At 46.7% G+C, this 72,089-nt stretch overlaps 1 protein-coding gene across 1 annotated transcript; it reads right to left on the bottom strand.

Annotated features, from left to right (window-relative positions):
* Nucleotides 1-25,301: 25,301 nt before the first annotated feature.
* On the bottom strand, nt 25,302-58,294 carry LOC140467964 (hepatic lectin-like). Its single transcript, XM_072564058.1, has 8 exons — nt 58,263-58,294; nt 57,995-58,108; nt 50,898-51,069; nt 42,955-43,074; nt 35,280-35,351; nt 32,239-32,390; nt 28,177-28,286; nt 25,302-26,847 (listed from the first exon to the last, which is right to left on the bottom strand). The coding sequence occupies exons 3-8, from the start codon at nt 50,980-50,982 to the stop codon at nt 26,715-26,717; spliced, it is 672 nt and encodes a 223-aa protein (XP_072420159.1). The 5' UTR covers nt 50,983-51,069; nt 57,995-58,108; nt 58,263-58,294; the 3' UTR covers nt 25,302-26,714.
* Nucleotides 58,295-72,089: the final 13,795 nt, after the last annotated feature.

Raw genomic sequence — 72,089 nt, 5'->3', positions numbered from 1 at the left:
GATGTTAACGGGACTGGAGGGTTTGAGTTATCAGAAGCTGCTGGAACTGGAGCATAGGACGTTGAGGGGTGTAGAGGTTTATAAAATCCTGAGGGATACAGATAAGGTGAATAGCAAAGGTCTTTTCCCGAGGGTAGTGGAGTTCAAAAATCAAGGGCAGAGGGTGAAGGAGAATTGGGAAAGGTTTAAAATGGGACTCAGGGGAAATGTTACCACACAGAAGGTGTGTGCATATGGGACTGTCAGAGGGAGTGATAGATTCAGGCACAGTTACAATATTTGAATGACGTTCGGACAGGTACACGGATAGGAAAGGTTTAGTTGGATTTGGGCCAAACACAGAGAAATGGAACTACTTTAGTTTGGAAAACCTGATTAATATGGATGGGTTGGACTGAAGGGTGTGATCTCCAAATGGTTATGTAAGGTCTGATGTTTTACCAGCTGAGTGATACCCATCCACTGCCAAATCCAAGCCACCCAAAACCTGCAGGTAGAACGCCTCATCTTCCAGCTTGGAACCTTCTAACCACATGGCATCAACATCAAATTCACTCATTTTGTTATCTCCCCTCCCCCCACCTTATCCCAAATCCAACTCTCCAACTCGGCACCGAACTGTCCTACCTGCCCATCTTCCTTTCAACCTATCACCTTCATCTACCTATCGCCTTCCCAGCTACCTTCCCCCGCCCCACCCCCACCCTGCATTTATCTCTCAGCCCCCTCACCCCACCCCAAATTCCTGATGAAGTGTCCTCCCCGAATGTCCACTCTCTTGTTCCTCGGATGCTGCCTGACCTGCTGTGCTTTTCCAGCACCACACTTTTCGACTCTGATCTCCAACACCTGCAGTCCTCACTTTCTCCAGGCACCTGTGATGTTGTGAGAATGAAATCCTGGCAGACGTGAGACAGTCAGGAGCACTGTGGTGTCAGTGCGACTCCATTGGTAGCTGTAATGATGATGCCTGGCACTCAGCCTCAGAGATGGTTCTCTCTAGTGGTTACCATACAATATCATTCACATTCATAGAGCCATTCAGTGGACCATGGGGCACACCTTGGTGGAGAACAGAAGATCATCTATCCACCTGTGCCATTGGAGTCAGGTTCCTTGAGGTGCCCACTGTCCTCAAACCTCCGCAGTCGTCTCTGTCCACATGGCCTTCATCAGTTGCGATGACCTCTTGTTGCCATCCAGAACTTTCCTTTACTCCTGGACAGTCTTCAGGAGCATCTCGAGCAAGTAATCGCTGGAACAATGTGTCACTTTTTGTTTGGTTACCATTTGGTTAGCACTGCTGCCTCACAGCACCAGGGATACGGGTTCGATTCCAGCCTCGGGCAAATGTCTGTGTGGAATTTGCACATTCTCCCCATGTCTGCGTGGGTTTCCTGCAGGTGTTCCATTACATCCCACAGTCCAAAATGTGCAGCTTAAGTGAATTGGTCATACTAAATTGCCCATAGTGTCCAAGGATGTGTGGGTTCGGTATAGTCCATAAGACCATAAGGACGAGGAGCAGGAATTGGCTGTCTGTCCCTTTGAGACTGCTCTGCTATTCAATCAGATCATAGCTGATTTGTGGTGAGAGTGAGGACGAGATGAGCTGAGAATGTGTAGATTTGTGGACTGGAAATGTACATTGAGTGGGAAGAGAAGGACAGGGGATGTGTCTAGGTGGGGGTGAATTCTGTCACTCACAGTGCTATGACCAGCTTCAGTGTCTTGTCTGGTGAGCTGAGTAAATCGAGCTGTGATTTTGTAATCCAGCTGTATCCCTGGAACCCCATAGAGGATCAAGTTCAGCTGTAAAGCCCCTCAGAATGGAATAGCAGTAAGATTCTCAATGCTTGCATGCATGAAGAATTGTTATTGAAGACTCCTGAGAACGAAGGCAGATGGGGGAAAAAGGATTTGCTGAGATGCAACAGACAATGCTTCCTTTTAAAGCCTCACCTCATCCCTTCTCTTTATCATCCTCTCTGTATCCCTCCTCTCCCACTCTGTTACACTTCTGTTGAAAGCACTGTGAGAATTGGGTGGAGAGGAGCCTGGATTTCAAATGCACCTTTAAACATCTCCACAAACTGGGGGGAATGAGTTTGGCAGTGTTTAACCAACGTGTTGCTGGCAGTGAACCAAAACTGGCAACTTCCCTTCGAACGGTCACAGGAGAGTGAGTGCAGGAAAAGGAACAGAATGGTGGAGATGAATCTTCCAAATGAAATAGAGTAGAGAGAGTGATTGAGAGTCTGAAAGTAGAGGGTTGTGCCCCACACCTCATAGAACATAAAACATAGAATATAGAATATAGATCGTTACAGTGTAGTACAGACCCTTCAGCCCTCAGTGATGCGCCAACCTGTGAAATTAATCAGACGCCCATCTAACCTACCCCATTCTATTGTTATCCATATGTATGTCCAATGCCCATTTAAATGCCCTTAACATCGGCGAGTCTACTACTGTGGCAGGCAGGTCACCCCATTCCCCTACTACTCTTTGAGTGAAGAAACTACCCCCGATATCTGTCCTAAATCTATCACCCCTCAGGTTAAAGCTATGTCCCCTCGTGCTATCCATCACCACCTGAACAAAAAGGCTCTCACCATCCAACCTATCTAATCTCTGATTATTTTATACGTCTTGATCAAGTCACCTCTCAACCTTCTTCTCTCCAATGTAAATAGCTTCAGTTCCCTCAGCCTTTCCTCATCAGACCGTCCCTCCATACCGGGCAACATCCTAGTAAATCTGCTCTGAACTTTTTCCAAAGCTTCCACAGCCTTCCTATAATGGGGTAACCAGAACTGCATGGAGTACTCCAGGTGTGGCCTTCCTCACCTCCCACCCAACCAACCTCCAGATACATCATATCATCTGTTGTCATTTCCGCCACCTCCAAACGGACCCCACCACCAGGGATATATTTCCCTCCCCTCCCCTATCAGCGTTCCGAAAAGACCACTCCCTCCGTGACTCCCTTGTCAGGTCCACACCCCCCACCAACCCAACCTCCACTCCCGGCACCTTCCCCTACAACCACAAGAAATTCAAAACTTGCACCCACACCTCCCCCCTTACCTCCCTCCAAGGCCCCAAGGGATCCTTCCATATCTACCACAAATTCACCTGCACCTCCACACACATCATTTACTGCACCCGCTGCACCCGATGTGGCCTCCTCTATATTGGGGAGACAGGCCGCCTACTTGCGGAACGTTTCAGAGAACACCTCTGGGACACCCGGACCAACCAACCCAACCACCCCTTGACTCAACACTTCAACTCCCCCTCCCACTCCACCAAGGACATGCAGGTCCTTGGACTCCTCCATCGCCAGACCATGGCAACACGACGGCTGGAGGAAGAGCGCCTCATCTTCCGCCTAGGAACCCTCCAACCACAAGGGATGAACAGATTTCTCCAGTTTCCTCATTTCCCCTCCCCCCACCTTGTCTCAGTCCCAACCCTCGAACTCAGCACCGCCTTCCTAACCTGCAATCTTCTTCCTGACCTCTCCGCCCCTACCCCCACTCCAGCCTATCACCCTCACCTTAACCTCCTTCCACCTATCGCATTCCCAACGCCCCTCCCCCAAGTCCCTCCTCCCTACCTTTTATCTTAGCCTGCTGGACACACTTTCCTCATTCCTGAAGAAGGGCTGATGCCCGAAACGTCGATTCTCCTGCTCCTTGGATGCTGCCTGACCTGCTGCGCTTTTCCAGCAACACATTTTCAGCTCTGGCCTTACCAATGTCTTGTACAGCTGAAGATTGACCTCGTGGCTCTGAAACTCAGTCCCCCGACAAATAAATGTCCACTTACCATAAGCCACCTCAACAACCCCATCAACTTGGGCGGCAACTTTCAGGAATGTAGTGTACCTGGACATCAAAATTTCTCTGCTCATCTACACTGCCAAGAATTTTACCATTAGCCCAGTACTCTGCATTCCTGTTATTTCTTCCGAAGTGACCTACTTCACACGTTTCCGCATTCAACTCCATTTGCTCCTTCTCAGCCCAGCTCTGCATCTTATCTATGTCCCTCTGTAATCCACAACATCCTTTTGGCACTATCCATAACTCTGCCTATCTTAGTGTCATCCATATATTTACTAACCCATCCTTCTACTCCCACATCCAGATCATTTATAAAAATGATGAACAGCACTGGCCCCAAAACAGATCCTTACGGCACACCAGTGGTAACTGAGCTCCAGGATCAATATTTCCCATGAACCACCACCTTCTGTCTTCTTTCAGCTAGACAATTTCTGATCCAAACCACTAAATCACCTTCAATACTGAAACTCTGTTTTTTTGTGCAATAGCCTACCTTGGGGAACCTTATCAAATGCCTACTGAAGGCCATATACACCGCATCAACCACTTTACATCTTAAATCTTGCCTAATTCCATCATAATTGCCTTTCCCCCAGTTATACAGTACATACCTATCCCTGCCCATCGCTAAAGTAAACATAATTGAATTGTAGTCACTATCACCAAAGTGCTCACCTACCTCCAAATCTAACAACTGGCTGGGTTCATTACTCAGTACCAAATCTAATGTGGCCTCGCCCCTTGTTGGCCTGTGTACATACAGTTGAAAAATGTGGTGCTGGAAAAACACAGCCGGCCAGGCAGCATCCGAGGAGCAGGAGAATTGATGTTTCGGGCATAAACAAGGGCTTATGCCCGAAACATCGATTCTCCTGCTCCTCGGATGCTGCCTGGCCTGCTGTGTTTTTCCAACACCACATTTTTCAACTCTGGTACTCCAGCATCTGCAGTCCTCACTTTCTCCTGTGTACATACTGTGTCAGGAAACCCTCCTGCACACATTGAACAAAAACTGACCCATCTTAACTACTTAAACTTTAGCATTCCCAGTCAATATTGCGGGAAGTTAAAGTCCCCCATAACAACTACCCTGTTACTCTCGCTCTTATTGAGAATTATCTTTGCTATCCTTTCCTCTACATCAATGCAACAATTCAGAGGCCTGTAGAAAACTCCCAACAGGGTGACCTCTCCTTTCCAATTTCTAACCTCAGTCCAAACTACCTCAGTGGTCGAGTCCTCAAATGTTGTCTCAGCTGCTGTAATGCTACCTTTGATGAACAATGCCACACCTTCCTGATTTTTACCATCTTCTCTGTTCTTGCTGAAACATCTCAATCCCAGAATCTGCAACACCTATTCCTGTCCCTCCTCTAGCTATATCTCTGAAATGGCCACAACATCGAAATCCCATGCTGCAAGTTCACCCACCCTATTCCATGACATTATTCCAGACTGTCAGGTCCACACAACCTGTAAAAGATGGTTAGTTATCATAAAAGCTGTACTTGTTTAACTTTTAAACTGGACTTTTTTTGATGAAATTTGTAACTTTGTGCCTCATGATCTGCGAGTTGGCTACAGCTTCAAATACGTCCAGGTAATAATTACCGGGACAAAGGTAACCAGGTTAGCCCCTGGTGAAAATTCATAGCCAGTAATTGTAGGGACAAAAACCTCACAGAAGGGCAGGGAGAACAGCACAGCTTCAGTCTCCAAACCTGGGCTGGTAACAAAGGGAAAAATCATCATATTGTGTCATATTTGCAGAGGAATCAAGAAGGCAATTTATTTTTTTGTCTTTTTTTTAGAAACCCCCACACTACCGCCTAACTGTGGTAGTGCTTATTTTTTCCCCAGCCCCCATGGTGTGTGTGTGCAGGTGTGAGACACAGTGAAAGACACAAAGTGCACGAATCTTTATTCAATTTCCACAACCAGGGAGATAGGAAAACACCCAAGTGGCCAGTGACAAGCACTGCCCTTCAAACCACAGGGCAATGCTGTGTGATCAGAACAGTGAAGGGGAGGGTAGGGACTAAATCAAAATAGAGTTGGAGGGGGAAATAATACACTCCACTCCCTGCGGCGCCCACCTCTCCCTGAACGACTCCAGGGTGTTGGTGGACACCGCGTGCTCCTTCTCCAAGGAAACCCAGGCTCTAACGTAACCCCGGAAGAGGGGCAGGCAGTCGGCCCTAACGACCCCCTCCACGGCCCACTGCCTGGACCTGTTGATGGCCAGTTTGGCCAGGCCCAGGAGCAGACCCACGAGGAGGTCTTCGGACCTGCCCTCCCTCCTCCGTACCGGGTGCCCGAAGATCAGGAGCGTGGGACTGAAGTGCAACCAAAAGCAGAGGAGGAGGTTTTTAAGAAAATCAAAAAGGGAGTGCAAACGCGCACACCCAATATATACGTGGTCCACGGACTCCACAGCGCCACAGAACAAGCAGTTGGGCTGGGAGTCCGTGAACCACCGCAATCTGCGGTTGCAGGGGACTGCTGCGTGCAGCACCCTCCACCCCAGATCCCCGAGAGAAAGGGGGAGGACTCCCGCGTAGAGAGACCTCCACTGGGGATCCCCACCGCCCGGTGGCAAGTGGGCACGCCAAGGCGTGTCCGGACGGTGGATGAGGGAGAAGAGGTGGACGGTGTGCAGCAGCAGTCGAGACAGGACCTTCTTTTCACATCCTTGAATGAGACAAAATGAAAATTCCGGAGGCAGCTCAGGTTGTGGGGCACAGGCTCCCGCGGGAAATACGGGACCTTGGGGCCAATGTGAAATTCCGTCCGGGCCGGGGTGAGCGCGGACGGGATCCCACCGCACACCTGAGCGTCCTCCAACTGGTGCACTACGTCGGGTCCGAGCACCGCTGTTTTAAGGCGTCGGATGGCGGTGGCCACGTACCGGACGTCTACCGCTGCCCTGCTAGCTATGTCCTGCGGCAGCGTCCAGCCCAGGCCCCCGGCACCCAGCACGTCCCCGACCCTGGTCACCCTCGCCGCCACGGCCCTCCCCTCCGACAGCCACTCGAACCCGCGAGTACGGAGGTGCGGATTCCTGAGCAACGGCTCCCTGACAACAGCCGCTACTCCAGCTGGAGGGTAGGTGCGACGCGATTCGACCATGTTCCAAACAGTGATCAGGTCCTGGTAAAAGACAGGCAGCATCTAAGAAGGCAATTTATCTTTGAGCAGAGGTATTCCATGTGCACATGATTGATTTAATAAGCTTCAACTACACTTTCCTCCTCTTTCCCTGTAACACTTGTTTCCCTCAATGAATGAAAATCAATCTCAGCCTTGAACAGGTTTAATTACCCAACCCCATCACCCCTCTGCAGTACAGAATTCCATGATTGACAAAGCTCAGAGAAGGAATTCCTCCTCATTTCTGTGTTCAATGGGCAAAACCCTTAGTCTGAGATAACACCCTTTGGTGCTGCACGTTTTCACTAGGTAAAGCAACCTCCTGACATCTATCCTGTCAGGTCCACTGAGAATGGTATATTTTTCAATAAGGTTTCCTCTCATTCTTCTAAGGTCCAAAGAGTAGATACCCGATCCACTCAATTACTCCCCATAACACAAGCCCAGCAAACCTGTGTTTGTGTACCTTGTTTGGACTGCCATCAAGAGCAATATATCTTCCCTTAGATAAGGGGCCCAAAACTGTTCAGAGCCTCCCTGTTATGGTATGACAAATAGTTTTAACAAGAGCTTCCTGTTTTTATATTCCATTCCCTCTGACATAAAGGACAACACCCTATCTGCCTTCCGTATTATCCCCCGAATTTGGAAGTTAGTTTCTTGTGATTTATGCTCAGTAGGAACAATGGATATTTGTCCAGTGAATATAAACTACATGGTAACTTTAAACTGACACTTGAAAAGGCCCACCACATGACTGAATCTCCACCAATATCTGAAAAGGTTTGAAAAGCTGTGCTTGATCTGCTAAAACTCAAGCCTCCCATCTGTTTTGTAACTGTAGAAGTCAGTTGAATCTACAAGACCATCACAAAGACAGTCAGATGGCAGATTACTTGCTGTCTCAAGCCCAAGTGAACCTCTATGCAATATAGTTTCTGAAAAAAAAACTGGAGGTGAAATCATACAGGTAACTTAACAACGTGCGCTATGGTGAGTTGTGTGGCAGAATCTGGTAGCAGGTGCTGCAAGGTCTTATTCCACGTCAATATAATCTTAGCATCATAGAGTCTTACAGCTGGACAGCACGGAAACAGACCCTTCGATCCAACCTGTCCATGCTGACCAGCTATCCGAAATTAATCGAATCCCATTTGCCAGCACTTGTGCCATAACCCACCAAACCCTTCCTATTCATATATCTATCCAAATGCCCTTTAAATGTTGTATTGTACCAGCCTCCACCACTTCGTTTGGCAGCTCATTCCATACACATACCACCCTCTGCGTGAAAAAGTTTCCCCTTAGGTCTCTTTTATATATTTCCCTTCTCATCCTAAAACTATGTTCTCTTGTTCTGGACTCAACTATCCCAGGGAAAAGATCTTGTCTGTTTACCATATCCATGGCCCTCAAGATTTTACAAACCTCTATACGTTCACCCCTCAGCCTCCGACACTACAGGGAAAACAGCCCCAGTTTATTCAGCCTTTCCCTATAGCTCAAACCCTCCAACCAGGCAACAGTCTCATAAGTATTTTCGGAACCTTTTCACAACATCCTTCTGATAGGAGGAAGACCAGAATTGAATGCTGTATTCCAAAAATGGCCTAACCGATGTCCTGTACAACCTCAACATAACCTCCTAACTCCTATGCTCGATACTCTGACCAATAAAGGAAAACATAACAAACACCTTCATCACTATCCTATTTACCTGTGACTCCACTTGCAAGGAATGATGAACCTGCACTCCAAGGTCTCATTGTTCAGCAACACTCTCCAGGACCTTACCATTAAGAACATAAGTCCTGCTTTGATTTGCCTTTCCAAATGCAACACCTTGCATTTATCTAAATTAGTATTCACCAGCCACTCCTCAGCCCATCTGCCCATCTGATCAAAATCCTGTTGTGTACTGAGGTAACCTTCTTCCCTGTCCACTACACTATCAATCTTGGTGTTATCTGCAAACAGACTAACTATTTGTCTTCTATTCATATCTTGTTCCATCTTTCAAACTTTTCACAAACAGTGTGGTGAGATTTTCACTAGGTAGCAATAAGATGCCAGTTCATGTTCACTATTGATTGCTAGATGCCTTGTTAATGCCACATTATGCATCATTCATATTTAGGTTTGCAAATTACCAAGTTCGCCAAATACACTGGATTTCAGAATGAATTTATAAAGGAACCACAGCATGTAGCTGGTGAATCTAACTTTCTGCAAACCATCTCGATGCTGCCTATACCAAACCACAGCCCAGAACATGAACCTCAGGCCCTGGTCACACACACTCCTCATCCACGGACATTGGTATCTGCCATCTGCCAATCCATCATGATCATCCTGGCACTCCTCCTCTGCACTGACAGTGCACTTCAGAATCCCAGACCTGCATTGTAAGGTGTTCCGGCAATGAGTACTGATTGGGGGCACAGCTTGCAGACTGGACCAGGCTATACCTTAGCATTGATCACTTTCTCTTAGCGCTTGCTCCCTCAGCATCACTGCCTTGACGTGCCAATGATCTTAGTCAAACAGTAAGGCAACTTGACTTCCTACTGAGCAATCCTGGGTGCACAGCTTGCTGAACATAAGTGTGTTATGTCCAACAGTGTACTTGGCCAACACACAGCATGTGCATCCATGTATCTAACAGTTAGGGGAATATTCATCAATGAAGGTCATGAAGGCACCTATCAGTCAGGGGGCCCTGGCACAGCCAGTCAAGGGCATTGGGCATGGGTGCATGACCTTTTTGGGATGTTCTCCATCAGTAAATCAGTGTCACTGAAGCCCAGGTTGTTGGTCATAGTCAGTCTATTAGCTGCATAGCAGCAAGTCCGAAGGCTGGTGAGATTCTGTCGAAACAATAGTCAAGGGTGAAGCAGGTCTTTCCCAGGGCTGTGTGATCACGTTGGTCAAGTGAGTGGGGCCATAGTCAATCTGATGAGGGGCTGGGGAGGACAGTGTGGAGGAGTTGGGTGTAATTAGAATCACAGCTGGGGCACTGACAGTAATTTCACAAAAATGCAAGCTTGGGAAACTGCTACATGGTCACTCATTAGCTCAACTCCTTGAGCTTGTTGCTCAAAAATGACTGAGGGATTTACATACAAGCAAAACAAAGAGGCTGCATTTCCAAGGCTGGTATAACATGGACCCAAAGAAGGAATTGCTTCTCAACATATTTACAATTCTCAATTGAGAGAATTGAGATACTATGGGGCGGCACGGTGGCTCAGTGGTTAGCACTGCTGCCTCGCAGCACCAGGGTCCCACGTTCGATTTCAGAGTTTTAGGTGCATTACTCAGAGGGAAATGGGTCTGGGTGGGTTACTCTTCGGAGGGTCGGTGTGGACTGGTTGGTCCAAAGGGCCTGTTTCCACACTGTAGGGAATCTAATCTCATCTGAGAAGGAGACATGGTCACTCTGTGACTATGAACAAGAGAGGAACAAAGAAATGTAGACCATGTTCCTGTTCCTAACCATTTCGTGATGATCTCTTGCTTGACCATACAGCTCTTTACTCTTTTGCTTTGTACTTAGACACTGAGTTTGGACATGGCAGCAATAATGCACACACATGGAACTTCATTCAGGTAAGAGTCAATTCCTGCAGGAGATGCACTGGGAGAGTCTGAAGGGAATAAAGGAACTGAGGAGATTGTCAGGACTGCAGATGCTGGATAATCGATAAAGTGTGGAGCTGGAAAAGCATAGCAGGTCAGGCAGCATCCGAGGAGCAGAAGAATCGACGTTTCGAGCTTAACCCTTCATCAGGACAATAAAACAACTGAGACAGGGCTAGAGTTTAGTGTTTCAGTCAGATCATCACCTATCATGTCCAAACTTGCTTCAACCGATCACCTACCCATTCCAAAGATTAGTCGAGTGAAATTTCTCTGAATTATCTTCAATGCATTTACATCTTGCCTTGAATGAGGTGACCAAAACCATAGAATATTCCAGATATGATGTCACCAATGCCCTGTTAAGCTGAAGCATCATATCCATATCCCTAGTTTGCATTCGATTCTCCTCACACTAATTAATAATGTTAATTCATAATAACAGCCATTCTAAATATTCACTGTACCTGCAGGTGCAGGATTCATGCACCTAGGTGCCCACATCTCTCTCTATTTCTGAGCTCTGCAGTCTCTCACCATTTCGATAAGATTGTACAATTCTTACTACCAAAATGTAGAATTTTGCATTTTCCCACAATATTCACCGTTTACCAGCTCTTTGCCCACTCACTTGACCTACCTATACTCCTTTGGAGCTCCTTAGTTTCTCTTCATAGCTGACTTTCCTACATATCCCTGTGTCAACAGCAAATGTAGCAATCCTGTCTTCCGTTCCTTCATCCAGAGTTTTTGAATAAATTGAAGAGCACTTATACTTCAGGACTGATTTCTGTAACGCACTGTGTTGCAAACCACATGATGTTCCATTTATTCCTGTACTATTTCCTGTTCACCAGCCACCTTTGATCAGGAAACAGACCCATCGGTTCAACTTTCCGTGCTGACCAGCCATCCAAATCTGACCTATTCCCATTTGCCAGAACTTGGCACATATCCCTCCAAACCCTTCCGGTTCAGATACCCATTCAGATGCCACTTAAAGGTTGGAATTGTCCCAGCCTCCACCACTGCCTCTGGAGGCTCATTCCGTACACGCACGACCCTCTGCATTAAAAAGGTACTCCTCAGGTCCTTTTCAAATCTTTCCCTTCTCACCGAAAGCACGACCCTCTGGGTTTGGGCTCCCTCACCCTCAGGTATTCAGCCTATCCAGGTCCCTCATGGTTTGGTCTGAGATTGCTTCATTATTTGACGGGTTGTGAGTGATGCTGAACACTGTATTCTAAGCATCAATGTAGGTGCTAGAACGGTCACTTCAACAGGGAACAAAGGTACAGTTAAGGATTTCAGCAGCTGATTTGTGATACATGAGCAAAATATGATAACTTTACAGAGGAGAGAATAGGCAGGTATAGTGTTGGATGTGGATGTCAGAGAAAACTCCTCAATCATTAGACCATCTGCCTGAGAGGGACTATGCCATTTTAATTAGAGCTTTTATTTTAAGTACACCAAGTTTTGCAATGGGAATGTCAGCCGAGATTTTGTGTTAAAGTCTATCTGCCTCCTAGGTACATATTTAACAACTGAACAAAACAGACAGCTTTGTTCAGATATGAACTTTTGGAAATGCCTTTTGAGCTAATCTGGGTTTTCTGACCCATCATTCAGCTTCACCTGAACATGTCAGGAAGTTTCAAACTCTCTGGGCTCGCCATAACGCACCATTCTAACTTGTTACTTCATGTTCCTGAAGCAACGAGACAATGTCCCTGATTCCGACAAAAACCTGCTGGAAATCTGAAAGAAAACCCAAAATTCAGCAAGTCCCGCAGCATCTGTGTAGAGAAAGCAGAGTTAAAGCAGACTGCACGATTGGCAGAGACAGAGCCCACAGAGAGAGAGAGAAAACAGCAGTTAGACAGACAAAGGGATGAACTGGGGTGAGCCAGAGAGAAGGAATACCTGATTAGAGGGACTATTAGGAGGTGAAACTGTTTGGCTGTGATGAAAGCAGCCCACATTATGACAGTTCAGGGCTGCGGAGGTGGGTAAAGGCTGGAGAAGGTGTTTAAGCCCAAAAATTGTTGAACTCGATATTGAGTCCTGTTGGCCACAGCGACCGCAAGCACGTTCTGCTTTTGTCCCTGATCCCTGGTTGATTTTCCTGCCATTCTCAACATTACAGGTTCTGGGAAACTGGAAAACCAAATAATGAACGAGGAAGGGAACACTGTGTTCAAACTCAAAAGGAAGCAAGAAGGAATGATGTGCCTTGCACATTGAGCTTCAGATGGAGGTGTGAGCGAAGCTTTTTTTCAGGTTTTATTCATTAAGCTAAAGCCACAAGTGACTTTAATGAGTATGTCTCAAAAAGTGTCAACGTGATCACAGTTCATAATGAGGAAAGTGGAAAGGGCCAAGGGGAGTGGGCAGATACGTAAGAGCAGAGGAAAGGGAGTTCACTGGGACAGGTGAAAGAGGGAGCGGGGGAAAGGGAGTTCACTGGGGCAGGTGAAAGAGGGAGCGGGGGAAAGGGAGTTCACTGGGACAGGTGAAAGAGGGAGCGGGGGAAAGGGAGCTCACTGGGGCAGGTGAAAGGGGGAGCGGGGGAAAGGGAGTTCACTGGGACAGGTGAAAGAGGGAGCGGGGGAAAGGGAGTTCACTGGGGCAGGTGAAAGAGGGAGCGGGGGAAAGGGAGTTCACTGGGGCAGGTGAAAGAGGGAGCAGGGGGAAAGGGAGTTCACTGGGGCAGGTGAAAGGGGGAGCGGGGGAAAGGGAGCTCACTGGGGCAGGTGAAAGAAAGAGCGGGGGAAAGGGAGCTCACTGGGGGCAGGTGAAAGAGGGAGCGGGGGAAAGGGAGCTCACTGGGGGCAGGTGAAAGAGGGAGGAGGGGAAAGGGAGTTCACTGGGGCAGGTGAAAGAGGGAGGAGGGGAAAGGGAGTTCACTGGGGCAGGTGAAAGAGGGAGCGGGGGAAAGGGAGTTCACTGGGGCAGGTGAAACAGGGAGCGGGGGAAAGGGAGTTCACTGGGGCAGGTGAAAGAGGGAGCAGGGGAAAGGGAGATCACTGGGGCAGGTGAAAGAGGGAGGAGGGGAAAGGGAGTTCACTGGGGCAGGTGAAAGAGGGAGCGGGGGAAAGGGAGTTCACTGGGGCAGGTGAAAGAGGGAGGAGGGGAAAGGGAGTTCACTGGGGCAGGTGAAAGAGGGAGCGGGGGAAAGGGAGCTCACTGGGGCAGGTGAAAGAGGGAGCAGGGGAAAGGGAGATCACTGGGGCAGGTGAAAGAGGGAGGAGGGGAAAGGGAGTTCACTGGGGCAGGTGACAGAGGGAGCGGGGGAAAGGGAGTTCACTGGGGGCAGGTGAAAGAGGGAGCGGGGGAAAGGGAGATCACTGGGGCAGGTGACAGAGGGAGCGGGGGAAAGGGAGTTCACTGGGGCAGGTGAAAGAGGGAGGAGGGGAAAGGGAGTTCACTGGGGCAGGTGAAAGAGGGAGGAGGGGAAAGGGAGTTCACTGGGACAGGTGAAAGAGGGAGCGGGGGAAAGGGAGTTCACTGGGGCAGGTGAAAGAGGGAGCGGGGGAAAGGGAGTTCACTGGGGCAGGTGAAAGAGGGAGCAGGGGGAAAGGGAGTTCACTGGGGCAGGTGAAAGGGGGAGCGGGGGAAAGGGAGCTCACTGGGGCAGGTGAAAGAAAGAGCGGGGGAAAGGGAGCTCACTGGGGGCAGGTGAAAGAGGGAGCGGGGGAAAGGGAGCTCACTGGGGGCAGGTGAAAGAGGGAGCGGGGGAAAGGGAGATCACTGGGGCAGGTGAAAGAGGGAGCGGGGGAAAGGGAGTTCACTGGGACAGGTGAAAGAGGGAGCGGGGGAAAGGGAGTTCACTGGGGCAGGTGAAAGAGGGAGCGGGGGAAAGGGAGTTCACTGGGGCAGGTGAAAGAGGGAGCGGGGGAAAGGGAGTTCACTGGGGCAGGTGAAAGAGGGAGCGGGGGAAAGGGAGTTCACTGGGGCAGGTGAAAGAGGGAGCGGGGGAAAGGGAGATCACTGGGGCAGGTGACAGAGGGAGCGGGGGAAAGGGAGTTCACTGGGACAGGTGAAAGAGGGAGCGGGGGAAAGGGAGATCACTGGGGCAGGTGAAAGGGGGAGCGGGGGAAAGGGAGTTCACTGGGACAGGTGAAAGAGGGAGCGGGGGAAAGGGAGTTCACTGGGGCAGGTGAAAGAGGGAGCGGGGGAAAGGGAGTTCACTGGGACAGGTGAAAGAGGCAGCGGGGGAAAGGGAGTTCACTGGGGCAGGTGAAAGAGGGAGCGGGGGAAAGGGAGTTCACTGGGACAGGTGAAAGAGGGAGCGGGGGAAAGGGAGTTCACTGGGGCAGGTGAAAGAGGGAGCGGGGGAAAGGGAGTTCACTGGGGCAGGTGAAAGAGGGAGCGGGGGAAAGGGAGTTCACTGGGGCAGGTGAAAGAGGGAGCGGGGGAAAGGGAGTTCACTGGGGCAGGTGAAAGAGGGAGCGGGGGAAAGGGAGATCACTGGGGCAGATGACAGAGGGAGCGGGGGAAAGGGAGTTCACTGGGACAGGTGAAAGAGGGAGCGGGGGAAAGGGAGATCACTGGGGCAGGTGAAAGGGGGAGCGGGGGAAAGGGAGATCACTGGGGCAGGTGAAAGAGGGAGGAGGGGAAAGGGAGCTCACTGGGGCAGGTGACAGAGGGAGGAGGGGAAAGGGAGATCACTGGGGCAGGTGAAAGGGGGAGGAGGGGAAAGGGAGCTCACTGGGGCAGGTGAAAGAGGGAGGAGGGGAAAGGGAGCTCACTGGGGCAGGTGAAAGGGGGTGGAGGGGAAAGGGAGCTCACTGGGGCAGGTGAAAGAGGGAGGAGGGGAAAGGGAGCTCACTGGGGCAGGTGAAAGGGGGAGCGGGGGAAAGGGAGCTCACTGGGGCAGGTGAAAAAGGGAGCGGGGGAAAGGGAGATCACTGGGGCAGGTGAAAGAGGGAGCGGGGGAAAGGGAGCTCACTGGGGCAGGTGAAAGAGGGAGCGGGGGAAAGGGAGATCACTGGGGCAGGTGAAAGAGGGAGCAGGGGAAAGGGAGATCACTGGGGCAGGTGAAAGGGGGAGGAGAGGAAAGGGAGTTCACTGGGACAGGTGAAAGAGGGAGGAGAGGAAAGGGAGTTCACTGGGGCAGGTGAAAGAGGGAGCGGGGGACAGGGAGATCACTGGGGCAGGTGAAAGGGGGAGCGGGGGAAAGGGAGATCACTGGGGCAGATGAAACAGGGAGCAGGGGAAAGGGAGATCACTGGGGCAGGTGAAAGAGGGAGCGGGGGACAGGGAGCTCACTGGGGCAGGTGAAAGAGGGAGCGGGGGACAGGGAGCTCACTGGGGCAGGTGAAAGTGGAAGTGGAGGGCAATGAGAAAGAAGAGAAGGGAGAGGGAGAAAAGAGTGAAGGGTGGGCAGATGGCTGGGAATGAAAGCAATTCAGGAGGGGAATGGAGGATGTTAATGGAGGGAAAGGTGAAGGGCAGATCTGGAGGGACAAGGTGGGGGGCCAAGGAAAGGAACAGGAGGAGAGGGAAAGGAAAGAAGGAATGTGGGCAGCATGCGAATTGTGGAGATTGTTTTTTGCTGAGGGAGATGCAGAGTCGAAGTGGGCATGGAGGATATTTGTGGTGGGGACTTACAGTGAGTGGGAAGGAGAGGCAAAGGCAGCACAGGAGGTTGGTGATGGAAAGGCGGTCAGTTCTGGTGCTCTGACTGGCTTCAGTAATTCAAGTCAGCCTGGAAAGGGAATTGAAAGACGGCTTTCTAATCTCTGTCTGTCCCTGAGCCAGGGGCTGAGCAATGAGGATGGACTGCAAAGGATCTCACTCTCTGGAAGACTCTGTATGTGGGACTTCAATGCTTGAAAACCTGCACAAAACGATAATGAAAGCATCAATGAAGTCCAAACATTTGCAGCTCTATAAAACTTTGGTTAGACCACACTTGGAATACTGCATCCAGTTCTGGTCACCCTATTATAGGAAAGATGTGGATGCTTTGGGGAGGGTTCAGAGGAGATTTACCAAGATGCTGCCTGGACTGGAGGGCTTATCTTACGAAGAGAGGTTGACTGAGCTCAGACTTTTTTCATTGGAGAAAAGGAGGAGAAGAGGGGACCTAATTGAGGTATACAAGATAATGAGAGACATAGATAGAGTCGATAGCCAGAGACTATTTACCAGGGCAGAAATGACTAACTTGAGGGGTCATAGTTTTAAGCTGGTTGGAGGAAAGTATAGAGGGGATGTCAGAGGCGGGTTCGTTACACAGGGAGTTGTGAGAGCATGGAATGCATTGCCAGCAGCAGTTGTGGAGGCACGGTCATTGGGGACATTTAAGAGACTCCTGTACATGCATATTGTCACAGAAATTTGAGGGTGCATACATGAGGATCAGTGGTCGGCACAATATCGTGGGCTGAAGGGCCTGTTCTGTGCTGTACTGTTCTATGTTCTATGTCCTATGTTCTATGTTCTTTAATTGGAAAGATACAGCTCCCCCTCACAGCTACCCTGCTTTTTCCCGGACTGATCGAAATAAAGGCTGCTTATTGGGTGACACACTGCCTTGTGACGAGATGTTGAAGCTTTGCATCGTGCCCTCACCAAGCCTAGGATGTAAGAAGCAGACTGGAAATGGAGGCACCATTTTATACAGGGCGTACTGATTTATTGGCCCTCCTCTTTTCAGGGAGGGGCAGCAAGAACAATTAACTGTCAATCGCAATTCCAGGTCTCCAAGGTCTGTCATCTCCAGGAATGTGGGAAAATCTGTCATTTCTGGGAATCCAGGAAAATCTGTTGTCTCTGGGAATGCAGGAAAATCTGTCATCTGCAGGAATGCGGGAAAATCTGTCATCTCCGGGAATGTGGGAAAATCCGTCATCGCCAGGAATGCAAGAAAATCTGTTGTCTCTGGGACACCACGTTTTGTATAAAATGCATATAACTACAAATTCCTTTTGTCTCCATAATACAGAGTTATGATGGTGTGTGCAGGAAGCTTCAAACATGAGCAACTCCATCACAGTGCTGGGGCCTGTCCGATGATCTTAAATTGGTGTAACTCTGAGCCCAGCGTGGTCATTGAGAAAGGGCTTTCCAATTGCTGAATCAGCCCTAACAGAGAACAGACTTTCCTGAGGATGCCAGCACAAGCTGACTGATGGGCAGCAGCCTTCAGCTCTCACTGCTCACCTGGAGCAGTGTCCAGGCCAACCCACATGACTCTGCAAGGGGAAGGGATCTCAGACAAAATGGTCACTGGAAGCTAACTGGCTCATCCTGCTGTGTGGGAAATCCGAGTGGTTTTCTCCACTGACCGGGTGCTGCTCTCAAACCAAACAGATGTTTTGCCGACCGCACTAATAAGTAATATGACAGTTAAATTCTAATGCCAGTGTGATGCCAGGCATGTATGGCATGTGTCCCAACAACTGGCAGATCATATTAACCAACAAGCCCCACTCATTATGCTCAGCTGTTGCCTTATCTTTTGCCCTGATATGCTGAACTCCTCCATCAGCAGGGGGAGGAATATTTGTGGAGCCTCTTCCTCAAGCAAGTTCTTCAATTGTCCATCACCATTCACAAGTAGAGGACTACGGAGCTTGTGATCTGTTCTTTTGGAATAGCTCATACCTATCATGGGCGACATGGTGGCTCACTAGTTAGCACTGCTCCCTCACAGTGCTGAGGACCTGGGTTCAATTCCAGCCTCAGGTGGCTATCTGTGTGGAGTTTGCACATTCTCCCCGCATCTGTGTGGGTTTCCTCTGGGTGCTCCAGTTTCCTCCCACAGTCCAAAGATTAGCTGCATTAGTCAGGGGTAAATGGTCTGGGTGGTTCGCTCTTTGGAGGGTCAGTGTGGACTTGTTGGGGTGAAGGGCCTGTTTCCACACCGAAGGGATTGTATGATATGCTGCTTGTCTTGCAACTAGCCCAGTGTTGTTGCTTCACCTGATTACCAGCTCATTTCAGTGTGGCTGGTCTGCTCTTGGCTTGTATTCCCAGTTTTCCTTGAGTCAGGCTTGAGTAACCCAGCTTTATGGTAATGGAAGAGTGAATTATTAAATAACTCACCTCATTCAACTTCCTTTCAACTTGATTAGGTCCACTAAACCTTACCTTTACAGGTTCACCTATCACTGGAAGTAACACAAACACTTTATCTCCAATAGCAACATTGCAAGTTTGTGATTCCTTGTCTGCTTCCTGTTTTATCATATACTGTGATACTTGTAAATGCTGTCTAGCTAACTCTTCCCCCTACTTAACCATTCCCGAAAATTTGACAGATAATCAAAATATGTGATCTCTGAATTCTGACTCACAAATCAATTTTTGCAGTCCTCTTAGATCATGTCCAAAAACCAATTCAAATCGATTGTATTTAGTTGATTCATTAGATGCATTTCTAATTGCAAAAGGTACAAGCGGAATTCCCTTAACTCAATTATCTGGATAGTCATGACTAGAAGCCCTCAATATGGTCCTTAATCTCTGATGTCAGCTTTCTAGTGCTCCCTTCAATACTTGATCATTTGCAGTAGATTTGAATCATTTTATTCCTAAGCTGTCCTTAACATCCTCGAATAATGTTCATAGAATCATAAAAATCCTGACAGTGTGGAAACAGGCCATTTGGCCAAACATGTCCACATTGACATCCTGATGAGTGATCCACTCTGACCCATTCCCCTACACTGCATTTACCCTTGACGAATGCAACTAACTTACACATCCCTGAACACTATGGGCAATTTAGCACAGCCAATTCACCTAACCTGCACATTTGATGTGAAGTTTGACCCCTTGGTCTGACTGTTGTTCATCCATATCTGGTGAAACATTTGAGTAACTCTCCTACAATTCTTTGAACTGTGATATTGCATAATGGGATGGCTCCTGGCAATCTAATTGACACCTCCACTATGGCCAACTACATCCTGATGCAGTCCAAGCCAATAAAAATGTTCTTCGATTTTGGCTTGTGTTTTCCTTCCCACAAAATGACCACCTGCTGGTAATACATGTGCTATCTGCAATACCTCCTTTCTATAACTCACTGGCAATACGACTTGATGAACTTCTGCCTCTTTCTCATCACCTGAACATGGCATGGACTCCATTTCCTCATCAAGACATCATTTTTAAGATAATAACACTGGAACACACTCGGATTCTTTTTCTGTGAACATATTTTGATACAATGCTTTAGTGTTTCCTCTCTCTGTTGTAATTCAGCTAATTTCGCTGAACTATAAATATCCACTTTGTTCTCTGGTTGTTCTTGTTTTTCCTCCACCATTTTATTTAACACAGTCTGAGAAATAAACTTCAACTTCCTTATCTTTAGTCCTTGATTTCTGCACCTGCTTCAACCTGTGGTGTTGTGACCTCGTTATCACAAAGTTAGGAAAAATCCCAAGATATACGTCCTATAACACCTCAGTGCCTGATGTTCCACTGGCATTTCAACCAAAGTAGGCCTTACTCCCACCTGTGACCCAGCTATATCATTGCCAAGGATAAACTGTATTTTCTGAAGCGAGAAGTTCTCTATTACTCCATGTCACATTTTCCACTGGGCTCTTTGAGTAGACTGCTCTGCAATTCCATCTCAATCTCTCTTCACAACAAAAACAGGACAAAATACACCTCCTGAAGCTATAATATCATCATATCTCTATACTCTCAGGCCTCCCACTTTCCCTTCACCTGATCAAGGAGCAGCACTCTGACACCTTGTGATTTCAGATAAACCTGTTGGACTATAACCCAGTGTCATGTGACCTCTGACCTTATCCATTCCCAGTCCCACACCAGCACCTCCACATTCCACCCACTTTCCAAATGTAGCTGCTCCCAGACTATGTTTGCCAGGTCCCATGTAATGCTGTTAAAATTGGTCTTCCCTTTTTTCATAATGATACTACATAATGGAAATCGATGAGACATATCCATGATGGTCAACTGCATCCTGATGTGGTCCAAGCCAATAAAAATGTTTTTGTATTTTGGTTTGGGCTTTCCTAACTCCAAAATGGCACTTAACTTCTGCACTATCCTTATCCCTTTCCATAATGACTTTGAAATGTACAGAGTTATCATCACTATCTCTAAAATGCTTGACCATTGAGACTTCAAATACTTGATTGGCTTCATTCCCTAGGATTAGATCCAGCTCTGCTCTACCTCCAGTAGGACTGACTGTCAACATGAGAGCAGGGAATACTCTCCTGAATGCACTTTAAAACTTTAAAGCACTAAGTTGATCCTGGTTAATATTAGCAAAGTTGAAATCCCTACAACTGTAACGCTGCTTCTCTCATTCCTTCCTGTGATCAGCTCCGCCATCTCCCTCTGCCTGTTGGGAGGCCTGGAGTTTAGATTCAGCAAAGTAATCATCCTTTCTTTATTTCTATGTTTTACCCAGGTGGCCTCATTTGATTAGTCTTCTGACATCCTCTCACATTGCTGCAGTGATGGTTTCCTTTATCAATAAAGCAATGCCCCCCGGCTCTCGGGCAGTCTCCACTATCCTGCCTGAAACTCCTGGATCCTGGAATGTCAACCGTGTCACAGCAATTGCAATCATGTCACAGACACACAGACTGATCAACGCTCTAAGTCAATCCAACTTGCCAATTATATTATGGTCCCACATACTGATCAATGCTCTAAGTGTATCCACCTTGCCAAACAGGCTCCTTACAGTAAAACAGATCCAATGTGGCTTCCTGCACCTCCCATGAGTCTTCTCCAATGTGATGGGCCAAAGGGCCTTTTTTGGTGCTCCAGCCCTCTGTGCCATCAGTGTGCTGTTACGATTATGGATATGGTATCTTGATTCCCAGAGGACATACACTTGGGAACAGTCACGAAGAAAAACATCGCTCTTCACTTGATATGGTTTATCAATGGAATTCCAGTCAGATCATTGTTCCGATTGTGTGTCTAACCATATAAACAAACAAGAACAAAGAATAAAGATCAAACAAAAACAAAGAAAATGCGATGACACATTTTGCCCTTGCATAGTAAAACTGCGTTCATTTACAGGATACAAATCCCTCGATTCCCTTCCTATTCATGGATTTGGTCAGGTGCCTCTTGAATACTGTGATTGTATCTGCTTCCATCAACTCCTCTGGCAGCACTCACCTCCCTTTGTGAGAAAAACCTGCCTCACATGTCTCTTTTAAACTTTTCCCCCAGCACCTTCAACCTGTGTCCCCTAGTAAGCAGCCCCTCCACTCTGGGAAAATGCCTCATACTTCCTTATATTTAAGACTATAAGACATAGGAGCAGAAATTAGGCCATTCAGCCCATTGAGTCTGCTTCACCCTTCAATCATGACTGATACGTTTTTCAACCCCATTCTCCCACTTTCTCCCCATAACCCTTGATCCCCTTGATACTCAAGAACCTATCTATGTCTATCTTAAATGTACTTAATGACCCGGCCTCCACAGCCTTATGTAGCAATGATAGATTCACCACTCTCTGGCTGAAGAAGTTTCTCCTTATCTTCATTCTATAAGGTCTTCCTGTTACTCTGAAGCTGTGCCCTCGGGTCCTAGTCTCTCCTCCAAATGGAAATATCTTCCTAGCATCTACTCTGAACATGCTATTTAGTATTCTATACAGAATCTTAGAGTCATAGAGATGTACAGCTCGGAAACAGACCCTTCAGTCCAACTCATCCATGCCAACCATATATCCCAATTTAGTCCCACCTGCCAGCACCCGGCCTATATCCCTCCACACTCTTCCTATTCATATACCCATCCAGATGTCTTTTAAATGTTATAATTGTACCAGCCACCACCACTTCCTCTGGCAGCTCGTTCCATACATGCACCACCCTCTTTGTGAAAAAGTTGCCCCTTAGGTCTCCTTCATATCTTTCCCCTCTCACATTAAACCTATGCCCTCTCGTTCTGGACTCGCCCATCCCAAGGAAAAAACCTGGTGTATTTTCCCTATCCATGCCCCTCATGATTTTGTAAATCTCCATAAGCTCACCCCTCAGTCTCTGATGGTCCAGGGAAAACAGCCCCAGCCTATTCAACCTTGTCCTACAGCTCAAATTCTCCAACACTGCCAACATTCTTATAAATCTTTTCTGAACCCTTTCAAGTTTCACAACATCCTTCCGAAAGGCAGAAGACCAGAATTGCATGCAATATTCCAAAAGTGGCCTAACCAATGTCCTGTACAACTGCAACATGACCTCCCATCGCCTATACTCAATCCTCTGACCAATAAAGGAAAGCATACCAAACGCCGTTGTCACTATCCTATCTGCCTGCGACTCGACTTTCAAGGAACTATGAACCTGCACTCCAAGATCTCTTTGTTCAGCAACACTCCCTAGGACCTTACCATTAAGTGTATAACTCCTGCAGCATCTTGCATTTATCTAAATTATCTCCATCTGCCACTCCTCAGCCCCTTGGCCCATCAGATCAAGATCATGTCATAATCCAAGTAAACCTTCCTCGCTTTCCACTACACCTCCAATTTTAGTGTCATCTGCACACTTCCTGACTATACCCCTTTTGCTCACATCTAAGTAATTTACATAAATGATGAAAAGTCAATGCAGCATCGAACCTTGTGGCACTGCATTGGGCATAGGCCTCCAATCCATAAAGCAACCCTCCACCACCACCCTCTGTCTTCTACCTTTGAGCCAGTTCTGTATCCAAATAGCTAGTTCTCCGCAGTACTGTTTCAATTAGATCCCCCTCATCCTTCTAACATCCATTGCGCATAGTCCCAGAGTCTTCAAATGTTCCCCATGTGTTAAGATTTTCATTCCTGGGACCATTCTGTGAACTTCTTCTGAACACGCTCCAGGGCCAGTCCATCCTTCCTGAGAAATGGGGCCCAAAACTGCACACAATACTCCAAATGTGGTCTGACCAGAGACTGACAGAATCTCAGAAGTACATCCCTGCTTCAAATCTTCTCCGAGATGAATGATAACATTCTATTTGCCTTCTGAATTACTGAGTCAACCTGCAAGTTTACCTTGAGAGAATCCTGGACTAGAACTCCCAAAGCTCTTTGCACTACAGACTTCTGAATTTACTCCCCATTTAGAAAACAGCCCATGCCCCTATTCTTCCTACCAAAGTGCATGATCTCATATTTTTCCCATGTTGTACTCCAACTGCCACTTCTTTGCCCACTCTCCTAACCTGACCAAATCCTTCTGCAGGGAGGAGAAAGTGAGGATTCAGATCCTGAAGATCAGAGTCGAGAATGTAGTGCTGGAAAGGCACAGCAGGTCAGACAGTATCTGAGGATCAAGAGAGTTGTAGTCCCTTCCTGATGAAACATCAATTCTTCTGCTCCTCAGATGTTGCCTGACCTGCTGTGCTTTTCCAGCACTACAAATCCTTCTGCAGCCTCCCGCCTCTTCAATGCTACTTGTCCCCCTACCTATCTTTGTATCATCTGCAAACTTAGCCAGAATGCCCTCAGTTCCTGTTCATCTAGATCATTAATGCACAGAGTGAAAGTGATCCCAACACTGAGCCTTGCGGAACACCACTTGTCATTGGCTGCCATCCTTAGAAAGACCCTTTTATCCCCACTCTGCTTTTTGCCAGACAGCCAAGCTTCTATCCATGCTAGCATCTTGCCTCTAACAACCATGGGTCCTTACTTACCTTCTTGAAGTCCGGTAGATAACATCCATTGGCTCTCCTTGATCTAACCTGCTCGTTACTTCCTCAAAGAATTCCAGTAGATTTATAAGGCATGACCTCCCTGACTTTGCCCTGTTTTACCAGCCGGTCAGGCAGCATCCAAGGAGCAGGGGAATCACCGTTTCAGGCATATGCCTTTCATCAGGAATGAGGCTTCAGCACCTGTAGTCCTCACTTTTTCCCTGTGTTAGTTCAATATTTGAAACAATGCCACTATATAAGGAGGATATGCTATCGCAAATATCTGAGATAATTAGGACAGAAGAGGATGAAGGGGGAGTGAGTCTGGAGCAGAAGGAGGCCTAAGGGTTTGCCAAATTGAGGTACCTACTCCCTATTTATCTAACATTGAACTATTGGGGAGGTTATAAAACAGGCTTTCATTTGCCAATGTAGAGGAAGGGGAAGGTTCTCACAAGTCTTTAGGGACAGTCTAGGATGGGCAGCCTTACCAATGCATGGTGTGATGTAGGAGAGTCCTCTGCTATAAAGCAGCATTCCTGTCACTTGGATCCAGAGAGACAGGCCGAGGTGAAAGCAAAACTCCAACCCGGATTGGAAAACTACATGATTAAAGCCAATCAAAGCAGCTGGTGTTTCCCAGATGTGCTCCTGCCATTAGCCTCATTGGTTCAACCAGACTCTGCAGGGATTACAGAACGGTGAACAAAGGCAGATTTCCACACAATTTCCCACTGGAAAACTGCATGGACGGAATTGGGAAAGCCAGGTTTCTTACTAATATAGCTTTGAGATCAGGGTACCTACTGAGCTATAGAGCTGTTGGTCTTTATCCAATCAGATGGCTTTCTACAACGCTGAGAAATGGCATTCTCGCGAGGTGATGCTCCCACCAGTTTCCAAGGAGATGATCAATCACGTGATAGTCAGTTCTGTTTATGTTGTTGTGTAGTTTACATGAACATATGGCTATGTCATAACACGCGGAAGCAACACTTGGAACAATTAGAAGCTTTATTTCGAAAATTACATTCAGCTGAGTTACTGATACACCTTACCAAAATTGAATTTGCAAAAGCCCAGTTAACCTACTGAGGGCATATGGGAGGACAAGAGAAATGCTGCCAGGACCAGGAAAAGGACAAGCTTTAGTCCCTACCCTGAAAACCAAATGAGAACATAGAACATAGAATAGTACAGCACAGTACAAGCTTCGGCCCAAAATGTTGTCCTGACGTTATGAGATTTTTGGAATGTTTGTTTCTTTTGTAAATTTGTTCCAAACTGCATCCCTCCAGCTGCCGTACTGATCCAGTCATTATTTGTAAAAGTGGTTGGGAGAGTGCTGGACAGAGTTTGAGAGGCTGGGAGCTATTTTGATCAAAGACCCACTGTTGGTTGCTCCTAATATTCCTGAACCCTGAAAGGGAGCAATCAATGGTTGTGACATGGGGAGAGGTGCGGTCTGATGACAACATGTGAAGCCAGTTGGATAGGAGACAATTTGGAATTGAATGTCCATCATGGATATAGACAACCATGAGTATGTACTGATCATAATTGTGAAGGCAATGGCCCAGTGGTGTTATCACTAGACTGTTCATCCAGAGACACAACTAATGTTCTGGGGACACGGGTTTAAATCCCTATATGGCAGATGGTGTAATTTGGACTCAGCAAAATCTGGAATTAAGAGTCTAATCCATTGTCAATTGTTGGAAAAACTCATCTGGTTCACTAATGTCCTTTGGGGAAGGAATCTTCCATCCTTACTCGTTCTGGTCTACATGTGACTCCAGACCCATAGCAATGTGTGAACTCTTAACTGCCCTTTGAGCACTTGGGGATGGGCAAAAATGCTGACCTGGTCAGTGCTGCCCTCATCCCATCAATGAATAATTTTAAAAACATTCTTTGGCTTTTCCAGGTCAAAACAGTTCATTTCATTTTCATATCATTGGTGTGTGTGTGTGTGTGTATGACAGAGAGAGAGGGATAAGAGAGAGAGACAGAGAGACTCTGTGTGCGTGTGTGAGTGAGAGAAAGAGAGAGAGACTGTATGTGTGAGTGTGTGAGTGAGAGAAATGATGTGTGTGAGACTTTTTGCGCGTACGTATGTTGGGTAAGCATTTATATTTTCTCTTTACAAACTAAGTGCTTTAAGTAGTTTTATATCTTCATTGAATAATTTAATTTCATAATAAATGTATATTTTTTAAAGAAACCTGATCAATGGATCATTTTATTTCAAGCTTAGTGTGGAAATACTTTTGATTGTCCGTATCAGGAATTGGGTCAGACAATGAACGATGTTGTGATGTGTAACACTCCTCCCAACTTGGTCAAAACAACATGGATTGAACACTTATTGACAGATTTCCATCAATTGTAACAAAAAGGAAAACAACGTTATGCTGATTTTTCACAGATTGAGGTATGAATAGAATCACACGGCCAGTCATGCCATTGTCCACTGCAGGACGTCACCACACAGTCTTCTTCATAACTTTCATGGCCATTCGGCTGACTGCTGTCCCAAAACCTGAAAGAGGAGAGAACATGGAACAGAATCAATGGACTGTTCAATATTACATTTCATTTCAGAACGTTCTCTAATTCAGACAAGAGTTTCTCTTGGAAACTCAGGGCTTTCTGACAAACACCATAATGGGGGTTCACCACACATAGAAGGAATGTTCTTATAAAGTCTCTACATGTCTTGGGTTATGGCAAGGAATGTGGGGAGAATGATGGAGAAATCGAGTGAGGGCTTCCTCGACCCCAGAAGCAGCAAGTTGTAGTTTCTAACTAAATTCCAGAGTTTGAGGTGAGGTTATAGCTCTATAACAACATGAGACCTTATTAACGGAGATTATCACTCATTAATGTCACCTCATTAATACGCAAAATGGATTAGGCACATGCTGCATAGGAATGAGATGCCAGGGTTTCTGGTATAAAGCTCGAGCAGCTATCTGGTGGCTCCAGTAAGCTGCTTGCTCCTCTGGCCTTCTATTCTGGACTCCCAGTAATATCATCTCAGGGTTCACTCCCTGGGTCACAGGCTCACACACCTCACGGCCAGGGAGGTTGACATCCCACACACAGCAGCCCCACAGCACCATTGTGAGGCACCTCTGATCCACTTCCTGTCCTCTTATCGGAATGCTACTGCAAGGCCACCTCACATGGAGGACATGTTTCTGGGTCAGATGAGATTAGAAGATTCCAGAAGAAATGTACAGCAGTGTTTGGAGCACCTTTACACTCATCAGCACTGCATGAAACATTCCCAATGTTTGGAAAATTCGGACCAATGATTAGATATGATTGAGGTGAGATAAATGCTATTTTCATATCATTATTGTGATGTTAATTTTATGCAACTTGGATCTATAAGATTTGACAATCTTACAGAAGCAATGTACAGATTACAGATAGAGCTTGAATCTCGGTACTCTGTGAGGTAATGTACTGGGAAGGAAGAGCAAGGAATAAATAACATGAACGAGATGATCTTCAATTTAAAAGGGAGCAGGAACAGAGGGAATTGGGGATATGCTGCCCAACCTCCTCAAATTCTTTGGAGAAATACAGGAACAAAAGAAAATGCAATGGATGGCTTTTTAATGGATTTTTAATAGCAATTCATAGTCAATCACAAAACATATTTATTTTAAATGATTCATGCAAAAGGTACTGCCTCATGATAATGAAGTGATGAAGTCCCTGAGATCGAAAGTAAGCTGGGAAACAGAAAACAAGCTAAAACTTAGCTCGATTCAATCTGGTGGCTGATGCTCTTTGCTGAGTTACTGCCCAGGCAGTTAAAGTGAAAATTATCTCATCGTGCAATGAAAACACTACTCACTTCATATTTGAATCATAATCTGTCCCATCCACCCAACGCCATTTCCCTTCTTCAACAGTGTCATGGAGTCCAATCCAATTAGTGCATCGTCCATTCTGTTGCAAATACAACTGATGGGATACAACAATGTATCTATGTTAGTGGTCACTATTAAAGAGCTGTTAGTTCAGCAACAGTAAATTACTATGAAAACTGGAGTATTTACTATAATCAAATGTTTTGTAATAACAGCTGTTACTATTAGATGCATATTAAATGACATGAAAACAAGAAAACTTGGTCTCTTTATTTTAGTTCGAAATTGTCTTTCATTATTTGATCATTTGAGGGTCTTAACTCATCGTAGGATGAGCAGTCTGCCTAGTAATGTCTCCATTCCTGGTATAATCTCTGAGGGGACGAGGCAAGCTATACCTCTCACTGACATTGGATTCCATTTTAATCCCCGATGGGTTACATTAGGAATGGCTGAAATTTAAACCACATGGTTTGTAAAATGTGAAGCTGAAACTAATAAAAAAAAGGTATGCAGACGGTCTTGTTATACAGGATAATTGATGAGCTTGTTATACAGGATAATTTAGCCTGGCCAATCCATCCAAACCTGTCGATCTTAAGACTATGGGAGGAGACAAACGGACCCCACCACCAGGGACATATTTCCCTACCCCTCCCCTATCAGTGTTCTGAAAAGACCACTCCCTCCGTGACTCCCTCGTCAGGTCCACACCCCCCACCAACCCAACCTCCACTCCCAGCACCTTCCCCTGCAACCACAAGAAATGCAAAACCTGCGCCCACACCTCCCCCCTTACTTCCCTCCAAGGCCCCAAGGGACACTTCCATATCCACCACAAATTCACCTGCACCTCCACACACATCATTTACTGTATCCGCTGCACCCGATGTGGCCTCCTCTATATTGGGGAGACAGGCCGCCTACTTGCAGAACGTTTCAGAGAACACCTCTGGGACACCCGGACCAACCAACCCAACCACCCCGTAGCCCAACACTTCAACTCCCCCTCCCACTCCACCAAGGACATGCAGGTCCTTGGACTCCTCCATTGCCAGACCATAGCAACACGACGGTTGGAGGAAAAGCGCCTCATCTTCCGCCTGGGAACCCTCCAACCACAAGGGATGAACTCAGATTTCTCCAGTTTCCTCATTTCCCCTCCCCCCACCTTGTCTCAGTCAAATCCCTCAAACTCAGCACCGCCTTCCTAACCTGCAATCTTCTTCCTGACCTCTCCGCCCCATCCCACTCCAGCCTATCACCCTCACCTTGACCTCCTTCCACCTATCGCATTCCCAACGCCCCTCCCCCAAGTCCCTCCTCCCTACCTTTTATCTTAGCCTGCTGGACACACTTTCCTCATTCCTGAAGAAGGGCTGATGCCCGAAACGTCGATTCTCCTGCTCCTTGGATGCTGCCTGACCTGCTGCGCTTTTCCAGCAACACATTTTCAGCTCTGATCTCCAGCATCTGCAGTCCTCACTTTCTCCCCGATGAGACCAACACACCCAGAGAAAATCCACACAGACATGGGGAGAATGTGCAAACTCCACACAGACAGTTGCCCAAGATTGGAATTGAATCCAGGTCCCTGGTGTTGCGAGGCAGCAGTGCTAACCACTGAGCAACCATGCCACTCAACGTATGAGATGATATTCATGTATTTGACTGTGGAGACTGATATGAAGTATTCATTGAAGTGCTCTTTGATTTCCTAGTTTCCTGTTATTATTTCCCCAACTTCATTCAGGAAAGGGACCATGTTTATTTTGTGTCTGTTCCTTTTTATATTTGTCAAGAAGCTCTAGTCATGCATCTTGATATTACCTGAATATTTACTCTCAAAGTTTATCTTCTCCTTCTTTATTAAATATTTGAACATTTTTAGTTGGTTTTTAAATTATTCCTCTGGGACATACCTTTGCTGTGAGCCATGAAATATTTTCTTAAACATCTGACCTTGTCCTCAACCATTTTTGCTTCCAAGCTCCTTTCCCAATTACTTTAGTTAGCTCTGACCTCATTCTTTTATTTTTAGCCACGTTTGTGTTTACCACATTTGTGTCTTACCCAAGTTTCTGTCTCTCAAACTGTACAATAAATTCTACCATGTTATAGTCACCTTTTAACCCCTTAAGAAAGGAACAGGAATAGACCATTCAGCCCCTTGAGCTTGTTCCGCCATTCAACAGGATCATGGCTGGTCTGACATTCCTTGCATCAGTTTCCTGCATTTTCCCTATAACCATTGATTCCCCAACCAATCAAGAATCAACTCACAAACCTCACAAATCTTATTGAGCTCTTTGAGAAGGTGACCAAACAGGTGAATGAGGGTAAAGCAGTTGATGTGGTGTATATGGATTTCAGTAAGGCATTTGATAAGGTTCCCCATGGTCGTCTGTTGCAGAAAATGCAGAGGCATAGGATTGAGGGTGATTTAGCGGTTTGGATCAAAAATTGACTGGCTAAAAGAAGACAGAGGGTGGTGGTTGATGGGAGATGTTCATCCTGGAGTTTAGTGATGAGTAACGTACCACAAGGATCTGTTTTGGGGCCACTATTGTTTGTCATTTTTATAAATGACCTGGATGAGGGGATAGAAGGATGGGTTAGTAAATTTGCAGATGACAGTAAGGTTGGTAGAGTTGAGGATAGTGCCGAAGGATGTTGCAGGTCACAGAGGGACATCGATAAACTGCAGAGCTGGGCTGAGATGTGGCAAATGGAGCTTAATGTGGAAAAGTGTGAGGTGATTCACTTGGAAAGAAGCAGCAGAAATGCAGAGTACTGGGTTAATGGTAGGATTCTTGGTAGCGTGGATGATCAGAGAGATCTTGGTGTCCATGTACACAGATCCCTGAAAATTGCCAACCAGGTTGATCAGGTTGTTCAGAAGGCATATGTGTGTGAGCTTTAAATGGCATTTAAGGATAAACATATGATTAGATGGGCTTCAGATTGGTTTCACGGGTCGGTGCAACATCCTGTAATGCACTGTGATGCTCTATGTTCTATGTTCTCATCTCGCTCAGCCTTAAACATACACAAGGACCCTTCCCCACAGCTCTCTGTGGTAAGGAGCTCCAAAGAGTCACATCTCTTTGAGAGAAGAGGTTCCTCCTCCTCTCAGTCTTAAGTTGGTACTCCTCCATTGTGAGACTGTGCCCTGTGGTACTAGATTCTCCCATGAAGGGAACCAGCCTCTCAGCATTTACCCCATTAAACCCCATAACAATCCAATACGTTTCAATGTGATCACCTCTCATTCACCTAAACGCCAGAATCTTCAACTAATAGAAAACACCTATCTTTATCTATCCATAATATCCTGAAAATCCGATTAGATCACCCTTTAATGTTCTAAATTTCCCATCTGTCTAAAAGGTCCCATCTGTCTAATCTCTCCTCATAACTTACCTCCTGAATTCCAGATTTTATCTCTGCAAACTTGCAACCGACCCCCTCCAGGGCCAAAACACCTTCCTAAGTTGTCGTGCCCAGATCCGCTCACAGTACTCCAAGTGGGGTCTAACCAAAGTTTTGTATAACTACAGCATAACATCTGCAACTCTGTACTCCAGCCCTCCTGACATGAAGGGTGTATGGGTCCTGGTAAATTTTAATCAGATAACAAAATAACGTACCTCACACAGTGTTATAATTCTTTGAAAAGATGGTGAAAGCAGTGTCCTTGAATATTCTGAAGTCAGAGACAGAGAAATTGCTGGTTAGTGGAGGAGGGGTGGGGGACCTGGTGCTGGTGAATGGTTACCTAGAGTCAGCAGAAATATGAAGCAATCTGCCCAGCTGTGATTTGATTGGATAATGGAGCAAACTTCACGGGCTAAGTGGCCCACTGCAGCTGCTAAATGGGATGTTCATCTGAAATAATGAGTCAGTGCACCCTTCAGAAATCATTTCCTTTCACAACAACTTCAGCTTCTTATCCATAACCTAACAGGAAAAACAGGACAAGTGATTTACTCAAACTGAGACTGCAGTCTGACAACCAATGAACCGAATGAACAGATTGTTCCAACCTGCTCCTCAGCATTGTTAATGACAACAAGGTGGGCACCCATGGATTCACAGAATGTCTGAGCTTCTTTCCAAGTTGTTTTCCGTGTTGAAAAGTAGTAACGCTTTTGGTTCCCCTGGCTCCACTGGTCGGGCAGTTGGATGTGAAGCAAATCTGTGAGGGTATTGAGATTAACATGAGAAACAGCTGAGGCATGACAGTATCTTACAGCTTTCCTTATTTCCTGCATTTTACACGGCAGGCTGCATTTACTGGTTTTCAGTGGTAATATCTTGACCTCTGAAACGGGAGGTCTGAGTTCAGTCCCACCTGCTCCAGAGTAATGTCGTCACATCTCTGAGTAGGTAGATTAGAAAATGTTTCTATTGGGAATATGGACTAACCAGATTGGCTCTGACCTTACTCCTGCTCGGAAATCATGCTTGCTTCTTTAAAGAATCACAATCATCATGTTGGGCTAAATAGCCTCCTGTTGTGCTGTGACATTCTTTAAATGCTTGAAATTACTACAGTTCCCAACAGTGATATAGTTTTCTCAGATATTACTACTCTCACAACTTCAACCATTGTCAAATCTGATACCATTGTCAAAGATAACTGCTCTCACAGAGTGAAGTGCTACTAAATGTAACAAACAGTAACAAGGGCGATGATAGATTTCAGAAACAGAGTGGGGAATTGGACAGGGACAGAACACAAAGGGATTTACAGCTGAGAATTGTGAAGTGATGCATTTTGAAAAAAGAATCAGGAGAAGCAACAAAATAAATTATAGAATTTGGGAATTGATACTGGAACGGATATTTGCGGAAATGCAAGTTTTGATGTTGACAGAAGAAATTACAGTTATGGAAACATTTGAGATCCTGAATTTGTGCCGGGAAGTTATTTCAAACCTTTCTAAACTAGTTGCTCATTCTCACCTAGAATTGTATGTTCAATTTTGGATACCAATCTTTAGGAATGACGTCCAGTCCTTAAAAATGAAACAGAAGAGATTTACTGGGGTGATGTGGGAAAGAGAAATGTTAGTTCCGTGGAGTGAGAAGGTGAGATTGCTCACAGCCGAGAGAAGATTAAGAGGAGATTTGACAGAATTGTTGAAAACCATGAACTGTTTAGTTAAGTGAGGAGAAAAATGTAATAACCCGTGGACACAGCTACAATTTGGCAGAAGCACCCATTAATCTGGGCCAATCAGGGAGCCCTGGCTGACAGATCTAAACAGGAGTCTCAGAGAATTTCCTCATGCTAGGGGCTGGCTCTGAGCTAGCTAGTCACATGTAAATAAAGGGTGACTTAGTGATGGGAAACCGGCCTCTGTGCAGTTAGTTCACCAACATCATCCCACGAGTTTCCAATAATACACAGGACAAGCAGGTACTGCCATTTTGGAAAGAACTCAATCAGTATGCTGTTGAGCTTGTAAAAGTGACAATTAAATGCAATGTCATGTTGTCCCATTCCCCCACTAATCTGTTGAGATCATTAATGAAATTGTCTGTGGATTTCCCCTTCTTTCAAGAATTTTATTTGTTTGAAGATTTAATTAATTTCAAAAGTTGGCAGAAGTTAAATAATTTGTTTGGTTATATCATGGTAAGCTACAAAATCATCACCTTACAGCCCCAGTTGAATGTGAAAGTGAACTAGCTCTTCAATATTTGATTTTGAATCTTTGTTTTAATCATTCCAGGCCAGCATTTAGTATCCACCCTTAATTACCCAGAAGAGCCAACCACAATGCTGTGGGTTTGGAGTAGGTCAAACCAAGTAAGAATTACAGTTTCCTTCCCTAAAGAACATTAGTGAACCTGATAGGTGTTTCCCAACAATCACCAATGGATTCATTGTCATTATTTGATGCTTAATTCTAGATTTTTACTGATTTCAAATTCTACCATCTGCTGTGGTAAGATTCAACCCCAGGTCCCCAGAACATGACCTGGGTCTCTGGATTAACAGTCCCGTGATAATGCCTTGAGGCCATTGCATCCCCCCAGTTTGGAAGTAATTCTGCATCTTCAGAATTATTTTCTTTAAGATGTCCAATTAGGTATTTTATTTCACCCATCTCTGTTTCCTGATGAAGGGCTTTTGCCCGAAACGTCGATTTCGCTGCTCGTTGGATGCTGCCTGAACTGCTATGCTCTTCCAGCACCACTGATCCAGTATCTGAACTACATCTTCCTGGCAATGATATTCTTCCTTGCCTTGTTGTGTGTCATGTTTTAAAAATGTGTTTCTTTCCCCCACTTAAAAAAGCTTTGAATTGTTCAGTACGGTATTTCTGCTATTGTGTAAAAGTGAAGGCCTCATCATGCGACTCACTTGTTAGAGGAGGTAACCGGTAGGAGATTAAACTGATGGTCACCATACCTCAGGCAATGGGTGATGTTGAAGAGGTGAGATATCCATCATACCCCCAGCTGGTACAGGAACCGAACCCATGCTGCTGGTGTTACTCTGTATCACAAACCAGCCATCCAGCCAACTGAGCTGCACTGAAGCATTTACTGTGCATTTGTAATCAAAATGCAGGCTCCCATCCACCCGTTAGTGTAATGGAAGTGTCCAGGCATTTTGAGGTAATTCAAAATCCAGGAGAACAGTGAAACCACTGAATTGCCTGAATTTGTGAAGTGGATGATGATTTAATCGTGGTAAATATAATATTTGTAAAAGATATTTATATACACAATGTATAATCGTAATAATGAAAAGTAAAGCATGGGAGGAGTATTGGACATGAGTCTGAAAGAGTCAACACTGAACAGTGCCATCAGCATGAAACACAATGATGCTGTTATAGGGGTTAATGACACAAACCTTTAAAACTCCTCTAGTAACTTGTAATCTGAAGTACAGTAACTGCAAATCTGTAAAAGGTTTTTATTGGAGATTAGAAGCAATATCTCCTTATCACTGTTTAGAATCATTTGTTGATGTGACCACCCCAGATATGATTGTACTCAGGAATCACAGTAAGTAATGATACAGTATTATGAATCATTCAGGGACTTTACTGGAAATCACACTTACTCTCCTTCAGCTGTGAAATTTCATTCCTAAATTCAGCGATGAAGCTTTTGGTCTGCTCAGGAGTTCCTCGAGCTGCAAGAATATCAATGAGAAAATCTCAGAGAATTGTTGAAGCATAGAAAGTGATTCATGCAGGCTCTCTCCAAGAGGAATACAATCTGTTTCTCACTCTCCTACCTTGCTCTATCATTTCTTTTTCTCTTCAGCTGCTGATATAATTATCTTTTGAAAACCATGATTGAATCTGCCTTGCTGTGTTCTTCCAGCTTCCTGCCTGTCTATTTTGGATTCCAACATTTGCAGTGTTTTTGTCTCTAACCAACTTGGTCAAACTCTCCAGATCTGAACCAGTCATTGTAGAAACCTGGTGACCCATGGCACTGTTAGTTCTTTTACTAATTGTCTAAACCAACATTGTCACTCAGACAAACAATCTCTTCCTATTGACTATGTCCAGGCTCCTCGAAATTGTGAACACCTGGATCAGTGGGTGGCACAGTGGTAAACACTGTTGCCTCACGGTGCCAGAGACCCTGGTTCAATTCCTGCCTCGGGCAGCTGTCTGTGTGGAGTTTGCGCACTCTCCCTGTGTCTGCATGGGTGTGCTCCGGTTCCCTCCCACAGTCCAAAGCTGTGCAGGTTAGGTGAATTGGCCATGCTAAATTGCCTGTCATCTTAGGTGAAGGGGTAAATATAGGGAAATGGGTCTGGGTTGGTGTGGACTTGTTGGGCCGAAGGGCCTGTTTCCACACTGTAAGTAATCTAATCTAAGAAAAACTCTCTCTAACATTTTCAGGAGCAACATTTTAGATCAAGTGGCACAGTTTGGAGAACAAGATCAGTCTTGGCTTTTCATTAGATTATCACAGAATCATAGATCATCAAATCCCAACAAATCCACACCGACCCTCCGAAGAGTAACCCACCCAGACCCATTCCCCTACCCTATTACTCTACATTTACCCCTGACTAATGCATCTAACCTACACATCCCTGAACACTATGGGCAATTTAGCATGGCCAGTTCACCCTAACCTGCACATCTTTGGACTGTGGGATGAAACTAGAGCTCCCAGAGAAAACGCCATGCAGACACGGGAAAAATGTGCAAATTCCACACAGACAGTCACCCAAGGCTAGAATCAAACCTGAGCCCCTGACATTGAAAGGCAGCAGTGCTAACCACATAGTCACCATGCCACTGGAGAGATTTAGGAGAGATCTTAATGGGTGAAATCAATAAAATTATATCTACTGGTTGGCGAGCTACCTTTTAACTAGAGGTCTTCAGCTGAAAATCATCACCAGTTCACCAAAGGAACAGGTTCAGAATTCCTTTGTGCAACTCATTTTAAGAGATATCATCAGAACCAGATAAGTGGGTAGAAGTGGAGTTCGGATCAGATATTTCAAAAAGAAAATGGAGAAATACAGGGGAATAGTGTAATCCTGAAGAAAGGTTCCACCTGAAACTTTGCCATGTCAACCTCCTGATATTCCCTGGCTTGCTGTGTTCTCCCAGCCTCCTACAAGTCTGTTCACTGGAACATGAGCAGCCACAGACAGGAAGGTCCATGTTGGATCAAAGAGAAGAACTAACATCCCAAGCTACAGAAGGCTCAGGGTGGATGGGGGAGGGGGCGGGGGTGGATGGGGTAAGTGGCCAGGGCTGGAAGGGGATACGGACGGAGAAGGGTGGACAGGGTAAGGGGCGGGGTAGATGGGGGGAGCAAATGGGGGGAGCGAATGGGGGGGTGGATGGGGTAGGGGGCTGGGGGTGGAAGGGGGTGCAGACGGATGGGGGTGGACTGGGTAGGGGTCGGGGGGGGGGGGGGGGGGTGGTCGGGGAGTGGGATCTCACAGATGGTGTGCTGCTGCCTGGTCTCCTGAACAGGGAGCAGACTTAGCAAGTGCTCACTGTGTCAATCCCATTGAATTGAATTGGGGGATGTTGGTGGGGGGCTTCAGCAATGCTGCAGGACCCTGATACACAAGGGTGTGTCTGCTCAGAAACAAAGCCTGACACAGGGAGAGGGGAACAAGGCAGGCCGAGCAAGAAAGAAGGAAACTTCAGAAGACTCAGAGACCCAGAGGAAAGGCATTGAATCCACTAACTGAATAATCAATTATCAGAACGAAATTGTGCTTGCCCATCTCGTTCAAATAATCAGAGTTCCTTTGTATTTGTCCAAATGCCTTTTAAATGTTATTAATGTACCAGCGTCAACCACTTCCACTGGCAGCTCATTCCATATGCGTACCACCCTCTGTGTAAAAATGTTGCCCCTCAGGTTCCCTTTTATTCTGTCTCCTCTAATCTTAAACTGATGACCTCCAGCCCTTGATTCCCTAACCCTGGAAAAAAGACTAAGTACATTCACTCTATCCATGCCTCTCATGATTTTATTCACTTCTCTTAGATTCCCCCCTCAGTCTCCTACGCTCTAAAGAAAAATGTCCCAGCTTGTCCAACCTCTCCCAATGACTCCGACCCTTGAATCCTGGTGACTGTCCTTGTAAATGTCTTCCACACTCTTTCCAGTTTAATAGCATCCTTCCTAAACTGACCAAAACTGAACACAATACTCCAAATGCAGCTCCACCAACATCTTGTACAACTGCAGCATAACTTCTCAACTTCTCAACTTCTATACTCAGTGCCAAAAACCTTCTTCACTGCCCTGTCTACCTGTGACTCCACTTTCAGAGAACAAAGCACCTGAGGTCCAAGGTCCCTCTGTTCCACTGCACTCCTTAAGGCCCCACTATTCACCATGAATCTCCTACCTTGATTTGACTTTCCAAAATACAACACCTCGCACTTGTCTAGATTAAACTCTATTTTCCATTCCTCAGTCTACTTTGCAAGGTTTGTGAAAGTTTGTAGCTTTCAGGTTGAGGTTTAGGGTGTAGGTTTGCTCGCTGAGCTGTAGGTTTGATATCTAGACATTTCATTACCTGGCTAGGTAACATCTTCAGTGGCGACCTCCAAGTGAAACGAAGCTGTTGTCTCCTGCTTTCCATTTATATCTTTCTCCTGGATAGGGTTCCTGGGGTTTGTGGTGATGTCATTTCCTGTTCATTTTCTGTGGGGTTGATAGATGGCATCTAGATCTATGTGTTTGTTTATGACGTTGTGGTTGGAGAGTGCCAGACCTCTAGGAATTCTCTGGCATGACTTTGCTTAGCCTGTCCCAGAATAGGTGTGTGTCAGTCTACTTTCCCAGCTGATCAAGGTCCTGCTGCAATTTCTAATAACCTTCCTCACTGTACACAATACCGTCTATTTTAGTGTCATCTGCAAACTTACTAATCCTGCCTTGTACATTCTTGTCCAAATCATTGATATCGATAAAAAACAGCAATGGGCCCAGCACCACCCTGAGGCACTCCACTAGTCACAGGCCTCCAGTCAACCCAAGCATCCTTCCACTATTATCCTCTGCTTCTGACCATCAAGCCAATTATGTATCCAGTTTGCCAGCTCCCCATGGATTCCATGTGATTCTAACCTTCCAGAGCAGCCTTACCAAAGGCCTCATCCAGTTCACTCATCCAAATCAGTGATAAACATGGTGAATAAAAGGTTCCAGCACTGATCCCTTGGTGGCTCACTCCATCACTGCCTGTAACTTGGAAAAATTCCATTTATTCATGCTCTTTGTTTCTTTTCTGACAATGCACTTCTCTATCGATGTCTGTGGCACCATTTCCAGTCCCATGTACTTTAATTTGACATGCTCATTTTCTCACATGGGACCGAGTTGAAACTTTCTGTATATTCAGAAAACAACATTAACTGGCTCTGTCTTATCAACTCCATTAATTACATCCTCAAAACCTTCCAGTACATTTCTCAAGCATGATTTCCCTTTCCCAAATCCAGATTAACTTGTCCTGATGGTGACAATGTTTTCCAAATGCTGTGGTCTTCCATCTTTTGTACGCTTCCCATGCCAGAGACCCACATGCAAGCTGCCTTGATTTCTCCCTTCAACAGGGACTGACTCAGCCTCTCTCAAAGCTGTCCAGCTTCCAGAGTTTCACTTCATCCTTCAGTTTACTCTGTGCCTTCAGGGGGTCCAGGATCACAAGCTTCATCAACGAATGGGTGTCAACACACATCCAGATCCTTCCTCCTCCATCATTCTCTTGAACTACTTGTCTTCCTTGAATTCCACTCCATGGCTGAGTTTTCACAATTGTTTCTGACCTGATGCACTCTGATCCTCAATTATCTGTCTTAGTAAAGACCTTAGCTTACTCAACTTACATATCAACCTCAACAATGCTAAGGTCTCTTCATTGTCTTCATCTCCATGCCCACTTTTTTAACCAGGAGTCTCCCCTGCTAATAAAAGCAACCCCTCCACCCATCTCCAACAGTCTTCCTTGACATGGGCACCAAGCACCCTCTACATGGCCACCTCAATCTCTCTGTTCTTCTCCCTCACCCGCTTGTGTGTCTCCCTCTGATCCTGCTGTACCCTCTTCTCTGAAGTCCACCCCAAACATTGCCACCATATTGCTGTTTTTGCTTGACATAATGGCCTCTGTCCAGCAAAGGCCAAACGGCAATTCCTCTGACCCCACCCTGGACCATGACCTCACGACTAAACATCAAGCAGTCGTGTCCAAAAGCAACAGTGACCTCAGATCCTGCACAGATCTTCCCTTCAGTGACTTTAGTATCATAGTCCCTCAGACCGTTTTATCCTCCTTCCCAAGATCCATAAATTAGAACTGTCCTGGCCAACCAACTGTTCACCTTGACCCGATCCCACTGAACTTCTTTCTTCATATCTCTCCCCCATTTCTCACCCCTTGGGCATTCCCATTGGACTTCCATCCTTCTGATGCCTTTCATCACTTCAACCATTTTTAATTTCCAGTTCCGTGGGCCTAACTGCTCCACTACACTATGGCCATCCAATCTGTCTTCACCTTTATTCCCAGCAGAACACTGTCAGAGCTCCCTGCTTCATCCAGATACAGTGGTCCAAATAATCCCTATCCACCACAGGGTGTCCCAGGCTGAACATGGTTTATTTATTTATTCGTTTTGTGGGATGTGGGGGTCGCTGGCTGGGCCCTGCATTTATTGCCCCATCCCTAGTTGCCCCTTGAGAAGGTGGGGGTGAACTGCCTTCTTGAACCACTGCAGTCCATCTGCTGTGTGTTGACCCACAATGCCCTTAGGGAGGGAATTCCAGGATTCTGACCCAGCGACTGTGAAGGAACAGCGATATATTTCTAAGTCAGGATGGTAAGTGCCTTGGAGTGGAATTTGAAGGTGGTGGTGTCTCTATGTATCTGCTACCCTTGTCCTTCATTGTGCAAGTGGGCATGGGTTTGGAAGGTGCTGTCTGAGGATCTTTGGTGAATTTCTGCGGTGCATCTTGTAGATGGCACACACTGCTGCTACTGAGCGTCAGTGATTAGATTAGATTAGATTCCCCACAGTGTGGAAACAGGCCCTTCGGCCCAACAAGTCCACACTGACCCGCTGAAGCGTAACCCACCCAGACCCATTCCCCCACACCTACCCCTTCACCTAACACTACGGGCAAGTTAGCGTGGCTAATTCACCTGACCTGCACATTTTTGGATTGTGGGAGGAAACCGGAGCACCCGGAGGAAACCCACGCAGACACTGCGCGGATGCCCCGTCCTGAGTTGCTCAATCGGTTTGAAGTCTGTCCCATTTAGCACGGTGATAGTGCCACACAACACGCTGGAGGGTATTCTCTGGTCACTCTTACTACTCCTGTCCTGGACAGCTGGCAGATTGGTAAGGATGAGGTCAGGTATCTTTTGCTCCCGTCTCATTCTGAACAACCTCAGCTTCAATTTCGTTCCCTTGCTCCAAACTAAAAGTGTGGCTCCAAGGTATCTACCTGGGGCTCTCAGTTTGGGGGGGGGGGGGGGGGGGGGGGGGGGGGGTGTATGGAGCATTAATTAATCCAGTCCGATCTGGTAACCCAGCCTGATCTCTTTCTCCTGGATATGCCTGATGATATCAATTCCCCGAGCTGTTCCCGATGGAACATTTCATTGTTTCATTTCCATTCCCTCCCTTTCGTCCAACTTTACCTGGTCACTTTGGACCAGACTCCCCCTCCCCCCCACCACCAACCCCCCCCCCACCCCCCCCAACCCCCCACCCCGCACAATTTGGCTCTGGAACTCTTTCAAATCAGGAACTGCAGCCTGATTTTGGGATGTCCATTCCTGGGTTTCTCATTTTGTGAGTTACTTTTCAGAACATGGCTAACTCAGGGAGTAAACCCAAAGCCAGTGTCACTGACCCTCCTGGATCTATTGTAGAGATGGTCATGGGCTCTGTCCATCTCACAGCTAATAAATGCTCAAGGTAAGGCACTGAGGGTTAGTGAAACTAATGAAAAAATTGTCATCTCTCAACCACTTGGTGACAGAATTAAATATCTGTGACCCTCATGTCATATAATACTCATACAGTCATCTTCACACGAGCTGAACAGAGTGAGAAATGCTACATTCAAACATTCATTCCTTGTTCGCAGAGTACTGACTGGTCATACAGTTTCTCTTGCTGTTCAGACTTCCAGACTATTCTCAAGTCAATGAGCTTATGGAACGATTCCTCCGAGGACCTGAGGAGGGTGAGGAAAGTCCCCATCCCCGGAGCACAGCTCTCACCAAATATTTCCCAACAGGTTATGGAGTTGCACACTAGAGTGGGGGGAAGGGGGGAAAGGTTACACAGAGAAGGTGAGTATCAAGTGACAACAGGGAACGTGTAAACTTCCCATGAATCACAGGGAGAAAAGACAATCCCAGCAGAGGGATCTATTGGTTAATGTTGCAGGGCAAAATCAGGAAAGGGAGGTTAATTCATGAGTAGATTATCCTTGGAGCATCAATCAAATGAGTCCATGTAGCTTTTGATCATAGCTGGAAAAACTATGCATTCAAACATATTTAAACAGGAACCATATAGCGAGATCCCGTCTGCCTCATTTGTCTAATTCTTAATTTTACTTCATTGAAGAAATAAAGCGTTCTCACATTTATCCTTCTTTTGGGAACTGTTCACATGGAGAAGACATGTCAGCATATCCAGTGGGTTCGAACCCGACAGGATAACATTGTGCTCAGAGAAAGTGAGGACTGCAGATTCTGGAGATTTTTCACAGTCGAGAGTGTGGTGCTGGGAAAGCACAGCAGGCCAGGCAGTATCTGAGGAGCAGGAGAATTGATGTTTCGGGCATAAGTCCTTCATCAGGAATGATAGTGCTGATTTAATTCAGCCACACCAGCTCTGTGATGAAGAATGCAGCTCCTGCTGTGCTGGGTGGGGAACAGTCAGACTGTACTAAGGAACAATACTGGGAAAGAGAACAGGAGAAACAGTACAGTGCTATTCCATCTCGTTACTGCCAGAAATGACTATCACGCCCTTCCAAAGTTCAGTCTAATTCCCTTTTAGATTAGCGTTTCTATACTCACAATGTGGAAATGCTAACTACCATAAAATGTCAGATGACTGAGGTGTTATTCCCCACTCCATTCCTGAATTAATAACACCAGCAATAAGAAAGGCTGAAGCAGGAATATCTCAATTTATCCTTGTTAACAGTTATTGCTTTGTTGACAAAACAAGTCCCATATTTTAAAGGATTACAAAACTTACAGAGTTTAAACACAGTGCCTAGAATCACCACAGACAGCAGGATGGAGACACCCAGGAGAACGTAGATCACCAGAGGTGACCATTTTCCTTGGATAAGTTCTCTTGACCAGCCACGATACTCTGTAATGTGTAAGAGAAAGTCATCAATGAGACAGTTCGGGGAACTATTTTATGAAGAGAACTTTAAACCTTCACTTATGTGATTCTGAAGAAGAGGGGGAGGGGGCAACATTTAGTGGAAGTTATTGAAGCTTGTACACAAACACATAAAGGACAAAGTGGCCTGTGGATCACATCCCCAAGCATCCACTCCCTCTACCACAGACACTCACGGGCAGCACTGTGTACTATCTACCAGATGTACTGCAGGAATTCAGCAAACATCCTCAGGCAGCACCTTCCAAGCCCTCGCCACTTCCATCTAGAAGGACCAGGGCAGCAGATACATGGGAACGCCACCCCCTGCAAGTTCCCCTCTGAACCACGCACCATCCTGACAGAAATATACCATCATGCCTTCACTGACATTGAGTTAAAATCCTGGAACTCTCTCCCTAAGGGCATTGTGCATGAACCTACAACACATGGACTATAGACATTTCAAGAAGGGAGCTCCCCCCCACCTTCTCAAGGGGAAACTAGGGACAGGGAAATAAATGCTGGGCCCAGCCAGTGACCCCCATATCCCAGGAGCATGTATAGAAAACACGTGTTTCTTCAATTTGAGAACATTCAAAGACGGGAGCTTGAAGACCTAAACTGAGCAATAAATGGAAGTGATGTCAGTTATGGACAGTTACAAACAACAGACACATAGGACCAAACCTGGTAAGGCCCCGAAGGCCTTAGATAATGGAGAGAAATCTGGGATAATGATGGGAAAAGGCCACTGAGACTTCTCTCAATGTTGGGAGGAATGTGTTGTGTTTTTCTCCTGGAGTTCCAAGAGTGTGGTTCTCACTTAGGAACAGCTAGTGCCTCGAAATGGGGATTACTGCTTGTCATCAACTTCATTAACATTGGCTCTCACATCATTCATATCTGAGTTCCTGCCCTACCACCTGCCGAACAGAAACTATGGCCCTCCCGGCCGTCCCCCTTCACGGTTTGATCCTGCAGCATTGGCCTTTGATGAGAAGGGCTCTGTTTGTCACTGGCCACTCAGGTGGTTCCTTTCTTCCTGCTGGTGGAACAGGAAGAACGTTCAATGCGCTCATTGTTCAGTCATTGTGCCTGACATCTGCACACACAAGATGGGTGCTGGAGGAAAATAAACTCTACTGCTGTGAGGTGAAAAGATAAAATAAGAAAAAAAGGAAAGGAAATTAGAAACTGTGAGCTAGGAATCCTGAGGGACAGGATGTACATGTATTTGGAAAGGCAAGGACTGATTAGGGATAGTCAACATGGCTTTATGCATGGGAAATCATTTCTCACAAACTTGATTGAGTTTTTTGAAGAATTAACAAAGAGGATTGATGAGGGCAGAGCGGTAGATGTGATCTATATGGACTTCAGAAAGGCGCTCGGCAAGGTTCCCCATGGGAGACTGATTAGATTAGATTTCCTACAGTGTGGAAACAGGCAGCTGTGGGACAGGCCCCTCCGAAGAGTAACCCACCCAGACCCATTTCCCTCTGACTAATGCACCTAACACTATGGGCAATTTAGCATGGCCAATCCACCTGACCTGCACATCTTTGGACTGTGGGAGGAAACCGAAGCATCCAGAGGAAACCCACGCAGACACGGGGAGAACGCGCAAACTCCACACAGACGGTCACCCAAGGCTGGAATCGAACCTGGGACCCTGGCGCTGTGAGACAGCAGTGCTAACCACTGATCCACCATGCCACCCCATTTAGCAAGGTTAGATCTCCCAGAATAAAGGGAGAACTAGCCATTTGGATACAGAACTGACTCAAAGGTAGAAGACAGAGGGTGGTAGTGGAGTGTTATTTTTCAGACTGGAGGCCTGTGACCAGTGGAGTGCCACAAGGATCGGTGCTGGGCCCTCTACTTTTTGTCATTTACATAAATAGTTTGGATACGAGCATAAGATGTACAGTTAGTAAGTTTGTAGATGACACCAACATTGGAGGTATCGTGGACAGCAAAGAAGATTACCTCAGATTACAACAGGATCTGGACCAGATGGGCCAATGGGCTGAGAAGTGGCAGATGGAGTTTAATTCAGATAAATGCGAGGTGCTGCATTTTGGGAAAGCAAATCTTAGCAGGATTTATACACTTAATGGTAAGGCCCTAGGGAGTGTTGCTGAATAAAGAGACCTTGGAGTGCAGGTTCATAGCTCCTTGAAAGTGGAGTCGCAGTGAAGTTTGGTATGCTTTCTTTTATTGGTCAGAGTATCGAGTACAGGAGTTGAGAGGTTATGTTGCGGCTGTACAGGACATTGGTTAGGCCACTGTTGGAATATTGCGTGCAATTCTGGTCTCCTTCCTATCAAAAAGATGTTGTAAAACTTGAAAGGGTTCATAAAGGATTTGCAAGGATGTTGCCAGGGTTGGAGGATTTGAGCTATAGGGAGAGGCTGAACAGGCTGGGACTGTTTTTCCTGGAGCGTCGGAGGCTGAGGGGTAACCTTACAGAGGTTTACAAAATTATGAGGGGCATGGATAGGATAAATAGGCAAAGCCTTTTCCCTGGGGTTGGGGAGTCCAGAACTAGAGGGCATAGGTTTAGGGTGAGAGGGGAAAGATATAAAAGAGACCTAAGGGGCAACCTTTTCACATAGAGGATGGTATGTGTATGGAATGTACTGCCAGAGGAAATGGTGGAGGCTGGTACAATTGCAACATTTAAAAGGCATCTGAATGGGTATATGAATAGGAAGAGTTTGGAGGGATATGGGCCTGATGCTGGCAGGTGGGACTGGATTGGGTTGGGATATCTGGTCAGCATGGATGGGTTGGGCTAAAGGGTCTGTTTCCATACCGTACATCTCGATGACTCTATGATTCTAATTCCCAAAATGGAATTCCGAGTGTGAAATCCGACATCTCTGACCCACTGCTTGTTCCTCCAAAACCCTTGGCTTCCTGGCACCAACATCTGTGGATACCCTCCAAGAGCAGTGACAGCACACGCCCTCAGTGTGCCCGCATCTGTGTGACCGTGTATGTGTGCCCACATCTGTGTGCCTGTGTCTGTGCTCCCATGTCTGTATGACTGTGTCTGTATGCCAATGTCTGTGTGCCAGTGTGTGGGCGTGTCTGACTTCCCATGTCTGTGTGCCCACGTCTGTGTGCCAGTCTGTGTGGCCGTGTCTGTGTTCCCTTTCCTGTGTTCCTGTCTGTGTGCCAGTGTCTCTGTCCCAGTGTCTGTGTGCCCATGTCTGTGTGCTCATGTCTGTGTGCCAGTGTCTGTGCACAATGGCTGTTTGCCCATGTCTGTGTGCCAGTGTCTGTGTCTCCATGTCTGTGTGTCAGTGTCTGCATGTCCATGTCTGTATGCCAGTGTCTGTGTGCCAGTGTCTGTGTGTCAGTGTCTGTGTCCCCGTGTCTCTGCTCCCATGTCTATGCGCCTGTGTCTGTGTGCCGTTATCTGTGTTCCCATGTCTCTGCTCCCATGTGGGTGGCACGGTGGCACAGTGGTTAGCACTGCTGCCTCACAGCGCCAGAGACCCAGGTTCAATTCCCGCCTCAGGCGACTCTGTGTGGAGTTTGCACGTTCTCCCCGTGTCTGCGTGGGTTTCCTCCGGGTGCTCCAGTTTCCTCCCACAGTCCAAAAATGTGCAGGTTAAGTGAATTGGACATGCTAAATTGCCCGTAGTGTTAGGTGAAGGGGTAAATGTAGGAGTATGGGTCTGGGTGGTATACGCTTCGGCGGGTTGGTGTGGCCTGTTTCCACACTGTAAGTAATCTAATCAATGTCTGTGTTCCCATATCTCTGCTCCCATGTCTATATGCCTGTGTCTGTGCTGCCATTTCTGTGCACCCTTTCGGTGTGCCCGTATCTCTTCTCCCATGTCTGTGTGCCCGTGTCTGTGTTCCTCATGCTGCCCCTAACTTGCATTCCCCACCTTGTCTTTCAGTATGCCCACCAGCACCAGGCAGCTTATCGTGTTTATTGGCAGTGAGTAGGCAAAGGGCTGAGCCTGTTGCTGCACTGTACCACATTAACTGCTGTGCCAGCAGCTGAGGTATCAGAAAACCTGCTTGTGCTTCAACCGAATGGCCCTGTGCCAATGGCAGGGGAGGGTAGTGCCCAATCACCACAAGGACTACAGTCTTCCACCGAGGTCACCAGCTCAGAGAGTCAGCGGCAGCCTCTTGTATCAGCCCAGGGGCATGGGCAGAGTCAGGGAGCTGCCTGGAGTGGTCAGGGTCAGGGAGCTGCCTGGAGTGGTCAGGGTCAGGGAGCTGCCTGGAGTGGTCAGGGTCAGGGAGCTGCCTGGAGTGGTCAGGGTCAGCACTCCTTATCACAGCCGATGTGAAACCCCTTTCATCACCAACCCGTCCCCTGCCTCAACCCTCACTGCTCAGGAACAGGCTGATTTCTCCTGGAATGGGACCCAGCCAAAGGTCGACTGTGGAAAAATGTGACCGACTCAGTGGTTAGGGCTGGTGAAGATCAGGGACATGTGGAGAGATGTCTCCAGTGAGTGGGTGATTAGGCAGTGCCCTGGCCATACAGTGGAGGAGGTTGGCATGGAGAAGAAAAGTCCCGAGAAGGTGCTGCAGACAATAGCGAGAGTGGGAGAGCACGAGCCTTAATGTTCAGTTCCAGTTTTCATAGAGAGAGAAGCAGCAGAGAGAAGGTGGTGATGCTAACCCAGGGCCAGGGAAAAGGCCATTGACCAACTTCCTACACTGTTGAGTGTTCTTGCAAACAGCTGGGACTGCACTGACCTGGGTGGCACCTTCAGGCGATACTGGCAGGGTCAAGGGTCCTAGACCCTCCTCATCTACCAGGACATTCAGGCAAAACATGGCACCCATGGCCCCAACTTTACCAAGGGGAAGGTCATGAGGTGGGACAAGTAGCTCTGGGACAGTCACCTGAGGGACAGGCAGCCCTGCAACAGGCAGCTCTGGGTCAGGCAGCTCTGGGTCAGGTAGCTAAGAGACAGGCAGCTCTGGGACAGGCAGCTGTGGGACAAGCAGCTGTGGGACAGGCAGCCCTGCGGCAGACAGCTCTGGGACAGGCAGCTCTGGGACAGGCAGCTAAGGGACAGGCAGCCAAGGAACAGGCAGCTAAGGAACAGGCAGCTCTGAGACAGGCAGCTCTGGGAAGGGCAGCTGTGGGACAGGCAGCCCTGCGACAGGCAGCTCTGGGACAGGCAGCACTGGGACAGGCAGCTGTGGGACAGGCAACTCTGGGACAGGCAACTCTGGGACAGGCAGCCGTGGGGTAGGCAGCTCTGGGACAGGCAGCTGTGGGTTAGGTAGTTCTGGAACAGGCAGCTGTGGGACAGGCAACAATGGGACAGGCAGCTGTGGGACAGGCAGCTGTGGGGTAGGCAGGTCTGGGACAGGCAGCTGTGGGACAGGCAACAATGGGACAGGCAGCTATGGGGTAGGCAGGTCTGGGACAGGCAGATAAGGAACAGGCAGCTCTGGGACAGGCAGCTCTGGGACAGGCAGCTGTGGGACAGGCAGCTGTGGGACAAGCAGCTCTGGGACAGGCAACTGTGGGACAGGCAGCTGTGGGACAGGCAGCTCTGGGACAGGCATCTGTGGGACAGGCAGCTGTGGGACAGGCAGCTCTGGGACATGCAACTGTGGGACAGGCAGCTCTGGGACAGGCAGCTCTGGGACAGGCATCTGTGGGACAGGCAGCTCTGGGACAGGCAACTGTGGGACAGGCAGCTGTGGGACAGGCAGCCCTGCGACAGGCAGCTCTGGGACAGGCAGCTCTGGGACAGGCAGCTGTGGGACAGGCAGCTCTGGGACAGGCAGCCGTGGGGTAGGCAGCTCTGGGACAGGCAGCTGTGGGTTAGGTAGTTCTGGAACAGGCAGCTGTGGGACAGGCAACAATTGGACAGGCATCTGTGGGTTAGGCAGTTCTGGAACAGGCAGCTGTGGGACAGGCAACAATGGGACAGGCAGCTGGGGGATAGGCAGGTCTGGGACAGGCAGCTGTGGGACAGGCAATAATGGGACAGGCAGCTGGGGGGTAGGCAGCTCTGGAACAGGCAGCTCTGGGACAGGCAGGTGTGGGACAGGCAGCTGTGAGACAGGCAACTGTGGGACAGGAAACTCTAGGATAGGCAGCTGTGGAACAGGCAGCTGTGGGACAGGCAGCTCTGGGACAGTCAGCTATGGGGTAGGCAGCTCTGGAACAGGCAGCTGTGAGACAGGCAGCTGTGGGACAGGCAACTGTGGGACAGGAAACTCTAGGACAGGCAGCTGTGGGACAGGAAACAGTGGGGTAGGCAGCTTTGGGACCGACAGCTGTGGGACAGGCAGCTGTGGGGTAGGCAGCTCTGTGACAGGCAGCTGTGGGACAGGCAGCTGTGGGACAGGCAACTCTGGGACCATCAGCTGTGGGGCTGGCAGCTCTGGAACAGGCAGCTCTGTGACAGGCAGCTCTGGGACAGGCAATTGTGGGACAGGAAACTCTGGGACAGGCAGTTGTGGGACAGGCAGCTGTGGGACAGGAAACTCTGGGACAGGCAGCTGTGGGACAGGCAACTGTGTGACAGGAAACTCTGGGACAGGCAGCTGTGGGACAGGCAGCTCTGGGACCGTCAGCTGTGGGGTAGGCAACTCTGGAACAGACAGCTGTGGGACATGCAGCTGTGGGACAGGAAACTCTGGGACACGCAGCTATGGGACAGGCAGCTCTGGGACCGTCAGCTGTGGGGTAGGCAACTCTGGAACAGACAGCTGTGGGACATGCAGCTGTGGGACAGGGAACTCTGGGACACGCAGCTATGGGACAGGCAACTGTGTGACAGGAAACTCTGGGACAGGCAGCTGTGGGACAGGCAGCTCTGGGACCGTCAGCTGTGGGGTAGGCAGCCCTGGAACAGGCAACTGTGGGGCAGGCAGTATGTGTCCAGCTGGGAAACAGCCTCTTGAGGATGTGCCAGCACCAAGGCTGACAAGGTTCCCAGGGATATCTCTGCAGTGGTGATCTCTTCCCGCTGCAGCAAGTGGTCAGATTGAGTGAGTTTTGGACAACAGGAGCATAGTAGGGATGGAGTCAGTTGCTAATGAGGCAGGTTTAGGACAATAACCCAAGGAAACCCTTCGTCCTCGCAAAGAGAAATTTTCCATCAAACGTGATGAAAATGACACAGTGAAATATCAGCACACTTTGCCCTTATCATCGATATGGTTCGATGGAATACAAAATAGTTACATCCATCTCACAACATTAACTCATTCTTTCAAAACTTCATTAATCTCATCCAACAAATTTATCTTAAATAAAATTTCAATGATTTCAATGTGAATGAGTAACACTATCAATTAAAGAGATTGAAGAGGAGATTTCTGACCCCTGTTCTGTCGCATTGATCATCCATCAGTTCCCCTGGAGAAGTGACATTTCCTGACAAGATGTTACCTCGAGGAGAGGGAAAGGATCTTTTTCACTGTTGTTAATTGATTGTTAAAAATCACGCAACATCAGTTTATAGTCCAACAGGTTTAATCGGAAGCACATTAGCTTTTGGAGCGTCGCTCCTTCATCAGGTGATAGTGGAGAATTTATAGCAAAAATTTACAGTGTGATGTAACTGAAATTATACATTGAAAAATTGATTGTTAAGTCTTTCATCTGTTTGAATACCATGAAAGTTTCATTTCTTTCATGTGTAAATCACAAAAACTTTTTTTAAAAATTGCGTTCTCAGGTTAGCTGTTAACAATGGGTGATAGTTAGACAATATGTTAATTGATTAGCATATGTTAATGAATTCTAGATGAACTCAAACTGAATAAACGACACAGGATTGATCTTTGCTCAGTACCTGCCAGTTCCTGATCTCCTCTGCCTTTTTTCAATTGATCAAGATGGCCATCAGTGAGATTTTCGTATCCATCAGTTGGATCCATTACACAGCTGGAGGAATTTTGTTATCAAGTGAATCCCCGTTTGAAGAACTGAGAGAAATGTTCCTCGCAGTTCCTTCTTCTATTGTTCTAAAATAAAACACAAACAAAAATTATGCCTGATCAGCAGAAAACTATTTCAGCATTTTGCTTTTGTGCTGGTGTGGGGAGCTGGTCAATGTCTGGAGTCACCTTGAGAAAATGAGTCAGGCACTCCAGTCTCAAGCTCGGGATTTTAGACAGATATCACAATTGTCACAATCTTCAGGAGCCCATTAGCAAGTGCTCTCCGGACTGATATTAGGTCCAATAGGTATGGTTGTTAAAGAGGATTCATTCAGGTGATGCTTATTTCCCAACTGCACTATAACTAGTTAGAAATAACACACCAGTCAGTGGAATCCCAACGTTTTATTAAATAAGGTCAAGTCATCACGTGGATTTGAAGTCAGTTTTGTGCAGTCCTTGCATGGGATTTTGTACACTACATTGGTTTTGCTCATGCTGGGTATTGGGTCCTTCATTCTGGTGAGTTGTAGTGTACAAAATCCCATGCAAGGACTGCACAAAACACTACATAGGACAAACAGGAAGACAGCTAACGATCCGCATCCATGAACACCAACTAGCCACGAAATGACACGACCAGCTATCCTTAGTAGCCACACACGCAGATGACAAGCAATATGAATTTGACTGGGGCAACACTACTATTGTAGGCCAAGCCAAACAGAGAACAGCCAGGGAATTCCTAGAGGCTTGGCACTCAGAAACAGATTCAATCAATAAGCACATCAACCTGGACCCAATATACTGACCACTGCAGCAGACAGCTCGAACTGACAACCGGAAGCGGCAGATTCAAACCATTACAAATGCCGGAGGAAAGATCACAGAAGTGCTTCACAGGAGGCTCCCAAGCACTGAGGATGTCACCTAGACAGGGGATGAAATGTCTGCTACACAAATTCCCAGCTCGGCGAACAGAACCACAACAATGAGCACCTGAGCTACAAATCTTTTCACAAATAATGCACCCAATCCCCTTGCTGTCTGCCAATATCTCCTGCTGAGCTATATCTGTGTGGGGATCCAGCACAGATATACCAATAGAGATTCCAGAGGAAAATACATTGAAACCGTTTGAAGTAGTGGGAGAGATAACTATCTGTTCCTCCTCCTCCTCAAAAGGCTAAATGCACAACTGGACGGTTCATTACAGAACAGGCAGAATCACAAGAGGATGTTGACAGGTTAGGATCTTAACCTCAGAGCTGTTGAACGTGCGAGAGTATGTTATAAAGGAAAAGGAAGAAGGGAAGGGAAAGAAAGGGAAAGGGAAGGGAAGGGAACCAGAAGGGTGATGACCCCACACAGACAGTCACAGTAGATCGTCACAATCTTCAGGAGCCCGCCAACCTCTCACTCTGCTCATGTGATCTAACTTCCCTTTCAAACATTCACTAACATACTGCCTCCCACCGTTATACACCTTCAAACGATGCCAGTGTCCTACACACCTCTCACTGCCCGCATTCCCCTTCAGCAATGGCAGGTCCATCAGCCCGACACTGAAGAGCACCATCACTGACAGTTTGTCCTCGATCTTACTGCTCAAGGCTGTTCACATCAGACAGGAACAGAGCTGATCAGGCATGAGGCCTGCACACCCTTCAGCCTGATGGAGGGGATGGTATGCCATATCACAGGGTCAACACTGACACAGTCTGTGTGACAATGTCAACTTGGAGAAAGTGAGGACTGCAGATGCTGGAGATCAGAGCTGAAAATGTGTTGCTGGAAAAGCGCAGCTGGTCAGACAGTATCCAAGGAGCAGGAGAATCGACGTTTCAGGCATGAGCCCTTCTTCAGGAATCCTCGACAATGTCAACTTCACAACTTTCAGAACTTCATGGATTGAACGAATCAACAATAACTCTTTCTGGAATAAATTGTTTCAGAAGAGGAAAGGGACAAGGAGAAACTGTCATAAAGGAATTAAAAGCAAAACACAGATGACACGGTGTCTCAGTGGTTAGCACTGCTGCCTCACAGCGCCAGGGACCTGGGTTCGATTCCAGCCTTGGGCAATTGTCTGTGTGGAATTTGCACATTCTCCCCATATCTGTGTGGGTTTCCTCCCACAGTCCAGGGATGTACAGATTAAGGTGAATTGGCCATGCTAAATTGTTCATTGTATTCAGGGATGTGTAGGTTAGGTGCATTAATTAGAGGTAAACAACAGAGTAGTGGGGAGGGCAATGGGTCTGGGTGAGTTACTCTTTGGAGGGTCAGTGTGGACTTGTTGGGCCAAAGGGCCTATTTCCACACTGTCAGGATTCTAATTTAATTAAGAATGAGCCAAAGCAACATGAACAAGCTGTCCTCTTGGAAAGGGGAGATCACATGACTTGATAACCTACTGCCTCATGACAAATGGGTAATTAAGAGGGTCCACACTCTCCTGAAGGATGGTGGTTCAATCCAGGTCAGGCTGTTTCTAGCAAATAGCTCACTCTGAATGGAACAGGGAGCAGGAGAGTTCCTCCTGATAGAAAGACAAGCTGCAGACAAGAGGACTCCAGATTTTGTCCTTCCATTCTGAAACCATCCTCACATATGGGATCCATATCCCCCTATTCCCTTCCTATTCATGGATCTGTCTCGGTACCTCCTAAATGCTGCTATTGTATCTGCTTCCACCACCTCCACTGGCAGCACATTCCAGGCACTCACCACCCTTTGTGGGAAAAACCTGCCTCTCACAAATCTTTTAAACATTTCCCCTCACGCCGTGAACCTGTCCCCCCTAGCAAGTACCCCTCCACCCTGAGAAAAAGCCTCATACATTCCACTGTATCCATGTCAGTCTATCCAGCTTTTCTGCATGGCTAAACCCCAGCACCCTCAACGCCCCACTCCCCCTCCCCCCTCCGCGCAATACCTGGTAAACCTTTACTGGACCCTTCTCCAAAGCATCCAGATCCTTCTGAAGTCCGGTGAGCAGAACTGTATGCAGTATTCCAAGTATGGCCTAACTAAAATTCTGTAAAGCTGCAGCATAACTTGCCTATCCTTATTCTCAGTGCCCCTTCCAGTGAAGGTCAACATGTCATTGGCCTTTGTTACTGCCTTATCGAGCCGCATTGCCACCTTCAATGATCTGTGGGCCTGTACACCCAGATCCCTCCTAAGGGTCCTGCCATTCACTGTATCATTTCCACCTGTACTTGACCTTCCAAAATGCATCATCCCACGTTTGTCCGGATTAAACTCCCATCTGCCACTTTTCTGCTCATGCCTCCAACTGATCTATATCCTGCTAAATCCTCTGACAATACTCCTCGCGACCCACAACTCCACCAATCTTTCTATCATCCACAAACTCACTAATCAGACCAGCTACATTTCCTTCAAATCATTTGTCAATCACGGACAGCAGAGTTCCCAGCACTGATCCTGGTGGAACACCACTAGGCACAGCATTCTGTTCCGAAAAGCCTCTACCCACTGTCTCTGATGACTCAGCCAGTTCACTATCCATCCTGGCAGCTCACTCCTGATACCATGTGACTTCAACTTTTGTACCAGTCTGCCACTGTCTATCGCTAATAAGTCTTATATGCGTATTCTGTATGCGTATAGATTCTATATGCGTATAGATCTTGTCTCTGAGAATGATTCCGATAAATTCCCTACTGCCAATGTGAGGGTCATAGGCCTGTAATTTTCTGGACTGGGACAACATTGGCTATTCTCCTGTCCTCTGGGGGTTCACCTGTGGCCAAAGAGGATCCAAAGATGTCTGTCAATGGACCAGCAGCTTGTTACTGTGCCACTCTCAATATTCTGGGATGGATCTCATTAGAACCCACCAATTCCTTCTCGTTGGTGAATCCTGACACCAAGTATTTGTTTAGGAGCTCTCCTAACACTTCTGGCTCCACATATCGATTCCTTCCATTGTCCTTGAGTGGGCCAACACTTTCTCAGGCTACCATCTTGCTTTTTATATCTGCATAAAAATCTTTGGGATTCTCCTTAATCCTGTTCGCTAATAGCTTTTCACTACCCCTTTTAACCTTTCTAATTCCTTTTTTAAGTTCTGCCCTACTTTCCTTACATACTTCAAGAGCTTCACCTGTTCGTGAAATTAGTTCTTGAAGCCGTGTGGGGTCCAGGGTGTACTAGCGAGATGGATAGAGAAATGGCTGGGCAGCAGGAGGCAGAGAGTAGTCATGGAAGGGAGTTTCTCAAAATGGAGAACTGTGACCAGTGACGTTCCACAGGGATCCATGTTGGGACCACTGTTGTTTGCGATTTACATAAATGATCTGGAGGAAGGTATAGGTGGTCTGATTAGCAAGTTTGCAGATGACACTAAAATTGGTGGAGTAGCAGATACTGAAGGGGACTGTCAGAGAATGCACCAGAATATAGATAGATTGGAGAGTTGGGCACAGAAATGGCAGCTGGAGTCCAATCCGGGCAAATGCGAGCTGATGCATTTTGGAAAATCCAATTCAGGAGTGAACTATATGGTAAATAAAATGTTCTGGGGAAAATTGATGTGCAGAGGTGGCAACACAGGTCAACAGAGTGGTCAAGAAGGCATACGACATGCTTTCCTTCATCGCACGGAATATTGAGTATAAGAGTTGGCAGGTCATGTTGCAGTTATATAAGACTTTGGTCCGGCCACATTTGGAATACTGCGTACAGTTCTGGTCACCACATTACCAAAAGGATGTGAATGCTTTGGATCGAGTACAGAGGAGGTTCACCAGGATGTAGCCTTGTATGGAGGGCACTAGCTATGAAGAGGGGTTAAGTAGATTAGGATTATTTTCATTAGAAAGATGGAGTTGAGGGGGGACCTGATTGAGGTCTACAAAATCATGAGAGGTGGAAACAGGGTGGATAGCAAGAAGCTTTTTCCCCAGAGTGGGGGACTCAATTACTTGGGGTGACGAGTTCAAGGTGAGAGGGGAAAAGTTTCAAGAAGGTGTGGGTGGAAAGGTCTTCACACAGATGGTGGTGGGTGCCTGGAACACATTGCCAGCGGAGGTGGTAGAGGTGGGCATGATAGCATCATTTAAGGACTATCCAGACAGATACATGAATGGGCAGGGAGCAAAGGGTTACAGATGCTTAGAAAATAGGTGACTGCTTTAGATAGAGGATTTGGATCGGGACAGGGTAGGAGGGCTGAAAGGCCTGTTCCTATGCTGTAATTTTCTTTGCTCTTTGTTCTAATAATGTTTGCCTTGGTTCCTACCCCTCCCTCAAGTTCTGCATCTATTGCCCTGTCCCTCTGGTTCCCCTCCCCCTGACACACTAGTTTAAACCCCCCCCCCCAAACACTCTACAAAGTAGCCCCCCCACCCCCCACCCGGCCCCAGCCCCCACCAAAGACATCAGTCCCAGTCCTGCCCAAGTGTAATCCCTCCAGTTTGTACAGGCCCGACCTCCCCCCGGAACTAGTCCCAATGCCCCATGAATCTGAAACCCTCCCCCTCGCTCCAGCTTTCAGCCAGGTGTTCATCCTATATATCCTGCCGTTTCTACTCTGACAGGTGTGTGGCACTGGGAGGAATCCTGAGGTAACAACCTTTGAGGTCTTACATTTCAACTTTCTTCCTAGTTCTCTATCTTCTGCTCTCAAGACCTCATCCCTTTTTGTTCCCTGCTGTTAGTATCAATATGTGGCATGACCACTGGCTGTTCACCCTCCCCCTCCAGAATGTTGTGGACCTGCTCCAAGACATCCAGGACCCGAGCACCAGGGGGCAGCACACCATCCTGGACTCGCCTTTGCAGCTACAGAAACACCTATCTGTTCCCCTTACAATTGAATCCCCTGTACAGCATTTCTATACCAAGCTCTCCCTTCCTCTGCAGCAGAGCCAATCACAGTGCCATGCATTTGGCTGTTGCTGTTATCCATTGAAAGGCCATTTCCCTCAAACGATCATAGAGTCAGAAAGTCATAGGGTTATATAGCACGGAAACAAACCCTTCAGTCCAACTCATCCATGAAAACCATCTATCCCAACCCAATCTAGACCCACCTACCAGCACCTGGCCCATATCCCTCCAAACCCTTCCTGTTCATACACACATCCAGATGCCTTTTAAATATTGCAATTGTACCGGCCTCCACCACTTCCTCTGGCAGTACATTCCATACACATACCACCCTCTGCATGAAAAAGTTGCCCCTTAGATCTCTTTTATATCTTTCCCCTCTCACCCTAAACCTATGCCCTCTAGTTCTGGATTCCTCCACCCCAGGGAAAAGACTTTGTCTATTTATCCTATCCATGCCCCGCATGATTTTATAAACCTCTAGCAGATCACCCCTCAGCCTCCAAAACTCCAGGGAAAACAGCCCCAACCTATTCAGCCTCTCCCTATAGCTCAAATCCTGCAACCCTGGCAACATCCTTGCAAATACTTTCTGAGCCCTTTCAAGTTTCACAACATCCTCCCAATAGGAAGGAGACCAGAATTACACATTCCAAAAGTGGCCTTACCAATGTCCTGTACAGTTGCAGCATGACCTTCCAACTCCTGTACTTATTACTCTGACCAATGTCAATCTGTTTTGCAGGGGAATAGCCACATGAGATTCCTGCACTGCCTGCTTAGCCCTTCTGCCCTGCCTAGTGGTCACCCATTCCCTTCCTGCCTGTGGACTGTGTGCCCCCGGTGTGATCACATCCGTAAGCATGCTAACCATGACAGTCTATCCCATGGAAGCTCCACAGTGTCCCCACTCCAACTCTGAAAGATGGGGAAACTTCCTGTCCCCCATGTATGTCCCGGGCACTGGGAATGTGCCCACCTTCCCACATCGAGCAAGGGGAGCAGATTACCATTTGGAGCTCTCCTACCATGTCTTATGACTTTAACGTCATTAATCCTTACAATGGCAAATACTTTTAATATTACACTGAAGCTGCTGGTGAACTCTGCTCCAATAACTATTTCTTAAAACTCAGCTGCTACTCACCAACAACAGCTTCCAGAAATTGTTTCCGCTCGTGCTCCTTTACCCACCAGAACTCTCGCTGCCAACCGTCCTCTCTCGATGTTCTGTCTCCTCTGAACCTTGCTTCTCCTTTCTCTGTGGTTGGATGAGGAAGGAGTGGCAGAAATGCCATAGGAATGTCATGTTCGGGTTGACTGTTCCATAATGCCCTACAAACCCACACTGCCTGCCAGGTCCACTCCAAGAGTGGACTTCATTTCAAAACTTTATTCATTAAAAGTGGCCTTACCACATTCTCACAATATTCTTGCTGAATACAGACTACAAAATCCTGTCTGAGGCCATTGCCAGAATTCGGTTCTGTACAGTTGCATATCAAGTAAATAAACAAAACATTGGACTCTGACTCTGTCTGAAAAAGCAACGACCTCTCTTCCACCTACAACACTAATATTTACATACACTGGGGGACTGGGAGAGTCCGGTTACTGAACAGTCCCCCATTTACCTTCAGCAGAAAGCCCTGAGGCGGTGGTCTTTCCCCACTGCGCTTTCGCGGCAGCTGCCCTAAGCTTTAGTGCGTCCCTCGGCATGTAGTCCTGGACCTTGGAGTGTGCCAGTCTGTAACACTCAGTCAGGGCCAACTCCTTGTTCTGATAGACCAACAAGATTTGGGCAGACCAAAGAACACCTTTCACTGTGCTAATGGTCCTCCAGACACAGCCGGTGTGTGTGGCAGTGTGTGTCCCGGGGAACAGACTGTAGGGCATGGAGTCCCCCACACCACAGAGCTGCTCAAGACGAACCTTGACACACACCACTGCATCTTCCTCCAGGCTTCCTTTACATCCCAGCAGGAGGTGTGTGACAGTGTCAACCCCACCACAGCTACTTCGAGGGCAGGAGACGGTGGCACAGACAGGCCGGGCACACATAAAGGATCTCACAGGTTTGTCCCTGGAGATGGTATTCCACGATACCCTTCCCACCCACACTGACTGTGATATCCACTTCCAGAGTGGGAATGATCAACCCCAGCACCCTCGGGTGGCATGGATCTAAGGGATAACATGCTTGAGGGAGAGAAACCTGCAGAAGAATCCAAATCTGGGAATCTGCAGCAGCAGAACTTTGAGGATTAACACTGGACAAGAATCAGAGAATGACACATCCAGAGACAGACACTGGAACTGAATTTCAACACTTATCAGGTCAGAGCCAAGTTGAGTTCTGAGATAAACTTAATTACTTGAGAGGTTGTATTTTGATTGGTCCATGTAATAAAGTTTAAATCATTATTTTATCCCTGGATTGTCTGTCAGATTTATTAATAAATAGCCGAATTAAAGGGAACTTGTGGTGATTTACCCACAACCCCCGTACAAAATGGGCTGCAGGAAAACATTCAAGATGCTGGGCTGAGACCTGTTCAAACCTTCCCACCTCGCCCACATGCTGCTACCAGGCGTGACCTGCACCTTTCGGATGGTGTGACCACGAACCTCTTGAGTTCTGTTCCAACCTATCCATCCCTACCATCACTCACACTCCTCTCCCACCAAACACTTCCTTTCTAATGTTTCACTTTCAGTCACTCGGGAAATGTCAGCTGTCCCATAACAGAAGTCCCAGAGCTAGAAAGTGAGTGACATCACACCACTGATGAAGGGCACTGTTAGACATTCTGACACTTGCAGCTTCAATCATGGCGATACACAACTAATGAAAGGATAGTGTGTCAGGAGCTGCCCGTGGTGAGTCGTCAGATGTTAGTGGACTGGAGCCAGGCAGGGAAGTTGATAGTTCATGTTCCAGCTGACAGTGGAGTAAGACACAGACAGGCTGTGCTACAGACAACTCCGAAGGGTCCTCAGTGGGACTGTCTGAAGGCACATACCGGGCAGTATGCTCAACCAAATGTTCAGTGCATTAACAGGCCTCCCCAGTAGCTTCCTATCATTGTTTAGTTTTATAAAGGTGTTTTACTCTGAACATTACTTGGAGGGCTTAAGTTTCAAAGGATTCTTTAAAAAACTGATTTTTTTCACATTTTCTGGAAATACCTGAGCTATTTTCTTTAAAAAATGACACAAAAATTCGTGGCGTTACTGATAGTGAGGAAGGATATCAAAGGATGAAGCAGGATATAGATTGTTAGGAAAGTTGGCCAGAGAAATGGCAGATGGAGTTTAATCCAGACAAGTGTGAGGTGATGCATTCTGGGAGGTCAAATACAAGAGTAAATGTATCCAGTAAATGGTTAAACCTTTAGGAGCATTGGTGTACTCTGCAGTTCCCTGAAAGTGGCAACACAAGCAAGTAAGGAGGTAAAGAAGGTATATGCCTTGGTTACCTTCATTTGTCTGGGCACTGAGTGTAAAAGTTTGCAAGTCATGTTGCAAGACTTTGGTCAGGCCACATTTGGAGTATTGTGAGCAATTCTGTTCACCACACTAGAGGAAGGATGTGGAGGCTTTAGAGAGGGGGCAGAAGTGGTTTATCATGATGTTGCCTGGAGTGGAGTGTATTAGCTATAAGGAGAGTTTGGACAAACTTGGATTCTTTTTAGCTAAAGTGTCAAAGGTTGAAGGGTAATCAGGTCGAAGTTTATAAAATGATAAGAGGCTTGAAAAGAGTGGACAGTCAGAGCCTCCTTCCCAGGGTGGAAATGTCAAATACTAAGGGGCATTGATTTAAGGTGAGAGGGGAAAGTTTAAGGAAATTGTGTGAGGAAAGTTGTTTTACACAGAGGGCAGTAGGTACCTGGAACCCGCTGTTGGGGGAAGTGGCAGAAGCAGATATAATATCAAAGTTGAAGAGGCATTTAGACGGACAAATGAGCAGGCAGAGAATAGAGGGACTTGGACCATGTGCAAGCAGAGGGATTAGTTTCGAAAAGCATCACAGTCAGCATAGACACGGTGGGCCAATGGGCCTGTTCCTGTGCTGTACTGTCTCCTATTAATTGCTCTTGCCCCCTGTCCTGCCATCTTCAATTCTCTGTGCATACCAAGCCCCTCTGCATCTGCACCCTGTGTAGCATTTAATCTCTATTTTCGATTGTTTGTCAATTGTTTATGAAGTTGAAGGTCTGTACTCTACCTTTAAGAGAGAGAGAGAGGGAGAGAGAATGCTGTTCTGCACTGAAAGCTTCCAAGTACCTGTCTGAGATGATGAGCTAACAGTCTCAGAATATTCTGGAAAATTGAAAATATGGAGCATTTGTCTGTGAAATAGATACTTGAGTTAGTTGCTGTTTTGACAACAAGTCGAATGTAACCAATCATTTAAATTATGCCTCAGGATACTAAAACCAATCGAGTTTGAATTTGCTGTTTTGCCAATCTCAAGCCAATGAGACAATCAGATGTTGGGGGTATAAAAAAGGCAGGCATTTTGAAAGTCTGACAGAGTAACTGCCATCAAGAAACACTCAAGACATGAAACACTCTGTGTTCATATTCATCGTAAAAAAGAAAGACGATGAACCAGGGAGACCTTCAGCTGAAAGAAGACAGACATCAAAGACGCCAGCCGCTGTCTGAAAAGTTGATGTAATTTTAATAAGTACTTCATTGAAACAGTATGCTGTGAATGACAAGGAGGCAGATAATCAGTAGTTAAGAGAAAGGGGGGGGGCTTAGTGCATAGTTATTTTATGTTCACTTTTAGAGTTAAAGAATAAATTGATATTATTTTCTTTAAATAGTGGAATTTGGGAGTTCACTGTCACTCTACAAAAGAATGGTGGCAGGAAACTGAAGCCCATGGTCAAATGCACACGTCCACACACTTTGGCTGATATATTGTTGAAAACAGATTTTCCCAAGTACTTTTGCAGTATCAAAAGCAATAAACAGACACAAGCAGGATACTGATAAAACAGCGAGAATTTTATTAAACCAGTGATGAAGCAAAAACAAGATAATCAATGTTAAATTACTGAAAACGTTCTAACTTCCTGAAGGTCCCAGAAATACTTGTTCTATATAGGCTGATAAAGTTCCGAATGCTGAGTGATGTCTCACATCCTCTCTCTGCAGAACTGGGTTTCATGCTTCTACTAAACTCTCTAGGGAAGAGTTTCATGTCCTCTAGAATATCTGTCGCCTGTCGGTGGAGTCTCTGCTGCCTTTCCAAGGCAACTTCCAGGGTTATATACCTTCCTGGCACATTTCTAGAAAACCTGCTAAGTCCTTCAAACCTAGTGCAGCTCTTAATTGTTGGAGACACTTGGGGTAACGACTGTTCTGACCCAGGGAAGCTCTCAAATGAAAAAGCTCCCTTTGTTTCAAATGGCACAAGGTAACAGTTGTGCCCATTAGAATCATGGAACTGTAGGATCACAGACAGTGTGGAGAGAGGCCATTCGGCCCATTGAGTCCATACTGACCCTCAGAAGACCCTCCCACCCAGACGCAGCTTCCCACCTATTTCCCACGGCCAATCCACCCAACTGACACAGCTTTGGCCTTCAGCTCCAAGACTCCTGTTCACATCTTGACATTGTGGTCTGGTTGCAGAGAGTGGGCAGAGAGTTTATTCAACAAGTCTTTAATCATTGTTCCTCAGGTCCCAGAACACCACTTGGTTGGTCTATCCTGAGGCATGGGAGGTCAGCAGCCTGCAGATTACAAAACCCTCCCTCAGACCCAGGGGACCTGAAGTGAGGCCGCCCATGCAGCTCAATGCCAATTGCCAAGGCAGAAGAACCCAGTTACATGCAAGTCACGAATGGATTATCGTTTGTGCTCCAGAAATGGTAGTAGTACCAACCTCTCCCTGTTCCCTCAGTGTAACCAAGCTGCTGCAGAGACAGGTCACACAGGATGACCAGCTGCAAGGACCGATGCCACACAGTTGGTAACATTGAATGTGCGTGGGCACCCTTCACTGTCAATAGAATCATATTCCCTCAGCACTGCACCTCATGAACTGGCATGGCCAAGTACAGCAAGAGATTAAACTACCGCTTGTCCTGTGCTAGGTTGAAGCGATGTCAATTGAGGTGAGGGGAGAGTGACTGCCTTTGACTTTAAGTTTGCATTCAACCAAGTGTGGTATCAAGGAGCCACAGTAAAACTGGAATCAGTGCACATCGGGGGCAAACTCTCCACTGGTTAGAGTCATACCTGACATAAAGGAAGGTGATTGTTGGAGGTCAGTCATCTCAGTTCCAGGACATTTCTGCAGGAGTTCCTCAGAGTAGTGTCCAGGGCCCATCATTGACCTTTCCCCCCCCCATCATAAGGTCCGAAATGGGGATGTTCACCAATGAGTGCACAATGTTCAGCTCCATTCCCAACTCCTCAGATACTAAGGATCTGGAGCTGCTGGTGTTGGGTTGAGGTGAACAAGGTCAGAAGTCACATGACAGTGGGTTAGAGTTCAACAGGTGTATTTGAAATTATGAGGGCAGCATAGTGGCTCAGTGGTTAGCATTACTGACTCACAGTGCCAGGAACCGTGGTTCGATTCCAGCCTCAGCTGACTGCCTGTGTGGAGTTTTCACATTCTCCCCATGTCTAGGTTTCCTCCGGGTGCTCCGGTTTCCTCCCACAGTCCAAAGATGTGCAGGTTAGGTGAGTTGGCCACGCTAAATTGCCCATAATGTTCAGGGATGTGTAGGTTAGGTGCATTAGTCAGGATGAACGTAGAGTAATAAGCTTTGGGGATTGGGTCTGGGTGGGTTACTCGTCAGAGGGTCAGTGTGAACCTGTTGGGTCGATGGTCTAGTTTCCACACTAGGGATTCTGTAAAAAAAAGCTTTCGGAGCACTGCCCATCACCTGACGAAGGAACAGCACTCCGAAAATGTGTAATTTCATATCAACCTGTTGGAATATAACCTGATGTTGTATGACTTCTGACCTCAGATCCTGAACCTGACCATGTCAAAATGCAGTCAGACCTCGACAATTTTCAGACTTGGGCTGACCAATTGCAAGTAACATTGACATCAGACAAACTTCAAGCAATGACCATCTCTAACAAGAGAGCATCTCATCATCATCTGTGATTGTGGGTACATTCCACCCCACCCCACTAATGTCACATACAAACTACTCTCTGCATAAACAAGTTGCCTCTTCTGTTGTTTTTTAACCTTTCTCCTCTTACCTTAAAAATATTCCCCCTGAATCTTGAAATCAGGAAAAGACGGCTGCCATTCTATACCTGTCATGATTTTATAAAATTCTATAAGGTCACCCCTTAACCTCCCCCACTCCAGTGATAAGAGTTCCATCTGTTCCAGTCTATTTTTATACCTCAAACCCTCCATCCCTGGCTACAGTCTGGGAAATCTTTTCTGAACCCTCTCCAGTTTAATAACAACTTTTCTATAACTGAGCAACTGGAGCAGGACTCAGCCAGAAGTGGCCTCACCAATGTTATGAATAATGAAATAAATCAATTGGTCCGAAAGGCAGTGTGACCATCCCTTTAACTGATGGTGTTATTGACTCACACTGAAATTCTTGAGGAAAAGTTTGAAGTGAGGACATTGAAGAGCGCATAGTGAAACATTGAAGAATTGAAGAGGAAGGAGGTGTCTGATTGAGAAATGGTGTTTTTTTCTTGTAAAATGTAGTTTCTCTGTAATCAATCTCTGCTGACATTCATCTTATTTATTCTGGCCAATTTTCTGTCAGACCTGATTTCTCCAGCTCTGGGTCAACTTCAAACATCCCGTGGTTTCATGGCCACAGTCAGCGGTGAGCACTGGGGACAGTAGCAACATTTTCAAACAGCAAGGTTAGGCAACTATGGGTCCTGGCTGTTAAACAGTGAAGAGGGTGAGAGAATGAGATTGTATGTGTGAAGGAGTGGGGAGTGTGGTGCTGGAAAGGCACAGCGGGATTCCTGATGAAGGGCTTATGCCCAAAACGTTGATTCTCCTGCTCCTGGGAGGCTGCCTGATCTGCTGTGCTTTTCCAGCTCCAAACACTCAACTCAGATCTCCAGCATCTGCAGTCCTCACTTTCTCCTGTGTGAGGGAGGATCCCTCTTTGTTGGTTATGTCCCATGAACATAGTGGCTGGTAGGCCATTATAGTGCCCGTGAAGGGCAATGCCAGATTGCCAGTGTTTGTCTGGGTGCGCAGCGAACTGTTAAAGATGACCTGGTCCAAGGATGCCCCTCTTGCAGTGGATGTCCATTGAATGGCAAATTCTCCGAGGAAGATCGGTCTAAAATTGGATGAGGGAAGCATAATTAGGTACATTTAGTTAGAATGCAAGGGCTGGAGCAAGAGAAGGCCATTCAGCCCCTCAAATCTGCTCCACATATTTAACATCATCATGGCTGAATATAGAACATAGAACAGTACATTCCTGATGAAGGGCTTTTGCCTGAAACGTCGATTTCAAAGCTACTTGGATGCTGCCTGAACTGCTGTGCTCTTCCAGCACCACTAATCCAGAATCTGGTTTCCAGCATCTGCAGTCATTGTTTTTACCTCATAGAACAGTACAGCACAGTACATGTCTTTCGGCCCTCAATGTTGTGCCAGTCTCTCACTAACTTTCCTGCCAGCTCCCCTTTAACCCATTATTAATTAAAAAGCTGTCGATCTCCTCCTCAAATTTACTCAATGTCCCAACACCCACCCTACTTTGGGTGAAGTAATTTCTCCTCATCTCTGATTGAACTGGGAATCTCTGTTCACCTCCACTTCTTGATCCCTCGGAAAGGCAGCCAGCATCGTCAGAGACCCCTCCCGCCCCAATGAAAATCTCTTCCAACCTCTTCGGTCAGGTAGAAGATACAGAGGCTTAAACACACGCACTGACAGGTTCAAGAACAGCTTCCCCCTGCTGCTATTCTTCTGAATGGACCTGGCACATATCCAATTGAATGTTGTCCTTGTTTTTCTTGGCAGTATATCTTTGTATCCTTTGCCCTGTTCGATGGTCTTTATATGTTATGCTCTACCTGCACTGCAGGCAAATAAAACCTTTCCACTGTATTTAGTGACATGGGACAAAAGTAAATCAAATCAAATCTCTCAATTTGCCAGTAGACAATATTCAAGCACAGTCTCACTAATGCCTTGGACAGTGCAGAAACATTTCCTTACCTTTTCACTCTATTCCTTCAGCAATAAATGCTGAAATTCCATGAGCCCTCCTTCCTCCCTGCTGAATCTGCAGACTGGTTTCCGTAATTCCTGCACGAGGACACCCATACCCCTCGGCATTAAAGCAATCTGAAGCTTCCTGCAATTTCAGTTGATCTTGGTTGCTCTTTTCTTTAATGGGAATCAGCTCAAAGGGTTTCCCCACGCAACTAGAAGTACGATGTTCGAGTTGGCAAAACACTATCAATGAATCTGGCTGATGGAGCTGTAGAGTCATAAAGATGTACAGCGTGGAAAGAGACCCTTCAGTCCAACTCGTCCATGCCGACCAGGTATTCTAAATTAATTCCATTTGTAGCATTTGGTCTATATCTCTCTAAAACCTACCTATTCATTTGCCCTTCCATATGCCTTTAAAATGCTGTAATTCTACCAGCTCCCACCATGTCCTCTGACAGCTCATTCCATACACCCACCACCCTCTGTGTGATTGTAATGAGTTGCCTTTCTATTCTTCCAGCCAGAATGGATAATCTCACACTTATTCACATTAACCTCCATCTGCAAAATTGGAGTCCATTTGCCAAACCTATGCATATCTGTTTGTAAGTTCCTAACTTCATTGCACCTGACTTTCTCAGCGTTTTAGTGTGACCTGAAGTTTGGTGAGAGTATGTTTTATTCCTGCAGCAAGTCAAGGTCCAACAAAACCTCTGGCCAGGCCTCACACAGAGAGTTACCCTCCATGAAACCCACCAAAACTCACACTTCGCCAAAGAAACAGAAGATTCCACTTGAGGTCCAAACAAACATTGGATGATCAGCTGCAGTTATGCAGCTGACCTTCCTGTTGTGAAACAGTGGCATCAGCCACTCTCTGCACTAAAAACAGAATTACATGTGAAGAAGGACTGAGAAACCATGACTACAGCCTCCAATTTCCTCTCTCATTTCCTTCAGTACTTTCAGCAGAGCCTAGTGACTCATTCATATTGAGTTGCACTAGTTCATAACTATCCTTTCTGGTTATTTCCAGCAATTATCTCATTTCCTCCATTTACACAACACCCTCCCGTGACATGGGAAATCCAACAACAGGACTGATTGTTTATTCTGCTCTGTATCTATTCACTTTGTGGCTCAATGGACATAACCTCTAAATGTTATGTTTTATACCATTCATCTCTTTGGAAACTTGCAAGTTTAAAGTTCACGTCTTCACATCCATTATGTGCCTTTGTTGTTTCCTATTACAGTGATAACTGTGGTCTATCACCACAGCGAATCCCTAAAGCTCGAGCTCTTTCTGTCTGACATTAAAAACCATATCCCCAGAGAGCGGAGACTTTGAATGTTGTGTTTGGGATGGGACCAACTGGTCTCTTGAGATCTAAAGTTACACTTGCCTCTGTGATGCTGATGTGTTTTCAGACTTTTCCTGTAGTATAATGTCATTCCCGGGTCTGATATAGAGATTCTTTGTTGCTGGAATTGGAAGAGGTTGGATGTATACCCCTTATTTATCATGACCTCGACATCTGAAGTCACATTTTGTGATGAATACAGCCTGAATTTGAGGAATAATCTGCATCAGGACAGGTTGATTTATTCCTGGTAAGTCCTCAATTCACTGAGGTTTGGTGATCCTGTGAGCACATATTGAGATAGGCACCAACACAGGGAACAGCTGTCCTCAGGACCTCTTCTTGCTGGCTTCATATGACAGTCCTCACTTGAATCATCTCAGTCTCCTTTTTCCACATCTCCTTTATGCTGTTCGAGATATGTTTCCTCCAAATTACTTACCATACACCAGACTCATGAAGGCATATACAACCAAGATACTATGTACCCAGACTTGAACATTCTAAACTGGCCCACAGGCAGAGAAATTGGGCCTAACAGAAAATTGGCCAAACTAAATTAAACAGCAAGGCAAAAGTGAGGACTGCAGATGCTGGAAATCAGAATCTAGATTAGAGTGGTGCTGGAAAAGGACAGCAGGTCAGGCAGCATCTGAGGAGCAGGAAAATCGATGTTTCGGGCAAAAGCCCTTCATCAGGAACAGCAGCCAGCAGATATCGGCTGCAGAGAACAGAGCAATCCAAGGTCAAAGTGGTTACAAAAGTTCGGGGGGAACTAGTTACAGCCAGCCTGAGGTCTGTGTGAGGAGAAGTGTCAATCCGAACTTCCTGAAGCGGTGACTCCTAGCCTAGTGCTGGAGGATGTGCACCTTACACCTCCCCTGACATGGCAACAGTGAAGGGGGTTGGTGCCAACCCATTGGACACTTTGAATGCTGCCCATTACCCCATTGGCTAAAGGCCACAGAGCATTCCGGAAGCCTGGGGTGAGGGGGATAAGGACATAATTGAACTACAAACTGAGTTCTCTGTGCCTGTGTCTACCTCGCTGACAAGAACACTTGGATAAAGTATTTTCAATTACACATTAACTGGTCCATGTGCCCCTGGGTTGTCTTTGATCAGAAGGGTTGGTCTAATCTCTGAAGTTGAACCCCACTAACCTTGAACTCTTGGATATTCAGGCCTGAGGGAAGTGAGGACTGCAGATGCTGGAGATCAGGGCTGAAAAATGTGTTGCTGGAAAAGCAGCATCCAAGGAACAGGAGAATCGACGTTTCAGGCATAAGCCCTTCTTCAGGAATGAGGAGGGTGTGCCAAGCAGGCTAAGATAAAAGGTAGGGAGGAGAGACTTCGGGAGGGGTGTTGGGAATGCGATAGGTGGAAGGAGGTTAAGGTGAGGGTGATAGGCCGGAGAGGGGATGGAGGCGGAGAGGTCAGGAAGAAGATTGCAGGTCAAGAAGGCGGTGCTGAGTCTGAGGGTTGGGACTGAGATAAGGTGGGGGGAGGGGAAATGAGGAAGCTGGAGAAATCTGCATTCATCCCTTGTGGTTGGAGGGTTCCTAGGCGGAAGATGAGGCGCTCTTCCTCCAGGCATCATGTTGCCATGTTCTGGCAATGGAGGAGGCCAAGGACCTGCATGTCCTTGGCGGAGTGGGAGGGGGAGTTAAAGTGTTCAGCCACGGGGCAGTTGGGTTGGTTGGTCCTCATTCCTGAAGAAGGGCTTATGCCTGAAACGTCGATTCTCCTGTTCCTTGGATGCTGCGTGACCTGCTGCGCTTTTCCAGCAACACATTTTTCAGCTCTCATCCAGGCAAGTGGGGAGTTTTCCATCCCACTTGTGCCTTGTAGATGGTGGGCAGGTTTTAGGGAGTCAGGAGGTGAGTTAATCTCTGCAGTATTACTAGCCTCTGACCTGCTCTTGTAGCCACTGTGTTTATGTGATCAGTTCAGTTGAGTTTCTAGTCAAAGGTAACCCCCAGGATGTTGATAGTGGGGGATTCAGTGATGCAGTGTATTTAGTTTGTCCCTTATTGATTATGGTCATATCCTGGCATTTGCGTGGCATGAATGTTACTGCCACTTGTCAGCCCAAGCCTGGATATTGTCCAGATCTTGTTGAATTTGGAAACGGACTGCTTCAGTATCTGAGGAGTCGTGAATGGAGCTGAACACTGTGCAATCATCAGCGAACATCGCCATTTCGGACTTTCTGATGGGAGGAAGGTCATTGATGAAGCAGCTGAAGATGGTTGGGCCTAGGACACTGCCCTGAGGAACTCCTGCAGAGATGTCCTGGAGCTGAAATGACTGACGTCCAACAACCACAACCATCTTCCTATGTGTCAGATATGATTTTAACCAGCGGAGAGTTTGGCCTGGATACCCATGTTTGCCAGGGCTCCTTGATGCCACACCAGGTCGAATGCAGCGTTGATGTCAAGAGCTGTCCCTCTCCTCTCCTCTCTGGAATTCAGCTCTTTTGTCCATACTTAACCCAAGGCTGTAATGGGGTCAGGAGCTGAGTGACCCTGGGGGAACCCAAACTGGCTGAAGCAGGTTCTTATCTCTGAGAACAGGCAGGGCTTTGTGGATGAGTGTGTATAACTCTCCATCATTCATCAAGCAGATATTTTGCATTTGTCTGCGCAGGGGAAGATACTTTGAACATTCCATTAATACTAATATTGAAGGCAGAAACAGAGGTAGGTTTGGAATTAACATTTCAGGGGTTAGCTCAGAAGTGAGTAAACAGCCTGCCCATCGCTCTGTCGTTCAGTGATGTGATTATCTGAAGTGGACATACATTGAAATTGCTATGGTAAGCTTGAACTATGTCAGATTCTGTATCAGGATCCAATTACAGAGAGATATTTCGGTGTCACTGACCAATAGTCATCAAAGTGGGAATGAAGGGGAGCGAGACTGTGGTCGAACTTTAAATGATATATGTTAAAGCATTCTGAAGCTTTTGATGTGTCTTATTGCTGTGAGAAATGAAGTTGTACTGAAAATTAAGGTCACCTGAAACTAATCAGTGACTGGGATTCTCACTGGGAAATGTGGGAAATCACAACCAGTTCTGATTTAACGAGGAAAAGTGCACCGTAACCGTGACCCACCTTTCCACAAGCCATCACAAAATAGAACATCGAACACAGAACATTACAGCACACTACAGGCCCTTCGGCCCTCGGTCAGGAAGTTGGAAACACGCGGGTATGGTTTAAAGGTCAGAGGGGCATGATTTAAAAGGGATGTGAGAGGCAATCTTTCCTCACAGAGGGAGGTGTGTGTATTGAATGTGTTTATTGTATTAGCCCCATTCACACATAGACAGACAGACAGACAGACAGCCAAACACAGTTAAGGTATAAATAAAATCCAATTATCAAACCACAAAATTACTTCAGTGGTTTTCAGAATGCATTGTTCCTCAGACACAGAGTGTTGTTTCTTCACTGAGTTGTTGAAGATGTTGGTTTTGTTTATCTTTTCACTTCATTCAGACGATGTCAGTGATGCACATAACTTGGTATCTACACTCTGGCTTCCAATAGCTAATAATGGAAGGTTTGGCAAGGAGTTTACAAATCACCCTGTGCAGCATCAACACCCCAACTCATTCTCCCAGAACACACCACCCAAATCTCAGTTCACACATCACTCCCAATGGCCTGGAGACGGAATCCCCCAAGGCTTTGTTCATCGTGTCCAGTGATTACAACCAGGAATGTGCTCCCAAAATACCACCAACACGTCTCCTGACCCACTAGAGGGCTAACCACCCTGCCCCATTGCTACACAACCATCAAAGACCATCAAAGCTTTCCATTCCCTGCCTGAATTCGGGAAAATCAGACCATAAGGCAGTGTTCCTTCTCCCAGCTTGTGAGCAGAAACTGAAACGTGAGGAGCCGGTACAGAAAGGTGGACAGTGCTGGTCTGAGATAATGGACCAGCTCCTACATAACTGCGTGCAATCAGTGGACTGGTCCATATTCAAGAACTCAGCTACCAATCTAAATGAGCATGGAGCTCCCATCACAGACTTCATCAGTAACTGTGCAGAGCACTGTGCCAGAACTTGACTGTTCCCCAACCAGAAACCATGGATGAATTGGAAAATCCATTCCTGACTGAAATCCAGGTCTGAGGCATTCAAGTGGGGATTGGGGGCAGAGGTGACCCTGATGTATACAGGAAATCCAAGTTATCACAAAAGGTCCAATTACATCTGATCACAGAGAAGATATTTTAGTTATTAAGAGCATTAAACAAATTCAATTGCCTCAGTGCTGGTCAACACAATCTATGAATGTGGTTTTCACAAGAAAGGTAAGTGAACTAAAACTGAGAAAAATGTTGCTTTTTTCTAGTTGCCTCTGAAGATAGGAAGATCTCCTGAGTGAGAACATGGAGCTGGTCAACATTTATACCAATCAGGAGAACTTGCATCATGATCAACTGGAACAAGACATAAAACAGCAAAACCAAAAACCAGGTAAACATCAGTGATCTGGTCATTCCTGTACGAATTGCTCAGTCTTTGTTGGTTATGTGGAAGTAATTCACCTTCAGATTAATGAGCAACAATGGAAGCATTTCTCAAAGTGTTGTCAGGAAATTCCACTTCTTCAGAATTGATAGATTTTAGAGCTGATCAGTGAGAT

This window comes from Chiloscyllium punctatum, chromosome 46 (genome assembly GCF_047496795.1).
Source record: "Chiloscyllium punctatum isolate Juve2018m chromosome 46, sChiPun1.3, whole genome shotgun sequence".
In the NCBI taxonomy this organism is placed as follows: Eukaryota; Metazoa; Chordata; class Chondrichthyes; order Orectolobiformes; family Hemiscylliidae; genus Chiloscyllium; species Chiloscyllium punctatum.
The sequence above is the reverse complement of the archived record's forward strand: the minus strand, read 5'-3'. Positions and strand labels throughout refer to the sequence as shown.

What these genes read in the sequence shown, in the direction of transcription:
- LOC140467964 (XM_072564058.1), bottom strand. Translation starts at nt 50,982, where the DNA reads ATGGATCCAACTGATGGATACGAAAATCTCACTGATGGCCATCTTGAT. An exon ending in TTAACAATGCTGAGGAGCAG is followed by an intron (nt 28,287 to 32,238) that starts GTTGGAACAATC and finishes GTATCCCATCAG; the next exon opens with TTGTATTTGCAACAGAATGG. An exon ending in GATTATGATTCAAATATGAA is followed by an intron (nt 26,848 to 28,176) that starts GTGAGTAGTGTT and finishes CTCCTCTTTCAG; the next exon opens with GTTTTGGGACAGCAGTCAGC.